We start from the raw sequence: 72089 nt of genomic DNA, 5'->3' as shown, positions 1-72089 counted from the left end.
GCTGGGTCAGTGGCATTCATGCTTCACTCCAGGCCTCACATAGTGTCCTTTCTTTCATGCTTTACAAACCCAGCCTTAGCTACAGGGCAAGTGAAGCAGCTACAGGAAGTGTTCCATGGAGCTTGGAAGAAAACCTTCATTTCTTCTCCCATATAAATTACCACAGAATTCCCTCAAAATGGACCAAACAATGAGGCCACTACATATGTGTGTGAGTTATATAAATCTGGGACACAGAAGACACTTTGTTAGTCAGGATTATGAGTTTTTAACCTTTAGAGGTTGTTAAGAGAACAAGGGTGAAACTGTCCAATTACAATTTATTGCCAGCTATGATGATTAAATTGATAACACTTAGTTATTATTGCTTCCATGATTATCTTCACCATCAATATTTTGTAAACAGGCTGAAATTGAATTGGAAAGGACTATTTCTCTCATGATTCCCCAAAGATGAATGAACACAGGATAAGAAGAAGAAATATGTTCAAATACCAAATTGAAAAATGTATAACCTTAATTTCTAGGGAAAAATGTTTTCTCCACCCATATTCTGATGTGCAAATTACAGTTTAACTCTAAGGATGCCATCTGAGGGAAATGTTGCTTTGATATCTTTTTTAAGTAGAAGGTCATCATTACAAGAGGTTCCTGGCAGAGGCATAAAATTATGACTCTTATTTTGTTTTCAAATATTTGTATAAAAATGTTGCAGTCAACTACCATGCCATTTTAAAAGCCTATTCAAAACATGGGGTGTTTTTCTCCCATTTTCCCAGTGCACAGCGATTTCCTCCTCAATGCTGTTCTATCAATTTTGCCCCAGCAGAAGCCTTTTGAACAATATCCTAAGAGTCAAAGGCAAGTAGGATTAATTATCCACTCTGACACCTCAAATTTGCATCCAAGAAGGAATCTGCCAATGAGATGTCAAAACTATTTATAGGAAAATCCTGACGTTTCCGACAGCTGGTGAAGGAAGTTAATTTGGGCTGATATAATCTTACTGGAGTTTGGTATGGTTTGGATACATTAATTTAATGAAGGGTTGCAGGGGCCAAAGTCATGTTCCCACAGCCAGCCCTTTTGTAGAAGACTTGCTCCATCTGTGCAAAATGAGCTCTTCACTCCAGTTCTAGACTTGATGGACAAATATCAAGACTTTAGGAACTGCCATTTGTAATTAAATTATAGCCTATAGGACATGTTAAAAGTTTGAGTCCTTGGTGTATGACCTCCATGACCAGGAAAAGGCTTTCTGGGATAGGAGCTATGGAAGTCCAACTAGTCTATATACTTAAGAAAAATGGCTTTACTGTTATTAAAGTAATGTGTGCAGAAAAGAGAATTAAACAAAGTATATCTGGTGCTTATTACAGTGTCTAATACAAACAGGCACTGCATAAATGCAGATAGATAGATAGATAGATAGATAAAATAGATCAATGACTGCCAAGGATTGAGGGCAAGGAAAAAAAAAAGAATTCTAGACATCAAAGAATCTAAACCTTTTCTTAAAGGGAAGATGGAATCCTATCCCTCTGAGAAGAATAAGAGAAAACTAGATACACTTACACAAATAAACAAGGCCTTAAACAAGGAGTCTGATGAAATTATATCTAATAAAGGAAAAGCAACACTTTTCTATGACTCAGTGACTGTAAATTGCTACCAGGTGAGTATTGCTTTGCTTTTCTAACTGCTCTCCTAAGGGGCCAACAATGTGAGCAATGACTTTCCAGTGGCCTTAAAAGCAAGAAATCATAGGAAGTAATGAATGACTTCAGTGGGAGAAACCAATTTTTCCCCCGGTCATTCATTGTGACTATAGCTGTCCTGGGAGATGACAGGATGACTTCCTTATTGCTCACATATGCAGTACTAAATAGAAGGCATTAAGGTCAGGCAGGCTCAAGTATCCATAATGGCTTAGGTATTTTATCTCTTAATAGGAAATTAAAGATCTTTCCAGCTAACAGATAAATCTTAGGAAAGGATTATTTAAATTACTGATTTTTTTTTCCTCCTGGTGTTTTTTAAGGAAGCTTTACTCAGTGAATTAGTTATATTTACCCCTACTAATTCTATTATCTCAATTATGAAAACTAGTTGCTTTCTCTGTACTGTTCCAAGTGTCCATCACTGCACTCTTCAAACTAAGAATTTTGGAATTCAGTGTAAAACTATGTAAATATGTGGAGCCAAAGTTTTCATGGTCTCAGTTAAACTTTTATATTGCTTTTGTACACTGACAGCTAAGATTACAACAGTTAACTGTAGGCAGATCAAGCTAAGTGCTCAACACAATAAAATGGCAAGTGATCATTTAATACCTTCATTTTTATAATAAAAAATAATCGCTTATGTAACAAGAAGGTGCACCATGGTAGTTGTCCTATAAATCATCTCGCTACCTGGAAACAGTATACATGAAACATAACATGGGTGTTGGGCTATAGTTAAATTGATGTCTTCATGTCACAGGGAGAATAATGTCATAATATCTAAGAATTACTGAAGCATGACTATGTTCCTAGCACTCTTCAATGCTCTTTAGAATAACTTGCTTCATATTACCAACTTAAGTTTAAGGAAAAAAGTACAGAGAAATAAAGTAACTTGTTCAAGGTCACACAGCCAGGAAGTTGTAGAAGTTGTAAAGATTTAAATCTAGACTTTCTGAGGCCGGAGACCATAATTTTCATTCATTCATTCATTCATTCATTCATTCAGCCATCCATACATTCACATATGTATTTATGCATGTATATAGGTCTTTATATTGCATTATAATTTATATGCAGTAAATGCACAAATATTAAGGATACAGTTGAGTATTAAAAACTGTGTACACCGGCAACCACCTGCTCAATCTAGATAAGGAATATTTCCATCACGCCAGAAAGTTCCTTTGTATCCATTTTTAATAATTTCCATACCACCTCCTCACCAGCAAAGGCAATTACTATTCTAACTTCAAACACCTCAGATTAGTCTTGCATGTCTTCATGTAAACAGAATATTATAGTATGTACTATTTGTTTCTGGCTTCTATCATTCAACATAAAGTCTGTCAGATCCATCCACATAATAGTTCCTTATTCTTTGTATTGCTGAGTAGTATTCCACTGTATGGTTATATTTCAATTCATTTATCCATTTACTTGTTTCTTCTTATTGTGAAGCCGCAGGCTATTGTATATAGTCATACCTCAGTTTGCTTGGTGATGGAGATTTGGGTTGTTTTCAGGTGCTGGATGTTATAAATGAAGTGGCTATTAACATTCTTGCACAATTCTTTTTTTGGACATATTTTCTTGTGTACTGAATAAATTCTTGTATGTGGAGTTGAATTGCTGGGTACTATATGTTTAATTTTGTAAGAAACTATCAAGCTGTTGTCCAAAGTGGCAGTACCATTTTACACTCCCTGTAGCAGTGTTCATGCGTTCCAGTTGCTTCATATCCTCATAACATTTGGCACACCAGAGACTGTGGTGTTGCAAAATGAGTCTTCTGAAAACGTGGGATGAGACTATACATGAACATAAAAAATTATGTTGAGGAATAATTAGCTAGTAAAGATAGCTGTGGCCACCTAAGCTTTCCTAGTAACTCATTCCCAATCTTTGTTTGACATCTATTGCTTAGTCATCCATAAATTAATATCTTATCCCAATCTATCAAACATTTCTAGACTGGGGCGCCTGGGTGGCTCAGTCCTTTAAGCATCCAAGTCTTGATTTGGGCCCATCTCATGATCTCAGGGTCATGAGACAGAGCCCCAAGTCAGGCTCCGTACTGCGTGTGGAGTCTGCCTAAGATTTGCTCTCTCCATCTCCCTCTGTCCCTCCCCCTGCTTATGTGAATGCGCTCTCTCTCTCTCTCTCTCTCTCTCAAGAAACAAAAAACAAAACAAAAAAAAATTTCTAGACACAAAGAATAGAAAAAGAAGAAAATTTTTGATTAAGTTATGGAGCACAGTTTAAGAGTTATTTCAAAACTACTGACTTGAAGCAGCATTTCAAAGGCAGCATTTCTACCTCAACACTTTCTGCATAATGATAAAATAAAGCTCAAATCAACTGAAGATTAGAAAATTCAATCTATTAGGTACGAGCAGAGATAATCAACCAATATAGCATAAAGATATAGGGGGTAAAATACACATTTGAAAACTTTTGCCTCAGAGGGAGACCTGGTATGAACACTGATTATAACAAGCAGTTTGGCTAATCATACATTTGACATAAGACAAAACGATGGGTGTTCAGATGTCTACAAGGCTATTGGCCATAGGTAATAAACGTAATCATCTCAAACTAGTGTTTGCTTTGAATATACCTAAATAAATGTGGCTAAAACATACACTTTTAGAATTCTTTCATAAAGGAAATGACTAATAAGTGAATTTTTTCCTAAGGTCAACCAATTTTACCCTGTAAGAATGACACATAGATTGATATAAATGGTTTTTTAATTATGTCAAAAAACCTTTAGAAAACCACTATGATTTTTCTTTCCAAGTCTCAAAAGAACATAATTCAATCTGGCAGCTAAAATTTTGAAAACAGTTTGCAAAAGGCATTTAACTAGCAGTTAATAATCAGTGACAGGCTCTTTGAATCTTCCTAATAACAGTAATAAAAGTTTTTTTCTCTTAATTGACCATATTATAACATCTTCCTTTTTATAGAAAATAGTTAACACTTTAGTGATCTTGTTAAAAATGTTTCTATGTTACACACACCAAAACCTCCATAAGAGATTGTTTTAATGTATTATATATACTTTTCCTGTCATTTACTGAAAATTCTCAAGAGTACCAAGGGAATAAATATCATAGACAGTTTTCTATAACTTCTGATTTTCTAGCATATGCAATTCATATGGTTTATGCAACTAACTTTAAGTATTTACTAATGGTGTTTTAAGAATCGACAGTTTAATTAGCAAAATGGTGTTTCTGACCAACCAAAGAAGTAAGCTTATTTTAAATACCTGACTTGCCTTTTAAATTAGAAAACCTTATTATATTTTCAGTATCCTGGGGCATTCACTGCACCAGCCTCGCCCTATGGACCTTGCTAATTAGCCCCCAAAGGTTACAACGATTGAATCTACAACTGCTTACTCAGATGGAACTCCCATTCATCATCTTTCTCATTTTCTCTCAACTGTTCATGTTCTCCTGTGGTCTCGTTGACATTTATGGTTTCTATGCAGCCCATAGTTAGCATATATCATGGCAGATGAATTCAGGAAACTTCTTTTCAGAATAATCACTATCTCTATCCCATATATGTTTGTGTGAACGAACTACTATGAAAAGATGATGGCACAGACACTAACCTACTTTCATATTACCTTTCAGTTAGGTTAGCCATCCTTATAGAGAGAAGCATTTAAGTGGTTGTAGTATATTTTTATTTAACTGATGAAAGGTCCTCCAGGATAACCCATGCTGAGCAATAATAGAGAATTTTAAAAAATACAAGGCCTCCACAATTTTCATCCATCTTTCCCATACTAAAAATTCTTTTTTTTTTTTTTTTAATACACTGAAATAGGTGGGAATTTCACTGTTTGGTTGCTTGCTTTCCTAGAAACAAAGAAATAAGACTTGCAGGGACTGAATGAGCCTAGTGCCCTGTTTATATAGGATGTAACTAGTTCATTGTTCAAATTAACCACATGGGCGTTTTCTCTAAAAATATGTTTTTTGCAGTCCATCCTTAATGATTCTGATTCTGAATAACTGAAGTAAGATCCAAGAATCTGCATTCTTAATAGTCCCCCAGGTGATCTTCACCGGGATGGATCACAACCATATTTGAAAAGCCTGGTTTTATCTGGGGTACTGTCCTCTTTAACAACATGGAATATCCACATGAGGTAACCGGATGTAGATAGACAGATGTGGTTGGCTTTGAGAGGTTACTATGATGCCCAGGACATCATTCTGGATTCTTCCAAACCTCTCTCTATTTCTGATTCACTTTCCTTCTACCATGCCAAAAATTCATCCTCATTTGTACCTTAAAGAGGGAGAGTTAAGTGGGAAATTTTTCAGGGCGTGTGCTAAGTGATGAGGGTAGGAAACAAAAAGAAACACCCATTTTGTGATAAAGGAGTGGTTCTGACAACTGGTGGATACAAAGATATACAGCAGGCTTGGGGTAGAGGCAATGAAGATGAAAGAAAGCAGCAAACACCCCCACCGGGACTGGTCTGAACAGAATAGGCAGGGGGTATGGCCAAGGGAAGCCCAGTCGTGGGGAGTCCTCAAACTGGGTTGCTGCTCTGCACAATGACCCTTTGGCTTCCTAGCTGAGTCTGTCACCACCATTCCCTCGATTTTCTTACTCCCAAGTTAATGCACCTGCCATCCAATTAACACCTCATTTAACTATACACCTGAGGCCTTTGCTTCAGCACTCTATTTTGAAACAATTAGCTGAATAGGGTAGTGTGATTATAATTAGGTGAGAGACACAAAGAACAGTGTGATTAAGCCTTTGTGAAAACCCTTAGTGGAAGAGGGGTCACAGTAAGAGAAACAAATGAAGTTAGGATAAAGACAACTTTCTTTTAAACTGCGGGATGTTTTGGTACATAGTATTTCTTACATTACTTATGTCACCTTTACCAACTCATAGCAGTGAATTTTCTTATATATTACATTCTCTCAAGTATAAGGACCTGTAATATTTTGTTTGAAATTATTATCATATATTTTGGTCAAGTGAAAACCCACAAATAGTTGTAACTCTGAATTTCAATTCTATCTAGAGACAATTGGGATTATTTCTAATGAAAATACTGTGATATTTTATAAATCTGAGTGATTTTTATATACAAATATGAATTTAATTTTCCCTATAAATTTGTAAAATCTCCTAATAAAAAACACGTATTTATATTTTCACACCTATGTGAATTTTTTTTTCTAGATTTTTATCATATTAAGACTTCCTAGAGCAGTGCTTATCAAACTTGAATGTGCATGAAAATTGCCTGGGGCATGTCTGTAAGAAGCAGAATCTGATTTACTAGACAAGGAGTGAAGACTTTAATTTTGAATTCTAGCAAGCTTCTGAGCAATGCTCATGTTGCTGTTTCAAGGGCCCACTCTGTAGCAAGGTTCTGTCTGGAATATATCTCCCAAGTAGCCAAAATGGGTTTTCATTGAAGAGGAATATTCTTTCTATTTCAAATGTTATGTTTATGAATTACCACTGGAACACAACGGAGACCACATTTCATGGCAGAAACCAATACATTTTAGTCCTCTCAAAGTTCCTCACTTTAAGAAAACATATGGTATCTTCAATGGACTTCAATTTTTTCTGGTACTCTATATAAAAAGGCTTAATACTTTTGCTATTTTAGATGAGAGGTTTAATTAGTATTCATTAAGGAAATACAAATAACTTGACCACTCATCCTCTTACTCCCAATCTGGGATCACCTCAACAGTAAAAACCCGTAAAATATTTATTTGATCGCTGAGGTGTAGAAATGAGTGAGGATAGGTCCTTTTTAAGCCCTTAAATCTGCTAGTAGTCAGCACACCAATATGTCTTTTCTAGAGAAGAAGCAGCTCAAATTAGCTAATTTGTAAAGGGCAAGACACTTGATTTTGTTAACTGGCTGATATAAAAAATGAATAGCAAGAGAGAGAAAAGAGAAAAACAACCCTCATGGAGTCATAAAAAAGCAGGGAGGGGAAAAGGGGAAGAGTCAACAATAGAAGCCAAAAGTGAAATACAGAGGGTTTCTGACCCCATGGGGGCCCATGTAGATGTGCATGTAGGAGGCAGAGGAATGAAAGAATTTATTCCACTTTCTGCATCCTGAGAAATGAAAAACTGTTTTCTTCAGTGATCAGGAGAGTTTAGGAACAGAGCTTAAATTTGGTTTGGAAGTGAAACAGACAGCATCGGGGAAGACAGTTCAAAGGAAACCCAAAAAACACAGGCTTCAGTTGGGAAGAGGCAGGACCTCAGTGAACGGCAGAGGCTTCCCACCTGGAGATACTAAGCAGGAAGGACCTTGTGCTAAGCTGGAACGACCTGGGCCATGTCCACTCTGGATCAGTGTGCCTTCACTTCACTCATTCCTAGAAATGCATATCACCAATAAGGTGCAGACTCTGGATGCAGAAAGACACATTCAGTATCACCCAGTCCTGCTCCTCCAGTTTGTAATGCAGTGGACTAATTCCACCCCCAAAGCCTAGGTGACTGGCCCAAGGTCAAATTTTAGGCCAAGCTGATTCTGAAACCCAGTTCTCCAGACTCTTAGTCCCTGCTTGTGTCATAACAACAAAACCCACTGAATGGTGCCCCACTAGGGCATAAGATGAACGTAGAGGAAGGATTAAGAAGAGAGAAGGAAATCCCTCAAACTCCACCCCGCCCGCACACATGAGTCTTAGTAAGGGACAAGACAGGATGGCCCGACATAGCATGTCATCTTAGTGTGGCCTTCAGAGCTTACAAAGAAATTGTGATTTAAAAAATGGAAATACAGGGGTGACTGGGTGGCTCAGTGGGTTAAAGCCTCTGCCTTCGGCTCAGGTCATGATCCCAGGGTCCTGGGATCGAGCCCCACGTCGTCGTCCGGCTCTCTGCTCAGCAGGGAGCCTGCTTCCCTCCCTCTCTCTCTGCCTGCCTCTCTGCCTATTTGTGATCTCTGTCAAATAAATAAATAAAATCTTTAAAAAAAATTGAAATAAAACAATTAAGATGAGCTTCTATCATCATCTATCAACCTTTTTTCCCCAGGTCTCAGTCAGACTTTAAACCATTTTACATACTAGCAAGAGTTAAGATGTGAATTTATATATATAAATGAGCTTTGCAATTATCAAGGGTCAAATTTTCCTTTACAGACAAAGAGTTCCTTAGAGTATGATCAACATTCTTGATAATAAAGATATGTGTTTTATTTCATGAAACATTGTTACTTTCAGAATGCTGTAAATGCAACTTAATACATGTGCAACTTAAGAGAGTTCTCATCAATAATTCAAAAAGCAAAGCCTTGTTTCAATATGCTGTAGGACATCATGTATTAATGAGGGGCATATTTGTTGGTTCCAATATTTGCTTCCCCAAAACAATAAAAAGCTGTATTTATTTGTAACATAATTATAATAGAAAGGCTAAATTAGATGAGGAAAATTTGAGGCAAAATTTTTCCCCAAAAGACAAAAGTTATTATTCTACCAATACCAATTTATTAAAGGCATATAAATTCAGATATTAAACTCCAGAGTACACCGTAGGCTGCATTTTTTATTCAATTTATGAGTTTACTGACGAAGCTTAAGGAAACTGCAAACTTTAGAGCTCCTGTTGTTTAACCTATCAGGGTTGAAGAGTCAAGTTATAGTTAGGCTATCTCTCCATATAGGAATTAAGCATGAGCACTCCTATTTTCATATATTATCATATACTTTTCCCTCTACTAAATCCTCTGAACAACTAGACTCTCTGAGGCAAAAATTTTTAATTGACATTGAGTCTCAGGGAGTTAAAGGGGCCTTAGGTGACAAAAATATCCTGGACATTTCCTCACTATACTCATTTGTGAATACTAATAAATATACTGGTATATTCGGTTTACGTGCTAGGACCAACTAATTCTCACAAATGCCAAATTTTCTTTCCTGTACTAACTGGCAGAAATTGACCATCTAGATTTTTCCATGAACTAGGCCAGTTTTTGGGAAAGGTCAAACAAAGACACTAATGTTGACAGCTAGAAGAACATTTATAAAAACAAAAAAAGAATAAACCACAAGTTTAAAATGAGCCAGGCATATTGAGCTTTACCTACAAGCACATAGAAGGGTTATTTATTAATTAGATTAACCATTTTCTGATGGAGAGTTCAACAGAGCAGTGCCATTAAAAAAGAAATACTTATACATTTGTAAAAATCTAGTAACTGGGAGATGCAGGGCAGTTTAGGGGTTAAAGATGTGATCTTTGGAATAAGATTTCTGGTTTAAATCCTAGTGCTGTCACTAATCTATGCGACCATGAACAAGTTACTAGGTAGAAAATCACAGTACATACCTTATACTATTAATAACCAGACTAATCTTCCCTCAGAAAATGCCCCATCCTAATCACTGACACTTGTGACTATATTACCTTACACAACAAAAGGACTTTACAGGTGGGATTAAATCAAGGATATTGAGATGGGAAGATTATCCTGGATTATGTAATCACAAAAGCCCTTTAAAAAGGGAGGCAGGAGGGCTGGGAGGAGGAGATGGGAAGACCAGGGCAGCAGTCAGAGTGATGCAGGTTCATAAGCCAAGGAATGTGGCAACTTCTAGAAGCAGAAATAGGCAAGGAAATGGACGCTCCCCAGAGCCTCTAGAAAGAACCCAGCCCTGCTGACACCTTGAATCTAGCCCAGTGAAACTGATTTCTGATCTCCAGAACCGTAAAATAATAAACTATGTTGTTTTAAGCCACTAAGTGTATGGTAATTTGTAGCAGCAGCAATATACTACCTTGTAGGGTCACAGATGTAGTAAATACATGTAAAGCATTTAGAATGGTAGCCCAGAACATGGTAAGTGCTATGCACATCAGGTATTATTACCATAAATCAGATTATTTCACTTCTGTGCTTAAAAACCTGTTGTCTTCCCTAAATGCTGTGAATGAAATTAATTTGCTGAATTCTATCTTCTAAAGTTTGTGTTCTTCATTTCCTGCTGACTTTTTGAAACCTTTCAAGCCATACCTGTCCAGCCACAGTGACTTCTTTCAGTCCTTTTAAAAATGCCTTTGAACCTCAGGACCTTTGTAATGGTTGTTCTCGTAAAATGGGGATCTTTTCCTTCATGTTTATCCCAGCTAAATTCTACCTACATTTCAAATCTATTAAAATAGTTTGCTTCAAAAAGGCCTTTCCTGAATATAGAAACCCCCTCAGAATATTGTATTCTTAACGGCCAATAAGCACACGAAAGATGCTCAGTATTACTCGCCATCAGGGAAATGCAAACTAAAAACTGCAATGAAACACCACTAGATAACAACTGGGAGGGTTAAAATAGAAAAGACAGATAACAGCAAATGTCAAGCAAGGATGGAGAAGAATTGGAACCTTCATATACTGTTGGTGGGATTATAAAATAGTGCAGCCACTTTGGAAAACAGTTTGGCAGTTTTTCAAAGTGCTAAACATAGAGTTACATTTCATAATGTATATAATTGTCAAATCACTATGTTGTATGCCTCCAAATAATATGCTATTGTATGTCAACTATCCTCCAATTTAAAAAAGTAGTATGACCAGTGGTCCAGCAATTCCACTCCTAGGTAAATACACAAGAGAAATAAAAACATATGGGCACGCAAAAACCTGTCCACGAGCGTTTCACAGCAGCATTATTTGTAACAGAGAAAAAGCATTAACAATGCAAATGTCCATCAACTGATAAACGGATAAACAAATATGGTCTATTCATACAATGGAATATTATTCAGCAATAAAAATAAAGTACTGATATATACTACAACATAAATGAACCTTGAAAACATGATACTGAGAGAAGCCAAAAATAGAGACAGCAGGTAGTATAGTTCATTTACATGAACTACCCAGAATAGACAAATCCATTGAAGTACAAATTTGCTTAGTAGATGCCAGGAGATGGGGGAGTAGGGACTAAGTAGTGATGGATTATGGGTACTGGAGTTTCTTTTTGGGGTGCCAAAATGTTCTCAAATCTGGTGACGGTTGTAAAACTCTGTGACTATACTAAAAAATACTGCATTGTAGATTTCAAAAGGACAAAACTCATCGTATGGGAATTATATCTCCAAAAAGCTGTTTTAGGTTTTGGGGGGTTTTTTAGATTTAAAGAATACTGCATTCAGTATCATGGTAGCAATTATCATAATTTGAAATCACTGTAAGTTCTAAAAAGCCAGACACATATCTGGTTTTTTTTCTTCATTGCTGTGTTGTACTCCCTCCACCGCCTATCATGACAAGTATGTGGTAAATGTTCAGTATTTGCTAAAGAAGTAAAAAGGATTCTGACTGGTATGTGTAAATGACAACAGCAGTGATGATGACATACGGAAAGCAGCCATCAGTTTGAGCCTAAACAAGGCAACTAAAGCTAACCTTGAAAACCAGCTCTGCCTCTACTTGAATATCCAGGTGTAAGTGTGCAAGTGACTGAAGTGTGTGAAGGACATTACTGATGGACAGGAACAAGAAGCCAGAATATTATAGCTAGCTAGCTCTAGAAATAGATATATAGATATGCTGAAATCATATTTTTTTTTAATTAAATTCACTTGCTGTTGTTACCTGACTCCTTTAGCAACCAAGCTTATCCACAATGTTCATTTCTAAACTAGCTTCAGAGAAGCACAGAATGTCATTTTTAGTCAGAGAACAATTTGGGGCATCAACATCCTCATGACACCATTGTTGAGCATATTAGACCCTCAATCTTCTGGCATGTTTCCTGTCTTCCAGAACACAGACATGGCTCTGTCTTTGCTGTTCATCCAGATATCCTTTGTCTTTTCTCATATTTACTCATTCAACATGTGTTTCATGCACCCTTTCTCCAGGTGATAAAAATATAAAAATTAGGGCTCCTGGGTGGCTCAGTAGTTTAAAGCCTCTGCCTTCAGATCAGGTCATGATCGCAGGGTCCTAGGATCGAGCCCCACATTGGGCTCTCTGCTCAGCAGGGAGCTTGCTTCCTTTCTCTCTCTCTCTGCCTGTGATCTCTGTCAAATAAATAAATAAAATCTTAAAAATATATATATATATAAATTAAAACCACCAGATACACCCTCAAGAAACCAAAAAAATGTCATAGGAGACAGAGGATTGAGATGAGTTTTGTAACAGAGTATGCTACTGGAATATGGAGGGAAACACTGTAAGGGAAACTGCCTTGGTAGTTTCACCACATCTGCCGTGTAATTCCAGTCAAGCGCAGCATCCAGTACCATCCATTTATGATTTAATACATTTTATTGGAGTCCTACTATTTGCCAGGCACTGTTCTGCTGGGGATATGGCAACAAAGAAAAATAACAAAAATTCCTGCCCCCATTGAGTTTACACCACAGTAGTGAAAGGTGAGTCAAAAAGTTAAGTAAAATAAATAGTATTTCAGATGATAATAAATGCTGCGGAAGAAACAACAGGAGCAGGAGGTAGAGAGGGTAAGCACACAAGTTTGAATGGATTGTCAGGAAAGACTTCAATGAGAAGGAGATATTCAGTGGGCAAAGACCTGAAGAAAGTGAGGTGGTAGGCATGGTGAACCACCTGGGGGAGCACTCCAGGCAGAAAACAAACAAAAAAAACAACAACAACCAGACCAAAGTCCTGAGGTGGAAGTGTTCTGAGGTCTTGAAGAAACACCAAAGAGGCCCAGGTGGCAAGTGCAAAGTGAGCAAGAGGGAGCTAAGTAGGAGAACAGGGTGCAAAAGTAAAGGAGGGGATTCAATCCCATAGGACATTCACTTTTCCTTTGAAGAAGATAGGAAGCCCTGGAACATTTCAAAGAGTGAGTAGATCTGTAACCTTTCTGTTACTTTGTAACAGATCATATTGTTGTGCTAAAAATAGGTATATGGAGGAGGGAACATAATGAGGGTTGAAGCAGGGAGACAATGTTGGGAGGCTGTTGCAATGACCTGGGTGGGTTATGATCCAGGTGACTTGGACCAGGGTGACAGCAACAGAAGTGATATAAAGTGATGAGGTTTGGGATGTAATGTGGAGCTGGATCCAAGGGGCTTTACTGATTGAATGGATGGGGAGGTTACTGGCCATTTTAACAAGACAAATTTCAGGGGCACAGAAGGAACAACTGCCTGTTTATGGCAGGTTTAAGAGAGATGGGGAGGAAAGGAGATGGACACAGATTATAGACAACACTTCTGAATCGTTCTGTTTTAAAATGACAGTAGATGGAGAGGAAGTGAGGTTAAGAGAAGGTTGTTTTTTAACAAGGAGAAATAATAGCATCTTTTTAAATTGATAGGAGTGATATAACAGAGAGGGAAAACTAATATGAGAAAAGGGGATAGCCAACACAATGAGTAGATCAGAGAGGATGGGAGATAGTATACAACAGAAATTCTTGTTCCATTAGGAGCATCAACAGTGAATCCATAGTCACGAAGACTGAGGATACAGGCTGTGATGATCCAGGTGAGCAGAAAGGGTCTTACAGTCTTGGAAAGCTGCCCTTTTTTTCCCTCTTAACTCATGAGATAAAAAGCAAGGTTTTCAGTAGAGAGTGAGGGTGGTGGAAACAGAGTTGGCCATGTGGGGAAAAAGGTGAGGGTAAAAAGTAGTCAGCCTCCTGGAGAGAAAGAGAACTTGAATATCCAGGTGTAAGTGTGCAAGTGACTGAAGTGTGTGAAGGACATTACTGATGGACAGGAACAAGAAGCCAGAATATTATAGCTAGCTAGCTCTAGAAATAGATATATAGATATGCTGAAATCAGTCAACAAGAATCATAATAAGGAAAGTATTACGGGAGAGTAAGCTGAGCTGAAATCTTCAAGTTTTACTAAGGCTCGGTGGGTTAAAGCCTCTGCCTTCGGCTCAGGTCATGATCCCAGGGTCCTGGGAACGAGCCCCATATCGGGCTCTCTGCTCAGCAGGGAGCCTGCTTCCCTCTCTCTCTGTCTCTGCCTGCCTCTCTGCCTACTTGTGACCTCTGTCTGTCAAATAAATAAATAAATAAATAAATCTTTACTAAACTGTTTGACTTAAGTTTAAGCCTGTTTTCATTTTTATTGAACACTCAGTCACAGTTTCAAAAATGTTTATCTTTTACCAATTATTTCCTTTCTTTCTTTTACCTTCCTTTAAACAATTAAGAATGGGAATTTACAGGTAGCCTGTGACTAGTATGTATACGTTAATTTTTAAAATTATAAAGCACACAGTGAATATAAGCATATACCTACAATGAATCCAAACTTGAAATAGTCACTCAATGATTTATACTTAGAAAAGAAAATTTTCCATTGGGTAGAAGAGAAAAAAATACCAATTTTATTTCTTTGATACATAGTTTTAAAGAAAAGAAAGCTTTAAAAAGATGTGGTTAGTAAATGTGTGCAAATTTAAAATGTTGCAATGATTGAGTTCAATGACTCTAGCTGGTGAATGTCTAGCCAGAGAAGAATGTTAAGCAAAACAGTCAAAAAACAATCATAAGTGAAATCCATCACAGACCCATCACTTCACATTCATCCATTAATCTTCAGCAAGATGCCAACTGTGAATCACATGGATTTCTGGATGTGAGAGGGCATCATCTATAATACCCAGTGTCAATAGAAACCGTCAGACCCGTGTTCACTTGCCTACTGGTGATGGTCATTGATCTGTTCTTATAGAAAAATAAAGACTTATGAATTTTGGACACCATTTTGAAGCAGGTTTCTACATGCTACCCCATCAATCACCTGTAGAATATTAATCAAACTCTAGCTACTTTAAGTTTCAGAGGGTTCAGTCCTTTCCAGACTGGATACTGGAGAAGTGATGTATAAGATTAATGAGGGACCTAAGTTGATATTGGAGGGTTAACAGCTCAACAGCTGAACAGGGATTTAATTAGTTTGGGCTATCTCTCAAGTTTTAAGCCTAATCCCTCACATGAGAAACACAAAACAAATACAGTAATATTTATTAACATTTGAGAGCCCCAGTAATCAAGACTCCAAATGTCTTCTTTGTAAGTGATATCAAATTAAAGCATGGAAAATTGTACACACCTTGAAATTTTCAGCACTCCTTTTTAGTTCATACATAGCAATCACTTTAAATTTGTTTAAAGGTAAGTGCTTTCATTTGTTATTTTTAGAAAAAGAAATTTAATGTGAAAGAATGTGAGGGCCATTTTAGGATATGGATATGAAAAGAATCAAGTAAAAATTCAACTTATGGAAAAACAAGAGATTTGAGGAAAAGGAAGATTGATGGACAGAATAAATATATGTGAATGGGTGAGGACAGTCATAAAGCGGTTTACAAAATTCAGGACACCATGACCTACCACCAATCATTTCCATCTGCACTACAGAAAAAAACTCCATAAAGAAAATCACCCGACGTTCTAACAAAATCTCAGTAAAATTGATGCAGTAAATAAAGTGACCATCATGAATAACCCATTTCTCCAGTTATGTGTGAGAAGGCTGAAGTTATGTCATGGGTGCTCTATGATGTTATACATTTGTGGTTAAGCAACCTGTCTTTGTCAGTTTGGGCGGCTATAACAAATTACCATAGACTGGGTTGCCTAAACCACATTTATTTCTCATGGTTCTGGAGGATGCAAGTCTGATCACGGTGCCAGTGTGATCACGTTCTGGTAAGGACTCTCAGTTGGGTTGCGGATGACTGACTTCCCATTGTATCCTAACATGGTGAAAAGATGAGTGAGCTAGCCCTCTGGCTTCCTCTTAACCAGGCACAATTCCATTCATGAGGTCTCTTCCTTTTTCACTTAATTATCTCTCAGAAGCCCTGCTTCCAAACACCATCACAGTGGGGATTAGATTTCAATATATGGACACAAATCTTCAGTCAATAGCGCAGCTGTTGATTCATGAGAAAAACAGGGACAAAGCTATATTGGAACCAACGAGAAAACCAGAGTAAAAGTGTGAATTAGAACAAAGCCACTGGAGCAAGAATGTTGATATTATGCATCCATATCCTGGATGAAGAGGAACTGAGTGAACCAAGAAGGAACTGCTAGAAGACCTGCTTTTGGAATTTGACCCTGGGTTGAAGGACAAGAAAAGAACTGATTATGTTCCTCTTCATGTAGAATCCAGGGTGAGGAGCAACTAGTTCAGTTTTGTTTTGTTTTGCTTTTTATTGAAGCTAAGCTGATAGGTGCAGAGGTAACAGTATTATTTTTAAATTAGCTGTTATACTGAAAACCCAGTTGGAAAAGGGTCTTAATTTTCCATCACACACTGGTAGTTAAGCGAAAAGGACAAGTTGAACAGAGAAAGAAACATATAATAATCAGTAATTCGGAAATCTAGTTGATCTTTGCAACAGTGCTATCAGTCTATATGCTTGCCTACCTGTATCCACTTTGAATACTAACATTTTTCCCACTGATTCTCTCCTACTCATGAAAGGCTAAATATATGACCCTCTCAAGACCCTCCTGGGTGGTTGGTGAGAGGAGCTGAGGTGGAGTATGAAAAACTACTGTTGAGCCAACCTATTGTCCAAATGCCCTGTGCTGACCCTCAAAATTTCCTAGTATCATCATTCTGGATACATGGCACAATTAGAGCTTCTTATCTCCTTAAGGTTAGGAATGTCTATATTACTTTTTTTTTTTTAATAGAATGCAAGTGGAGGTGATATGTGTCACTTCTGGGCAGGAGCATTTAATTGCCACTGAAGACTTTTCAGAATTCTCTTCCTTGGCTCCTGCAATCATGGAAGCATATGTTGCTACTGAGATGCAAAGTTGAGCTATCATGTGGAGGACAGGTGCCTAAAGTACAGTGCCCTCTGTCTGAACAAGACTTAAACCTTTGCTTTTAGGCCTCTGACATTTGGGGGTTGTTTATTACTGAAAAATATCCCAGCCTATCCAGACTAATACAAGCCCTAACTTCCTCCAAAAGACTCAGAAAAAGCCAAAGAAACACTACAACTCTTCAGTATCAAAGCTGGCAGATAATTATGTTGGCAGGTAGCTTTATGTTAGAAGACTCATTTGCATCTCTATCACTGAAGTTTACAGGACTGCCTCTTCATATTCTTTATTAAAACACAACCCTTAGTGCAGCTATATACTGAAATCCATGTGCCAAAGAAATTTAGTTATGAAAACTCCTCAGTTACTGACTGCATTCCATATATCCACTAAAGTCTACTTGCTAGGCTTCCTCTGAATTGCAAGCCCTTTAAAAGAATGCTGATTTAGCCCAAGACCCTCAGATTTCTTCCACGACCTTTAATTTAGCTGTAAAATGGGACTGTATTTTATTTCCAGCCTTTTATTAATTTCATAGGACTTCTTTCTAAGTACTTTTGCTATAAATCTAGGTCAGAAAGATAAATGAGCAAGGTAGTAAACATTTTCAATTTTGTGGGCTCTCTGATCTCTGTTGCAACTTCTCAATTTCGTCATTGCAGCAGGAAAGCTTCCACAGACAATACAACAAATGAATGCGCCTATTCACAAAAATTCACAACAGGCTGGTTTGGGCCCACAGATAAGAGTTTCCCATATCTTGTTTTAGGTGTTATTTCATTTAAGTCACATCCCTATAATTCTGTATTATCAGCTCCCATTATAGCTTATTTTGGGACCATATTAATTAAATCGCCATGCCATCTAACAACTTATCTGATAGTCTACACAATCATGAAATAAAATACATATCCTATTTATGCTCTAGGCTTAATATCCTTTTTTAAAAAATAATTTCTTTTAATACTAGTTCTGAAGGTCTAGATGCAAAAAACAAACTAAATGTTCTATCTTTGTAGAATATTCATAATCCCATTTTTGCCCAATAATATATTTTAAATGGACCTCTTTTACAGAAACATTTATTTTTTGCTTCAAACAAATACCAAGAGATAAAAATCTTGGTGAGATAAAGGGAAGAAAGAGATGACAGGAGCCACTGCAGAACAGAATGGATCTGTAAAATTGTTTTCAGAAAATGAAATCATGACTGACATGATCTAACATCTCTCCCTCAGGAAAACACTAGCCCATACCAATTTAGGTCTGTGTTTATTAGTTATAAAACATCTCTAAAACAGCTACATATACAGGAGACTATTGGAAAGAAGAGGAAAGGAAGAGAAAGAAAAAAAAAAAAATGCCTATATACAAGAATCTCCTAGAAGGAAAACAAAATAGTTTTACTCTTTTCAATTTCAATCTCATGTTAATTTTTTGAATGCAATATATATGTATTAAGTTTTATTTAAATTCCAGTTAACATACACTGTAATCTTAGTTTCAGGTGTACAATATAGTGATGCAACACTTCCACAATAGGGCCTGGGCTCATCACAGCAAGTGCTCTCCTTAATCCCCATCTGATGTTTCCCCCATCCCCCCACCCATCTCCCTTCTGGTAACTGTCAGTTTGTTTCCTATAGTTAAGTCTGTTTCTTGGTTTGGCTCCCTTTCTCTTTTTTTCCCCCCTTTTAATGCAATGTATCTTTAATTACTGGAGCAAAGAAGCAAACAAGGAAGCCAGCTAGAGCAAATGAATTCAGCACAGTTATTTAAAGAGATGAATTATGATAAGACCCAAGGCTATTTTTGTTTCCTGCTTCAAACAGCATGTGTATGGGGGGAAAAGATATATGTATAACACAGTAGTGCAGTGTCTCAATGAGCACACCAGAACACTAATTAAAATCAATTTTATTGGCTTCTAAAAGATATATGAATGAACTTTGTCTTTTAATGTACTTGGTTCGTTTGTTCCTATATAAACCCCTGAATATACCCATCAGTTGGTTTCTAAAGAAACTGGGATAAGTTCTCCACTTGACTGCTTCATTGCTCACTTAGGATATAACCAAGGACAAGCCCTTCTTCAAAGGGAAGAAAATAGATTGATGCAGACTGGAATGGTTCAAGCATGAAATGGCTTGTAATGTGCCCCTGTGTCTCAGGCAAAAGTGGAAGTGCTTCTCTGTTCAGGGTGCTTTCCTGCAGTGAAAGTGCCACAGAACTGGAGATGTCACCAGGCCTGAGCAGCACGGAATACTAAGAACAGACCAGCCAAGAGATTTGTACACACAGAGACTCTGGATGAAAGCTGGCTCACCTACTACAAACTAGAGGAGGTTGTGCAAAATACTTAATCATTAAATGTTTTGGTTCTCTCAACTATTAGGCTGAGCTATATTAGCTGCCAATTTTTGGCTATTTTTAATCTACAAAATTGGCAATTTCTTGATTCATCATCTGCATCTACATCATTCTATGGCTGTGATTGAATTTTTAGATGTAAGTTTATAAGTCTAGAAACTTATAGGTACAGTATGAATGCATTTATAATTTTTTTGTACTTCCTCTAAGAAAAACAACTGATTAGCAGGTTATTAACTATTATTTAATAACAGCTGCAATTCATTTTACTTAGTTGGTTTATATATGCAAATTAATAATTGATAAGTTCATATTTGTCACTAAAGAAATACAACTTGTATTCTAGAATAACTGATTTGTGTATATACTCCGTGGTCCTGGGACCCTAAAGTTTACTTCATCATTGGTAGAGCCTTTGTCAATAGTCATGTCATCAAGTTAGACATGTCCTGTGCAATAACATGCTCTCCTGATAGAGTCTTAAGATCTGGTTGCCACCTTTCTTATTCCAGGTTAGTATGCATTTGTAAAGTTAATTTATTGATACTGTCAAGCTCTGTCAAGATGTTGCAGCAGTGATTTCACTTGTGACCTCCATCTGCATGAATAAACCTCCAGGTATAGAGCAGAACTCCATTATTATTTGAAATGGGATCTGTTCCTTACACATACATTCATTCAGCTCTAGCCACGCCCAGGTATACAACACTGAAATGCTTAGATGTTTGCTTTCAAAAAAAAAAATACACATTCATTAACTATTTAACTCTTTAGCTGAGGGCATATTTGCACAGTACTGTAAAACCTGGGAATTTTGGTCCAATATTCATTTGATATATCTTAAGTTTGAATTAATCCAAGGTAAAGGGTTGAGTGTTCATATGGGGAGAAGACTGAAGCAGGACAGTAGAATGCGGTCACTAAGTCTCTAGGGTAATTAAGGAATCTCTAATGAATAATTTAGAACTGAAGAAATAAACAATAGATAATTAATAATGAGATATGACAAATTTGCTGATAATGTTTATAATTACAATTAAACCACGAAAGGCACTTGACTCCCATCGGAATGTAGCAAGTGTTTTGTGGTAGCAATGCATCTCCTACTCAAATTTCTCAAAATGGTTTGTAGATACTCTATTAGGTCAAAAACTCTCAAGAAAACCATTTAGAGTCAGAAGAATATGTCACCCATCTCCTCCTTTATATCTGGAGTTTACTGAAGGTGACATCAATGAGAGAGGCTATACACCTCCACAGTTTCAATCATACTCTGGAAACTAGAGAATGCTAAATATTTTATTACTCTTTCATTCTCAGTTATTTCACAGGTTGCAGACTATTCTGGAAATAACTGGGGATAAAACCTGAACATTGCTGAATTTTCTGAAGAGTCAAGATCCATTGGAAACTAGGCTGAGACCAAAAGTCTTGGCCAAATTTTAGAAGGCGGCAAATGTTTGGGTGCCTGGGTAGCTCAATGGGTTAAGTGTCTGCCTTCAGAGCCGGTCATGATCCCAAAATCCTGGGATCAAGTTCCGCACTGGGCTCTCTGCTTAGCAACGAGTCAATTTCTCCCTCTTGCTCTCCATCTGTGCTCTCTATTTCTTCCTCTCTCAAATAAATAAAATCTTTTAAAAAGTAGTTTATATAGAAGAAAACAATTGTTCACTGACAAAATTTTCCATCAGATAGCCTCTTCTTGTGTCCTTGTGAGCTTTGCCCACTTCCTACAGTCCCATGGCCCTTCTCATGCCTTAAGCAGCCATGGTCCAGAATACAGAATAGGTTACTTTCACATCCATTTTTAATTTTACAGATTAGTTTACAATTATTTTACAGCTCACAATAATGGTAGCTAATAGAATAACACTCACTATTGGTAATAACTGCATTTATATCTTCAGGAAAAAGTCCAAAAGAGTCGCTAATGATGTAAGTTTTAAGTATCCTAATACCAACAGAAGATATTTACTGGTAGATATCCTGAGAAATTTTCAAAGCATCCTGGTGACATGGTCCTGTATTTCTGCCTTACATAACATCACTCCTGTTACAACTCAATCAAGAAACACTTATTCTGTGCCCCGTACTAAGGTAGAGGTTGTGGAGTATTACAACATGAGATAAAGTTCTTCTAAAAAAAATCTGATTTTTTTTCTTTCTTTTTTTTTTAATTTTAGCCTTCTAGGTATCGCAGTGTCATTTGAGAATGCCCAGCTGCCAAGGAAAATTGCCCAGAGGTGAAAAATTGCAAACTTACAAAAATCTAACCAGAGTACTATGGGAGCCTTTGGTGCTAACCACTGAATAAAAACCCAGCAGAGATCTTATTCAGAAAGCAGAAGTTCCCCCAGAATAGCTTTGCATAGAGAAGCACAACACAAAAGGAAGGAAGCAAGAGTCACAAAAGAAAAACCTAAACTTTACAACAATGTGTCTTTTACCAAATATTTTGTGGAATAAGCGTTTGAGGAGATTCGGGTGGGGGGGGGATTGTTTTCCTCCTTCTTCCAAGAACCATGTGTGGACGGACACCCTGTTCAGCCCGCATCTCTGAAGGTGGTTTGGCTTGATAGTCTAAGGTCTATTCTTAGACTAAGGACAGCAATTCGAGTCCTTATACCTGAGAAAATCCCTCCCAATGCCCCCTTCTCCCTCACACCTCCCATCTATAACTAATTTTGTGCTCAAAGGGCCAGCAACGAATGGCCGCATGAGTGGGAAAATAATGTAGAAACTGAAGCAACCCGTGGAATATGCAACCATAAGTAAACTGAACTTTTTTACTGGCAATGAGGTCATGGGCTGATGGCCTTTGGAACAGGGATGACAACCAGACTGCCCATGGGACAAATTTAACTGACAAATGGGTTTTAAATGGGTTTATTTTCTCAGACATGTAATTAAAAGCAGACACAGTCTTCTAAGAGAAAATAAAAATTGTATCTTCCCAGACAGCAGATTTAAGGCTTAAATGTCTGCCTTTGCAATCATTACTTTCATAGTATTCATTTTTAGACCACCATATCCTTAACTTACTTCTAAGAGGGAAAAACATGAATGTTAAAATATTAAGTGTTAATGCCTAGTTTATCTCTAAGCATTATGTAACCTGAATCCTTGAAAACTTTAAATTATATGGAAAGAATCCTGTCAGTAAAACTTTGGAGAACTTTCTTTTCATCTTCCTCAGCTAGCTTGGAAAGAAAGAAAGGGAAACAATATTGTACTATACTGTAAGTAGTAAAAACAGTTTAAAGTTAAGCTTAAAATCATGGTCCACAGAAAGTCACTGGCGGGGGGTGGGTGTTGTTAGAGAAGAAACCATCTGAATGGAGAAAACAAAAACTACAGACACTAATGAGGTCTTTTTGTTTTGTTTTGCAACATTTTACTAGTATGTCTTCTGAAATACATTGGAGGTAATTATACACTTTTATTATGGAAGATTTTAAAAATACCTGCACTTCTTCTCTTTTCAAAATATGATTATAGTTTGATTTTCTAGCATGATTAAAACAGTTGAAAACCAGTAATCTCTGATGTTAATAATAATCCCTTTTACCCCTATGTTTTCTTCTCATTATTTTCTCACCCTGCCTTGTTAATTATCACTTTTTACAGTTTAAAAGTTCTTCCCTAGGGAAAATAAAACAAAAAGGAGGAAGAATTTAGCTTGAAAGTATAATTCTTTATTTTTCTTTTTCCAAACAATGTTGACCTAATTTTATGACACCCGCTTTGCAAATTTGCAAATAACAGAACTTCGTTCCTTAGTTACCTGAAATATCAGATGAAAGTATACTAATGCTATTCAGTCTCTGGTACTACAGTCTTCATATATTATATCCATATCCTCAACTTATTTGATTGATTTAATTAAATTGAATTTATTAAAAATAGCTATATGGAAAGAACTATAATTGCCATTCTTAGAAAACATCTATGTCAGTAGCTTTCATTGGAGTCCATTCCTTTCTCCTTTGAACTTTAGTGATGTGTCCCTGAGGTTCTTTGTATTTTCTCATGCTAGGAGTCTCCTTCCACCTCTGAGGTTGCATAATATGGCAAACACATCCTGTTCTACAGTAAGGCAGAATAGCCTCATTGGCCTAGAATTTTTCTGCATCCTGTTGTTAGCAAAACTTTTAAGAGTAGGATGGATAGCAAGCTTGTGCAATACTCTAAGCTCAAGTGACCTGACTTCCATTTACCAGCCTAAAGGGAAGATCTGATTGGGTCCAGGTTGCCTTACTCAATTCTGGGGAGTCCCTCCTGGGAAAGACCATGCTAGGTCCATTCAGTGGTAATATACTTCTCTTATATCAGTACTGTACTATTTTAGGTTTACCTTTGTGACAATCCTTAGTTTGTTGCTAAATAGCTGAACTAATTTATTCCTTACAGGTTTTAGAAATCATGGTATAACATACCAAAATGAACCATTTGGAATATACATATGTGTCTGTGTATAATATTATATATGTTAGGATTCTTTAGGTGAAAATAATAAAATATCCACCACCTTGGTCTTAACCCAGTGAGATAAGAATCAAATTTCAGGCCTACAGACCTGTAACAGAATAAATTCATTGTTAAACTTATGGTGATGCTACAAGAGACACAGAATACTAATGCACTGAATTAGGACACATGGACTGGCCAAATTTATACTGACTGCTCAAAATGGCACAGTAGCAAGGGAAATGCTATGAGCTGGTTGACTGAGGCAAAAATTAAGTAACCAAACAAATTATTCTGGAGAAAAAAGATGGGGTAAGAACCAATGAGCTTACCTTTGAAGCTGGGAAAAGCAATCCACATGATTTGTGGCTTTCTCACAATAAAGAATAATGTGGATGGGAAGTCTAAAATATGTTCTTTAGTACACTTACCTCAGAAGGCATGTGAATCTGGCAGGTACCTTTAAGATTTGATGGTCTGTTCAGCCAAAGGTCATTCACAAAAGTGGTTTCTTCTTTTCTTTCTAAGAGGGGTATGGATTAATTTTTCTTCCATGTCTCACAACTTCTCTTGATCAATGTATTTTTAATGTCTGAGGAGGCTGTAATTTGTCACAGAGTCTGTCTGAAATGAGGTGAATGATGTTTCATGCTTGGAGACTGCTTGCTCGATGCCTAATGGAGGAAAGAATGATTCAGTGGAAGAAAAATGAGGCTAAGATACAAGTATGACCAAGTGTTTATGGGGGTACAATGTTTTTATTACTTTGAACAATATAAGAAATGAAAAAATATCATGAAAAAATATCATGAAAAATATCATGAAATATGAAAAAATATCACAGCAACCTGTTTAAATTTATTATATAATTCTTGTTCACTGAGGTATTTTGAGAATTCTTTACATGTGTATTAACAAAGACCTATTCCCTAACTTTTTATGCTTATTTCCATTTCTGGCGTAAAGTAAATGCTCTATAAATATTTGCTGTCATCAATGCTATTTTATCTATATAATGAGTATCTACAGTGTATGAGATGACTCATTTCTTCCTGAGTCATCAGGAAGAACTCTGAGCTATGAAGAAGACTATTCCCCTCTGAAGGTAAAATTAATGTCAACCCCAAACAGGAAGCAATAGATCATTTCCTAGACATGTGGGAACAGTAAATTTGGCTAGAAACAGGATTCAGTTTAATCAGTGATGTTAACACTGAGGTATACAAGTAAAATATTGTGGCTTTCTACACTGTCCAAAGAAGATGGAATCAAAATTGTGAGGGACATGAGCACTCAATCACGAAAGGATATTTGCTCAGGCATCTTCATCAAGACCTAGCCTTCTGGACCTGTCATTTCCCTTCAATCACCAAGTGATCACATGGTTACTAATAAAAATCCTCAGTTTCATTGATCTTAGGACATAGCACCATAGAGAGAGGATATGAGAGTATGCTTATATGGCTCCAAATATAAAATTAATTGATCTGCTTATCACATTTGAGCCAGTGAGCTTTTCAATCTAGTCAAATTGTCCTAGATAATACTGAAAAAGTTCAAGGCCAAAAAAAAGAATTTAAACTTGGGCAAATTCAATTCTAAAGGGTCTCTTACCTCAAGGCAACTCCACACCTCAACAAGCCTTTGGACTTTCTATTCAAAAACCTCTACAATTCATTAAATAAATTTAAAAATGTAAACCGTTTTTGGAATATTGTAAAAGGCAGGAACTGTCTACATATATTCTATAGTTTTAGGGCTGAATGTTACTTTTTCATATTCTAATTTTTATAAAACTGGTAAACTATGGATAGTGGATATGCCTCTGTATTTTTCAAAATAGTTCACTGATCATACTACCTAACCATGGTTCTCAGTCAGGTACCACTCCACAGTTTCCCAGACACATTTGTAAATATGGGAGGTGAGGATGAAAAGAGAGGAAGTTTCTCTTGTCAAAACTATTAGGTGACTGTGGTATCTAGGTCCCAAAGGGTCAGGTATAGTCAACTTGGTGCAACACTGGGAAAATCACACATGAGAAAGAAAAACAAAAAACTGTCTTGTCTCAAATGCCAACTATATTTCTGTTGAGAAACATTGCTCTTAGTTTCTTAGGATATAAGGATTGATTGTGACTTTCTGAGGTTATGATTTAAAACAGAAAGACGCTGAGTGCATTTCCTGCTGCTAGATCACGAAATAGTACCACCAGTCTGACTTTTTATTGCCACATCATTGTATAAAGCAGTGGCAGAGGGGGCATGGGTGTCGGTGTGGGTACCGCTGGCTTTGCAGGAGTTTCTTTACTCTTCTAAAGGTTCTAACAATAAAAAAGATCAGTCAAAGCAGCCAAGTCAGAGAGCTCACCTTGGGGGTTGGGTGGAGAGACTGAAGAACTGAAAACAAAGTCCCAGTCCTCACTCAGCTTGGCATGGATCAGTCATTCACCTAATACTTATATAATTATTCTGTAACACTTGTTTCTACTAGACTTAGTCATCCAAAGGTGACAGTAGAGGGGGAACCTCTGATCACCCAAGCATTTTCTCAAGCAGATGACAAAGACCGGCATTATATTCACGCTTTGCTGATGTAGAAATAGGTTGAGATACAAACAGGAGCTGATCAAATATCAGCGCAGGGCTGACCATTTACACAAAGGCATTCATTCCAGAGACAGATGCAGCTGGGGCTCACAGGCCTGCCCTAGACAAAGACTCTTCAGCTAAAAATCCTTTATGAGGGAGGTTTAAACAATCATACAATCAATTGGCATTACAGCATCCAATCTCTTTAAACTTGATGACCAAAGATCAGTCCCAACCAGTGAACTTTCTAATTGTTGCAAATGTCATATAAATGCCTGGCTTGTCCTGCCCCAAGGTTTTCAGGAGATAAAAGTTAATTCAGAAACAAAGTTCTATCTATGGAAGTCAAGGAAGCCTTTTAAAGAAACATTATTGAGATTTTCTAATCTCTTGCCAAAATGTAGAAAAGAAAAAGTTAGATTTCTGTCCAACAATCTCAGAATCAGCAAGACAAAGACAAATAATCCAACCCCCAAAGGCAACAAAAGGCCCATTTACTATCTGACACCCTGGGTGGACTTTGAAGCCACACTTCTCCAACAATCACTGTATTATGTCCATAGAATAATGCCAACCTATTAATGTGTGGTTTGTTCAATCAATTTGGAATTCAAATCAGAGTAAATCAGGATAGAAGGCTGCCCTAACACCAAGTCACTAAGGCTAATCACATACAGAGACACAAAAAACAAACAAATAAAAAAGGTCTTCATTCCAGGAGCAGTGAAGGCAAGATTAAAACTTAATAGAACTCTGCCCACATTGACCTAACTATATGGTACAAAAGCATATTTTCAAAAAAGAAAAAAGAAAACCTGACCTTCATGACTTTTAGGAACTCAAATGTAATTTGTGGTGTCCCTCTTGTCCTCATACCAATTCACAAAAGAACATATTCATCTTTATAAACTATCCTTAAAATTTTTAGACTTTAAACTTGAAATGCCAATGTGATAGAAACAAGCTACAGAGAGATTTTAAATATCTATATGTTTAAAACTTGTTTTTAAACAGAAACATGGAACATGTTTTTAGAATGACTAAAGCACATCCCAACATAATATCTCCATTACCAAAATGCCTCAAGACTTAAGTCACTTTGCCATGCCTTGGAAACACTAGTAATCAGATCCCACTTAATTGGTAAACAGAATTAGAACAAAAAGATATTCAGGAATAAAAGTCATTAGCAGAAAAAGCAGATAGAAGAAAGATAAGATTATGTCATTTTTATAACCGTCTTTGAAATCACAAGCTCTTCTACACATTTCAAATGTTTTCTCTTTCTCAGAGACACTATTCCCTTAAACTTCCAAATTCCGTCTGAGACAAACTTTCAAATTTTTATCAAGAGCAAAATGGTTTATTTGATTAGGGAAAAGAAATCCTCGTTGATCTAGATGTCTTAATACCTTACCAAAACAAATACAAGTAAAATAAATAAAATTACAAGAGACCATTTTTCTTAAAATGCAGGAAAATAAATTATGATTAAATATAAAAAATTTAATGTGTATGATTATACTTACATTCGGTATATATAAAATTACATGTCTGACTGTATAGTAAGGCATTCAGTGCAGAAGGTTTCTATGGAACTGACAACTGGACTAGCAGGAAATGGAAATGTCATTTAATAGCTATATGACTAATTAAAGTATTATTAGTTCAAGAGGATGCTAACTTTGAAACTGATTAAGGTATACTATTTTTTTTAATCAGTCTTTAAGCTCTGAGCATTTCAGCCACAAGACTTCTAATCCTCTACAAATGTATAGAATGCAGTGAAAAACTGATTTAGTACTAAAGTTCTAGGAACCAAAGATCTCATAACTATGATAGCAAATAATAACTGTCTTCTACTTATACCAATACAATCTCTTCAATCAATGAATTATCATCCTATTTTAGATGGTAATATTTGGGGTGCAAATGTGGAAACACAATTCAGCAAAATGAAATGAAAAATCAAGACTGAGAACTGTGAGGCTGCTGTTACATTCAAATATGTAGGAGTCCGTTTTCTAATAACCATGATTGGTGGTCTACTATGAACCATACAAGGGCGGTCTAACATTGATGAAGGGAAGTGATTCTACCTACATATAACAGAAACCCATTGTAGATGAACAGCAATTTGTTTCATACAAATTCTAGCCTCATGCTCCTTTACGCTTGCCTTGGCTTTTGGCATGCCAGCCTTCCTTGGCCATTCTTAGCCCTTGAACTTGTCTGTTCGGTCTCCACAATGAACCTTAACAAAGTACAGCAGTCTCGCCTTATCCACAGGAGATACATTTCAAGACTCCCAGCAGTTGCTTGAAATCACAGCATATATATACATATACATACATACCACATACTGAACCCTATATATACTGCTTTTCCCTAGGCATACACACCTATAATAAAGTTTAACTTATAAATTAGGCACAGTAAGAGATTAACAACAATAATGAAATGAAACAGTTACAACAATTTACTATAATAAAACTTAGGTGAATGTGCTGTTGCATATACCCGCAAAATATCTCATCGCACTTTACTCACCCTTCTTCCCAGACGGTGTGAAAAGATAAAGCGCCTACATGAGGAGAGGAAGCGCGGCGAATGACGTGAGCACTCTGATGCAGCGTTAGGCTACTATTGACCTTCCGCTGATTCGTCAAAACGAAGAGCACCTGCTTCCAGGAGGACAGTTGACCCGGAACCGAAACTCGGAAACTCCAGAACGCCAAGCAGCTGATCAGCGAAACTGCTAAAGCGAAACTGCCCTCTGCCTGGGCTCATCCTCCTCCAATCCTTTTCTAGCGCTTCCCCCGAGGAAATCTTCGGGGTCATTCGCACTAGGTCAGTTTCTCCTATGATGTACTCTCAGAGCACTTTTCTTTCTGAGTATTATTCACGCTTTCAGTAAATTTTTGATTGAGGAAATCATGTTTAATGTCTGAAGGGGCTGCCATAGTGTAAACTCCACAAGGGTCTTAATTGTATCTCGTTCCTATACTGTTACGTCTCTAGGATTTAGCACAATGTTGGGCAGCAGGGAGGTGTTCAACCGAATGCGTGGAGTGAATGAGGGAAAGAATGAAATGGGAAGCATATGAAAGTGACTTTTTGGATACTTGGACTCAATAACTTCTGGATGGAGAATTTGGAAGATTGACTTGTAGCACCCAGAGGTTATAATTTGTCTAGAACTTATACCATGTACATGGCCGTAACTATGTATCTGATATCACTTGATTAACGCTGGACTGCTGATTCTACAGTTTGAACACTCTTACCAAAAACCTGTAATTTCTTCCTTTTTCTTTTGCTGCTGCTCCGTAACTCACAGTCCTCTGGTTTTCCATCCAATTTTCCTGAACTGTTTTCTGCATGTTCTTTCAGTTTAAAGATTTATTTTTTCTTGCATTGAGTAAGTATTGATTGAATGCCTACTTTGTGTTATCCAAATTAACACAAATGAAATAGTATTTCATTGATTGCTTTAAGTGTATCAGTTAAGTAGAAAATAATTATTTTTTATAATTCCTGGAAGAAGATCTCCTAATTCTTAGAATTCCAGTGCTAAGTCAATATTTAACTAGGATCAAATTACATACCTTGCTGTATCAGTTAACTTCTCAGAGAATCCATTCTGTATACATAAAGAAAGAGCTAGATAATACCGGAAGTTTGAGATCATTTTGACCTCTAAAATAATGTACTTCCAGTTTATTACATAAGCCCTATGTTGGGTAATTTCAAATTTAAAAACGGACAATATAAGTAGCAGAGCAAAACAAGGATTCAGAAAATACTCCTCAGTTGCATTCACTAAAAGAACCAGGCCAAAGAAAATATAGAATATATTTTTCTACTCTCAGAAAAAGGCCATTCAAATACTTTTTTATATCTTTTGATAATAATTGCATATTTTATCAAGCATATACAGAAAAATAATTTGCATTTAAGGACTGATAAAAAAGCAGATATAGAAATAAACCAAAATATCTAAATTGTGGGGGAGAAAAGGAGGAAGGGAATACTCATAAAACATGATAGTTAAATTGTAGAAACTTTACTGTGGTTTTTTTTCCCCTCTTTATGAAAAAGATTAGCCGTAATCAGATATGCTGGAAACATGCTTCCTAGAAAGAGAACATAGAAAACCGAACAGAACGTAATTAAAGAGTACTTTAAAATTCGAAATGAATTCAAATGATCAGGAAGACGCTTTAACGTGTTACTTTGGAGAATCCCTGAAAAGTAGAAAAGCCCATCTATTTTTAAAATGAGGGGCAAAGTTTGGAGAAGAAAATTTCATGAATAGGAGTATCTTATATGTTTCTTAGAGGAACCAAGCTCCCTGCCAAACATTTTCCAGCTCAGCACCAGGTGTGGTTATAGGGGAGAAATTGCTACACCTGCTGCTAATTAACACAGTATTTGAATGTGGGGTGGAGGGAGCGTAGGGCCTCTCCTGTGAACACAGGACATGTGGCATGCCAAAGATATAAGGGTTCAATACTGCTTGCTCACTGCTGTAAGCTTTAGGAATGTGGACTAGTCTGCAGGGGTGTAAGTTTGTGTTTTGAGTATCTGATGGTAATAACATCTTCTGTAGTGTCAGGCCAGCTCTTAATCTAGGTAGTCCTAAAACAGGACATTCTGGTTGAGACAGTGTGAGTATTGCTAAGTAGCTGTGGAGGTGAGGAAAAATGAAGTGTGTGTGCGTTATTTTTTGGTTTTTTGTTTTTTGTTGTTTTTTGTTTGTTTAAGTTCATAGTGCTGCTAGAAACTGTGGCACATAATAATACTGATATGTAACAATGCTGATATAGTAATAGTGAGTAATATTTGGTGAGTGTTAACTCTATGAAAGACGCTGTTCCAGATATGTATTAATTCATCTACTCAATATAATGGGTCCTTAGTTCTATCAAACATGAGAGAATATTCATATACTTATAAATTAGCCACAAGTTCTTAGAAGTTCTAAGGAATTGTAAAAGGCTAAAATAAACAAAAGAGGTGTCATCCCAGTTATTTAGAACATCTAAGCAATTTTTGTCCAAGTGAGGTCCCTAAGAGAAGCCTCATAGACTTAATCAGATTTTGATCCCATGGCTCAGAATTAACTTGGAAAAGGGAAGGTGTCCCATGTGATAAATAATGGACCCAAGACTTTCCACAGAATCAGGGAACTTTTTGAGTATGAAATACTCAGCATCTGAAACAGAAATCCCTGTATGAATAAAGTCTGTAAGACTCAGAGAGGTAAAGGATTTGAATATAATCATTGCCATATATATCATGAAAATGAATTAGTGATTTAAATTCTTCCCACGATTAAAAGCCTCAACCAAGATGGCCTTGCTCATGAATTGCATTGAATATTTAAGAAGAAATAATAGCAACTCCTCAAAAAATTCTTTCAGAAAATTAGAAAATGGAACATTTCCCAGCTCACTTTCTGAAGCCGGTATTACTCAGATAATAAAATCAGATGTCATAAGGGAAAACATACAAACTATAGACCAATATTCCTCAAAAACAGGAAAAAAGGACCAAGTAAGTCACTGGCACTTAAATCCTCCTCTGGTTTTGCTTTCAGGAACCCCATCTAAGATGATAACAATGCTCCAAATTCAAAAAGAACCAAGAAGCAGTGGGAGGGGTTAGGAAGGAAATTCTACAGGTAGGAGAAACTCTTATAAAGGACATTACTGGGGATAATTGGGAATTTGAAAATGTACTGAATATTAGGAAATATGACTGTTTCAGTGTTTAATTTCTCAGCTCTGATAATGACGCTGAGTCCAGCAGGAGAGTGTTCTTGTCCTTAGGAGATACACAGTGAAGTGTTTACAGGTGAGGCATCACTAATATCTGTAACTTATTTTCCAAACCATAAGAATAAAACAGAAAAAAAAGTGCAGAAACTGTTAATAATTTGTGATTCCAGGTGAATAGTGAACTTGTGTTCACTATTGTTGTCTTTTATAAAAATGAAATTCATTAGAGAAGTGCAAATCCCATGGATACCACTACTTACCTATTAGAATGGCTATAATTTTTAAAAATTAAAAACTAGCAAGTACTTCTGACAATATGGAGAAAGTGGAGCTCTCATGCATTGTTGATAAAAGAGCAAAATGGTATAGCAACTTTGGCAAACATTTGGTTGTTTCTCATAGTTAAAAAATGGACTTGCCAAGAGACCCAAAATTTCTTCTAGCTATTTACCAGAGACACAGAAACTTATGTTCACATAAAAACCTATATACATCAATGTTAATAGTGACTTTATTCATAATCACCAAAAACTGGAAACAATGCAACGTCCCTCAACTGGGAAAGAGAAGGAGACACTGTGATCCATCCATACCATGGAATATTACTTAGCAATAAAAAAGAAACAAACTATGGATACACACAACAACATGGGTGAATATCCAATATATTATGCTAAGTTAAAAAAGCTAGAGTCAGGGGCACCTGGGTGGCCCAGTGGGTTAAAGCCTCTGCCTTTGGCTCAGGTCGTGATCCCAGAGTCCTGGGATAGAGCCCCACCTCGGACTCTCTGCTCCGCGGGTCCTCCTCTCTCTCTCTCTGCCTGCCTCTCCTCTCTGCCTACTTATGATCTCTGTCTGTCAAATAAATAAATAAATAAAATCTTTAAAAAACAAAACAAACAAAAAAAAAGCTAGAGTCAAAGGCTATGTATGGTAGAATTCCATTTATAGAACAGTCTGCAAAAGGTAAAGTGTAAGGACAAAAAACAGATTAATAGGTAGACTGGGGATGAAATAAGGAGTTGGCAACAAAGACACATGGAAGAACTTTCTAGAAGGATAGAACTGTTCAGTACTTTTTGGTGGTGGTTACATAATGATATATGCTCAGGACTATAGGCTAAAGGTGAATTTACTGTGTATTTTAATAAAAATTTTATATTAATCTTAAAATATTTAAGTAAATAAACATTATTTGAAAGGTCATGTCTCTCCTCTCTCCAGAACCATCAAATGGAGCCTTACCCAGCATAAACAGCAAAGTCATTGCAATATTCCCAGGCCCTACATCATCTGGCATCCTTTTAGCTCTCTGATCTCATCTGGTACTTCTCTTCTCCTCCCTCCAATTGTTCTAGCCACACTGGCCACTTTACATTCCTGAAACCTATCAAGCATGCTCCTGCCTCAGAGTCTTTGTACCGTGTATTCCCTCTGCCCTTCCCCCAGAAAGCTAACTAACTTACTTGTTTGCTCCAATGTCACCCTTAGAGTAAAGTCTTCTTCATAACCCCACCTTATACTGTTTCTCCATGTTACTTTTCACTATCAAACATACTGTATATTATACTTTTAAATTTATTTTGTCCAGTTTCTACAGCACATGAACCCACAACAGTGTTGAACATATAGTAGTACTCACTATTGGTTGAATAAGTGAGATGAGATATAATGAAAGAGCCATTACTTAACCAATGCTCTGCACTCAGTATCACTTGCATAATTATTCAAGAAGTGGACCTTTGTTCTAATTCTATGTTTATGAGAAAAAAGCAAATAATGAGGAAAAAGAGTTATTAAGAATGTGTTTGTAAAAACAAGTATCAGGATTTCCTTAGAATAAACGCAGATTCATCATTCATTCAATAAACATAAATCACTTAGATCTAATATGAAACAATAAGCATTTGATCTTTCTCTCTGTGAAGCATTTGTTCTTACCTCCTTCCAACCACTGAGCCCTCAGATCAGTTCACCTTCAGCTTCCCACCAACCACTCCATGTTTCATGCACATTCCATTTTATTTGCTTAAAAATAAGCCCCTTTCAGCAAGTAAACTACTTGATGGCAGGAATCTGAAGGTTGAGGTAAGTTATGTGTTCTAACTGCCTTGCCTAGCACCAGGCACAAAGAAGTTTAATAAAGATTCATCGAGTTAAATATAAATGAGTTGATTTTGAAGTCACAGATTGGAAGGCTTTTGAATTGTGAATCATTAAAGAAATGCTATATTGATTATGCTATCCAGTTGTAGATCCAGGTATAGATATAGACATAGGCATAGATGTAGATACTTTGAAAAGAGTTTCTCTGACTATTCTGAAGCCGCAGAATTGATTTTGTTCAGTAACTCAAACACCATCTGATCTATCAAAATGTTAACAGACTTAATCTTAGGTGTGAGTTTCTCTTTTTAAGGAAACTGAGGAGGGGAAAACATGGGTCAGAATATCGATTAGAGAAAAGTAGAGCATGAACAGGTAACAGCAAATATATATATATTTTTTACTGTTTACATATGTGTGTGTGTGTGTGTGTGTGTGTATACATACATATATATGTATGTATATATATATATGCTGCAAGAATTCTTATGAGAAAGCAATGGCAAGACTATGGAGAAAACTTCCAAACCACTTTACACTTGGGACGACTTCACTAGAGTTATCAAAGTTTCTACTTCGACAGAGATAGAATTCAATAAGAAGGTACATGTTTCAACTATTGAAAAGTCAAAAGTCAAGGATAAAAGAAAAAAAGAAATTTGAATCCCAACTGCCTTCATTGTGGTTCAACCTTTACAATGGCTTCCAGAATAGTTTTTCACTTCCACGCTCTTCCCAATAGCCTGTTTAAACTGTTTTCAAATTGATCTTCCTTCTGCAGACTTGTGGTGATGTTTCTCTAATGCTCAAAAACCATAAAAAACCAAGCCACATTTCCTGAAGGACTCCATCTGAACATCTTTCGAAACATGACCCTTTTATAATATGGTCTCACTGTGTATTTTCTTCAGCATATTGCACGAGGCTTCTGTGTCCACATAGCACAGGAACCGAACTAGACTATTCATTTATTCTTCAATCACACCCTGTAAGTCCTTCCTCTATTCCTTTGTTCAATTGACTCCCTCCTCCTGGAGTGTCCACTCCTCACACTACCTTTTATCAACCTTTTTTTTTTTTTAAATTTTTATTTATTTTTTTAATTTCTTTTCAGTGTTCCAGGATCCATTGTTTATGCACCACACCCAGTGCTCCATGCAGTACATGCCCTCCTTAATAACCACCACCAGGCTCACCCAACCTCCCACCCCCAGCCTCTCCAAAACCCTCAGATTGTTGTGAGTCCACAGTCTCTCATGGTTCGTCTCCCCCTCCAATTTCCCTCAACTCCCTTCTCCTCTCCATCTCCCAATGTCCTCCGTGTTATTCCTTATGCCCCACAAGTAAGTGAAACCATATAATAATTGACTCTCTCTGCTTGACTTATTTCACTCAGCATAATCTCTTCCAGTCCCGTCCATGTTGATACAAAAGTTGGGTATTCATCCTTTCTGATGGAGGCATAATACTCCATAGTATATATGGACCACATCTTCCTTATCCATTTGTCCATTCAAGGGTATCTTGGTTTTATCAACCTTTTGATGGACTAACCATCCAGTTATCTTACACAGCCTTTCACAATCTCCTTTAATCTGGTGGGCTCTCTCCTTCTTCTCTGACCCATCAGGGCACATTACACCTCCTTAACAGGTCCCAGATTATACCATTGTTTTTTACATATTTTATCTTATTCCTGCCTTTTCCTCCTACTCCTGCCTGGTTTTGTAAAGTCTGACACTAAACTTTGGTTACTTTTATTTACTACAGGTAAAAGCACAGAGTGTTTTCTATATTATGTGCTCAGTCGATCTTTCATGACTAAATATCATGAGAGACACTGTGGAATCACAATTGTTGATATGCTCAAAAGCTCAAACCAATCCTCAAGAAGTTTTCCAGAGATCTATTACAGGGATCTGTAAGAAGACAATGGTGCCTTGTTTTCATTTCTAAATCCCTAGAGGCAGGCATCCTACACACCCACTGTAACTTGAACTGAGGGGAATCAAAGAATTCAAAAGGAGAGGGTTAGTTTTTTTGTTGGAAGCTTATGGAATATCAGTTTAAAGGTAGTATTTGAATATTCAAGTGTTCTAATCAAGATGTATAAATATTTTATTATTCTACTACTGTACTTTCATTCTCTTAAAGAAATTAAGTCACACAGACTTAACCAAGTTTGTTTTTTAAAAGGAGGAAAGCTAGAATTCAGAGTGCTTCAAAGGTCAATGTTCAGAGGAAATTAGATGACAAGTGCATGGTGTTTTTGTCCTTGATTCTGCTTGTAATTCGTAATTACTATGTAGCTCTACATGCTAGTTCAGAGATAAATAATAACTCTGCTGTCTATTTATTCATATTTTATAAATATTTGGAAGGAATTTTACATCTGTATCTGAATATTAAAAATACAATTTTGTCTGAACATACAATATAGTTTTATATGAATCATGCATATAAAATAGTACTATTAGGAAAGCTGTTTCTGTAACATGGTGATTACCTCCTTAAAGGAAAATAGAATTTTAAAACAATAAGGCTGTTTTTAAATTGTGCGTAGAACCAGTAATTGTGTATTTAAGGCAATTAAGATATTTATTGAATCTTGGTTAAAAGTAGATTCACAATGACATTAAAGAATAAAGCATAATTTATTTGGTGCTACTTTGTGAATGCTTCTTAACTACAAATCATCTCACGACACCATATACAATATACTTTCAATCACAACTCAAAATAACCTACAAAATCACATGGCTATAATCAATATACACTGATTATATTTTTAAAGAAAGTAAGTTAGCAATTAATTAAGTTAAGGTGCAGTAACTTTTTTCAAATAAAATATTAGCACCATACCAGATAAAATGACCTAAAACTATTGGCCTCCTCATATTTCTTAAATAACTAAATATAAACATTTTTTTTCAAAGCACAAATATTAATTTGCAGAATCAGTTCTACAGTAGTTAATATTTCTCTCTTTTGATGCATTTTTCCCCCAGGAGGGAAAAATACAAAGTAAAAACTTTCACAGGATATGAAAATCAAATAATTCTAACCGAACAAAACGTTGTCCTTCAGCAATGAGTTCCAACAGAAGCAAAAGTGGACATTTCCCTACGTATGGTACTAAAAGGTGAGAGTTCAAGTTCTGTGGTATATTCGTTGTCATTGTCATCGCTGGTTACTGTTGAAGACTTCTGAATGCACTCGTCACAGCAACAGCAACAGCATTCCATAAAGGCCCGACTGAAGGGTTTGCAAAGACAGAAAAGGAGGACAGGGGTGACACAGGACTTAAAGAACAAAAGGAACTGGCTGATGATATAAAGCAAGTCCATTGTCTGCTGAGAAACCCCTGTGGCCATGTAGGCAGTAACAATGTTGCAGATATTTTCAGGAATAATGCAAAATCCATATAAAATGGTCAGAGCCACTACTGTACAGTTCATCTGGCTTTCCAGCTGAATCTGTCGTTTATTCCCTCGGGTACAGGCTTTCTCTGCTTTGCGGATCTTCCTTGCAGTCACCAAAGAGCAGGTGATGGTGAAAAGTGTGGGCAAACAGAAGTAACAGCCAAAGTACCACCAGAGTCTTGCACTATCATAGGTAAGGGCTAGAACATAGATGGTGTCTGGTAAATCTGCAGAGACCTTGATGACGCAGCGTTCCGCAGGAGCTCGGCCACTAAACCCCAAATCCTCCTTGCTCAGCTGGCGGAGAACAACTTCTGGAAGTGCTAACAGTAGGGCACCAACCCATATAACAGCAAGCTTGGCTGTTGTCGAAGAACAGTTCTCGATCATTTCATAGTACATCTGCACGTTGGTGGCTGCCCGGAACCGGTCTATACACAGAGCACATAAGGTGAAGGTAGTGACTCCAAGGGAAGCAACCTGTGGGAGGAACACGGAACACATTTATTCTGGGTGATCTCTGAAAGATCATAATACAAGGCAGTAAATACAGATCAGCAAAACAGAAAAAAAAAAAAAAAAAAAAAAAAAAATGAACAATTTCCGGGAAAGGGGAATCGGTAATTGGGTTGGTGACTCTAGCTGAATTATTATGAAGATAAAAATAGGAGGGGGGAAAAAAAAAGAAAGGTAGTGGTCCAAGGGTCATGGAGTCAAAAAATTTTATAGTTGGGAGGACCCATAAGGATCAGTTAGTCCAATACCATTTTATTTTTTTTTTTTTAAGAATTTATTTATTTATTTTACAGAGATCACAAGTAGGCAGAGAGGCAGGCAGAGACAGAGGAAGGGAAGCGGGCTCCCCACTGAACAGAGAGCCCAATGTGGGACTCGATCCCAGGACCCTGGGATCATGACCTGAGCCGAAGGCATAGGCTTTAGCCCACTGAGCCACCCAGATGCCCCCCATTTTATTTTAGAAAAGAGCACAGACACTCCAATAATTTCAGTCACCATGAAAATGCCTACCACCAAAGGTCCAGATAAGGAGTAAGGACAGTTGAGTGTATCCCATTTTCATTACTGAAAAGGCTGGTCATGTTTTCCAGTGTGTGGGTCAGTAGCATGCCCCCCACACAGGAAACCTTCAAAACCTTATTATTTCCAACAAATCAGATGAGTAAAGATCTCCTCCAATTTCTCTTAAATGCAAAATAAAGTGTTTTGATATTATTTTCAAATGCATGCACTTATGGAAAGCAAAAAAAGGAAATTCTCCAGGAGTCAAAATCAATGAAAAAACAAATGCCAAACAGGTCCTGGACCCCTCCCGCTCCATGTTGCATGCTTGCCCTAGGGACATCTGCCAACCCTGATGAGAGTTTCAAGTTGGTTTTAGTTAGATGATGGGGCAGGTGCCCAAGTACACAAAGGTAGGAAAATAAATCTAGAGCCAGTGTACATGAGGATTAAGTCAAAGATCCCTTTATGAATTGGGAACTTCATGAATAGTGACATCTTCATGGGTATAAAGAGAAAAAATAGAGGGATATAGTAGAGAAACTTGTCTGCATTATATGATTTGGATCTAGGTGAACTGGAGATAAAAAAAGAAGAGCAAATTCTAACCAGGAGGCCAAATTTATACTGGCCTAAGGCCAGAATTCACACCATCTATGTGGCTCAAAAAATAAATAAATAAATAAATTATAATTTTAAATTGTCTCAGGCACCTGGTAGAAGAAAACACAAAACCTCTCTGGAAGAATGCACTTTAAAACCAGGTCTCAGAAATCCGCAGACAAAATTTGAGGGAACATGGATTCACAATTAAAAATCACAATATGCAAGAGATAATCCATCACTATAAATTTATGTTGCCAAAAGAAGCAAGTTACAGGATCAGGCAGGCATAAAATAAGTACATTTATCATGAAATAAATACACTTATCAAATTTAAGGTTATATGAGATACTGAAAGAATGTCAAAAGATAGGAGATATAAAAAATAACCATGAAAATATGCAGAAAGGAACCAGATACAAGGTCTAGATGTACCAGCCATAGGAAAATTTCAGATCAGGAAACTCTTTGATGCTGACCACATAGAGCACTGTATCCAAATTCTTATATGCATATGGCCCAGACAGCTAAATAAATCAACAACTAAAGGTTAAGAACCAAAAATATGTACCTATTTTTTCCACAGAGAATATAATTGCATATTCCTAATGTAAACATACTATCATTCAGTAGCCCGTAAAATATTTACAAACATTCTACACACTCTCTAATGGATACACAGACATGTATTCAACACAAGCATACATTTAATGTTATGGACTCTGGCCCAAGCACTCTGCTAGATACTGGGGATATAGAACAAGAAACAATTATTTCCCTCAAGGAGGTCATAGTCAACCAAAAGGGGGAAGGTAGTTCTCAAAGTCACAAGATAAACACAGTAATCATCTGGGAGCATCAAATTTACTCAGCTATTTACAGGAAATTTAAGTAATTTAATGTTTAATAAATGTAGTCATTATATATCTAAATAAAGACGATGAGGGTAGATGGTAAAATGTTCATGAGGTTTAAGATGAAATAGGAGACTAAAGCTCTAGATGGAAACGATGTTTTGGGGTGTACCCTAGGCTCTTGGGTATGTGCATTCACTCTCCTCTGTCTGCTAGTGGGAATGTTTAAGAAGCACAGCTACAGGTCATGCCTTGGCAAAGGGGCAAGGAAACATGTATATAATGCTCTTGTCTAATTTTTTAGGACTCAAAGGGATCATGCTGAAAAAAGGAAAACCATTTGTCATAACAATTTTGACACTCAACACATTAGTTGTTTATCTCCTACACTCAAGCTGTCACTCTTCCCAGAATGATGGCAACTTGCCTCGTGAATTCTATGAGAGTTCCAATGTCAAATGTTCTCCCCTTTATAACACTCCAAACATTAGTCAGTGTCTACTGGTTCCACCCCAGAAAATAAGAACACTGCACCCACGCCCTGACTATTCTCATGACTCTTAGTGGAGACAGTCCGAAAATGAGATATAATGAGGGCTTAAGTGAATGAAAAGCAAAACTGAGGAAGAAGCATGACTCACAATCTAGATCAGGGCAGATCAAGACGACATGGTTGAGCTTATAACCATGATTCTTGTACAAAATCTTGAGGAAAGTTTCCCATAAATACCAGTGTAAGAAATATCCATCCAGTGTGACTGCCATAAAAAGTCATCTCTCCATACATCTCTTTATTTGTTTAAGATTTTTATTTATTTATTTGACAGAGAGAGACAGCATGAGTGAGGAGGAGTGACAGAGGGAGAAGGAGAAGCAGACTCCGCACCGAGCAGGGAGCCCTATATAGGGCTCAATCCCAGGACCCTGGAATCACGACCTGAACTGAAGGCAGACCCTTACCCGACTGAACCTCCCAAGCAACCTCCATACAACTTTTTCGAATTAACTTTGAAATTGATGAATTGTTCACCTTGATGGAAATTTATTTTGCCTCTATGCCAGAGATTCAAAATCATTCTAAAATTGAGGTCCACACTATGCAGCTGTCTTAAGATCAGATCATTACTTTTGTAATGTCAGTAATTGCCACACTTTGCATGGAAATCTGAGGACTGGCTATTTTCTAAAGGTCTGCATCAAAAGTATTATTTAGAAGTTGCGGTATTTTATGGTTTTTGAAACTTCAAATTTATATACTTTTCAAATATTTTGATTTATTCCTCTGTAAGAATGTAAAACAAAACCAAAAAATCCTCAAACTATCAAATGTACACAAATCCTCAGCAAGGCTTTCTGTGCCATCTTCACTAGTGCAAATCTTCGTGCACATCTCTCTGTCACCCACGTATCCGGAGTCAGTCCACAAATAACAAAGCTATAGAGCTTTATGCTGTGCATTCGCTCTTAAAATTATGAATAACATTTCTACTGAAATGACAGTTTGGTAAGACAAAAATACCAGCGAGTCTGATGAGAGACAATCTCTTAGAGGCTTGGTACATCCATTTCTTGGTAGTTTTCGATCATTATTTACAAAGAACACACAACACTCAAGAGATAGCATCTTCTCCCTGATTGCTCTCCTTATTTTTAAACACAGAGTTTTAAAATCTGGACCAGGGGCACCTAGGTGGTCCAGTTGGTTAAGTGTCTACCTTTGGCTCAGGTCATGATCCTGGGGTCCTAGGATCTAGCCCATGTTGGGCTCTCTGCTAAGGGGGGATTCCGCTTCTCTCTCTGCCCCTCCTCCTGCTCTCTTTCTCTCAAATAAATAATAATAATAATAACAAATAAAATAAAATCTTAGAAAAAAATCTGGACCAATTATCATAAGAGCTAGCATTTATACACCCAAATCCCAGTCTGTTACAAAGCATTTCATGAGAGGGAATAGCCAATGAATGTGGGTGGACATGCATTAAGACGCGTGTGTTCCATTGCCTCTCCTTAGATATTTATAAACTGTGCTGCATATCCACTTTTAATTAGAAGATGTTTGCTGCTTCAAAAAGCAAAAAATGTTTTCTAGGTTCAATATATATTTCATTGCACATGATAACAAAAGCCAGGGCAAATTTTAAGCAAGATTTATATGTGCTCCAACTTTCACTCAGGAATTCTACACTGTACTTTATATGAAGATGTTTAGTTCTTCAGCCATATTCCCAAAAGCTTTTGGACTGAGCACCAAATGTGTTTGAAAGAACATGTTTGATCTGTCGTCCTCTTGACGCATCATAGATTGAGGGAAGCTTCCCAGGTTTCATACACACATTGCAGGACGCTCCCGGACCCAGCTTCCTGTTGTCAAATCATACTTCTCTCTGGTGGTGTTCTCCTCAGCTAGGAGCCAGCTGAAGCAGGAAGGTCACAAGAGCTAGGGCCTCTGAGGAAAAATGCTGCCCCAAATGCAGATAACGCTTACTACATTGTTGCCAACAGCAACCGCAGCCCAAAGGCCAGTCCTAGATATCTCCTCCCTCCTGCTGCCACCACCTGCAATGCTATTACTTCAGATAGTTTTCTGCAAATTCACTTCTGCACATGATTTTATGATGTGAAAGAGCAAGAAAGGTACAAAGCTCCTGCTCAGTACTTTCCCAAATTATTTATAGAAGGCCTTAAACCTTTATAAAGAATCAACCTCAGAAATTAATTGATAAAAATCATCTGGATCTTGGGTGTGGGCTAATTTCTGCTTTTTCTGACATAAAATCTACCCATGCAATTAAAATTGCTAAACGCTGGGGGTAACATGAGAAGATTTCAATCACAATTTTTAACTCTATTTGTTTACTTACAGCTCATTGGAAATTCTACCCAGATGAATGGGGCAATTATATGCAATTATAAAACTGTGTCATAAATGCTGGATCTTCTGCATTTAATGACCATATCTAATTGCTAAAATTCAATGTCACTAAGAAATTTGCTCTTGGGAGTAAATCTAGTAAGGGGTAGTTTTTTGGAAGCAACATCCGGAGACATGGAATGAGTAAGATGCAGTTTCCTATTAATTAAACTGCAGTGGGAGAAATAATTAACGTCCACAAAAGCAGAACTATAAACACTTCTCTAACAGACAAGACTATTAATTTTGAGAATCAAGATCAAAGGAAAGCTGGAAGCAGAACTTCTTAACTATTTGGGGAAGAGAGATATAGAGCATTTTGAGGGTGTTGGCATCAAAATACACAAGCAAAGAGAATCGAAATAAACAACTCTAAAATCCTTCTTTCATACCCCAATGTCCTGCTCATCTCTGTATCCCAGAGGAATAATGGTGCAGCACCTTCAGCCCCGACCAAGTCAACGTCCAGAGCAGTGAGGCTGCGGGCCGCTGCAGCCACCTGTAGCATGGTGTCCAGGCATGGGACAGACACAGAGTCCTGACCTGAGTACTCAGGTGGGAAAGAAGCAGCTGTGGTGCCAAAGTATTCTTCCCACTGTCCAAGTTCTACTTCAATACGAACATCAGGCCATGAGAAAACCTGGGCCACCATATTCACTTTGTACTACATTAAATTCCCGTTCACTCAAAATGATAGGAAGAAAGAACACACTGGACGCTTTATGGAAAACCATAAGTAAGGATCTTGGCAGGAAGACCCTGAGCTATGTTTTAGTTGTTGCTCCATTTCTCAGAAGTTTACTGAAAACAGATAAACAAGAAATTGTTGTTTTTTTTAAGTTTTATATTTTTTGTTTTTTAGAGAGAGACGGAAAGAGAGAGAAAGAGATGGTGGGAGAGGGGCAGAGGGAAAGGGAGAGAGACAATCTCAAGCAGGCTCCATGACCCCCGTGGAGCCCAGGGCAGGGCTGGATCTCATGACCCTGAGATCATGACCTGAGCCAAAATCAAGACTTGGATGTTTAGCTGACTGAGCCCCCCAGGTGCCCCATAAGAAACCATTTTCAATAAGAGTAAGCTATGAAGGTACAACTCTTACCAAACAAATAGTATCTTTTGCTAAATTTTTGATATAAATCAGTGATAACAATGATGGGGGGGAAAAGACCAATGTACTTCCAAGCAAAATTACTTTCATATGAAATTGAGTCAACATGCTTCAGTACAGCGATGGGACTAGAATACACTGATTTTTATAAAATAGGGAAATTTCTAGCCAAAGTCATGACAACTATACTACAGCCTAACTTATATTTTACCTCAAAAAGATGTTTAAGTACATCTATTTCTGTGCTGTCCTTTGTATACAAGTAACTCACAAAACAAGGGCATTATTGTTAAGAAAACCCATTCATTTGGACCATGAATGATAATCTATTGTAAGTCTGTGGTTACAGGCCTAACAATCAGTCAGGAAAAAAGCAGGAGGAGCACAGGGTAGAGTTTCCTTTGAAACTCTAAATGGCTTGAGTTTGTATGCCTTTGGCTTCCTCTTGCATTTTCCATAATCCTTATCCTTGCAGCACTGCAGGGCAACTTCTCCAGGAAAGACACTTCTTTGATCACCAGTGGGGAGAGCGTGTTTATCAGAGCCTCTGCTGTGAATAAAATGGTCTCTATCAAAAGGTCTTCATTTCAGAATGCATGTAAGTCATGATACTAGGGTAGGAACACGCTTCCATTAGTGTTTCCAAACCAAAACAGAGCGAGTGGAAGAGATCTGCCTCACCCCTTACAAACATGCATGGATTTCTAAAATGAAATAAAGCTATTTACAGCCACTCTTCCACAGTCAAAGAGAAGGCTTCTTCCCTTTTTCAAAATTAGATTTAATATGACACACCCACATATCATATATTTCCATTTATTTCAATGATACCCAACATATTTTATCTATACTTGATACTCAATGTCATGGAAAAACAAAATATTTGAAGGCATCAGCTGTCCTTATAGTTTCATTCTCCACCTTCCACCCTCTTGCTTAAGCTTGGTAACATGCTCTTCCTTATTTTAAAAACAAGTGAGACTATTTAAAAGCTAACATACCATCTCCAAACTAGTATTGATTTTATAAATCTTTCTTTACTTTTATAGTCCCACCTTGACATAAAGTTTCCTACCAATTGTGACATCTGAACTGCAGCACAATATATTTCTTTTGGAGAAAAAAAAAATTACAACTTGTCTAAAACATTATAATTTGGTTGTAAATATGTCCATGCTCATTAGTATAAAAAATACCAATAAAGCAAGATTAACATCATTTGACCTAAGAGGGAAGCAGTTGATTGAAATCAACAGATCTTAAGGAATCTATTTATTCTCAATAATAGTATTCATCCCACGCCCATTGTCCTTGGTATTACTGTAATGTTTCTAATCAATCTTAAAGTGACCTGGAATTTCTGCTATTCACCTAGAGGTTCTGATGAGTTTCCAAAGAACAGAGATAAATTTTCACCAGTTTTCCTTTGTCCTTAATGACTTTAGTCTGCATGACAGTAAACCTAAAGTAAAAACACATTCCTCATCCATCTGTGGTTGGGTAATTATGATTTGATTGACACCAAGAAATAATATTTTAAGACAAAATTTCTCTGCTCTTAATCAAAATTCCACCCCTGGTAGTCTATTAAGGAAGTAGTAATAAAATTAATTCTTATTCTTAATTATTCTTATTATGAAAAATAAAATTCTTCCTTCAACCCTCCTATAAAAGGCACCTATCTCTAAATCTCAAAGCTTGCTGTGAGTTAACAGATGCTTTTCTCATATAGGAGAGATTTGAACCCAGGAGAAGACAATGAAGGGAGGAGAAAAGGCCCTGGGGGTGGGGAGCGCTGAACAGAAAGTAAAAAATGGCCTGGAACACAGTCATGGACCTAATGAAAATGACTCATTCCAGTCCTGGATCAAATCACTGACCTTGGCCTTGTTAATGCTATAACGACTCAAGCGTGCTGACAAATAACATTAAAAACTATCATAAATTCACAAACCAAAAGTATTCTGTCTCAGGAACAAGCCTGGCAGTGTGATTATATCCTGTGTTTTATAGAAGTTTTATGGAAAGTATGTATACCTACTTTTCAAATAGACCCATATCTGAGATTGCAGCAACCCCATTCTCCATTCTACCTTGAAATTTTAGATGAAATCATCTCCTCTGGCACAAAGAATATCATTCTATTTAGGATACTTTAGAGTTAGTCTTGGCAACAAGGTTGAGTTAATTACTGGACTTAGCAGGTCAATTCTTGGGAAGTAAGAGGACCAGAGGGTCCCCAGAGGGAGGGAGCAGGAGTGCAACGCCAGAGACAAATCTCACCGGAGAGCTGCCTGCCCTCCCTTTCTGCACATAGTCCACACCCCAGACACAGATCCCTGGGTTTCCAATGTGACACTGTTAAATCTAGTAAAGAGCTAGTAAAGGTGGAAACATTCTGTCAAGATCCATGTAGCATAAGGGTAAAAGGCAAGGTAGATAGACCTTCACCTACTCAGCCTGGAAATCATAAACCCAGATCTATTTTGCTTTCCCAGACATACTTACATCCTTTTTGCTGTTGAAGGATGCTTTGTTGATATAACTAGATACTTTGGCAGTTCTTGGGAACTCAGGATAAGTCCTCACTCTGATTTTGTGCTTGAAATATTAATCCAATTTTGAGAAAGTCCATTGTTTATGCTTCCCTTTCTATGACAGGGTTAAGATATCCATAATAGGGTTTAACCTATCTCCCTTTTCAGCCTTTCTTCCTAGGTTCTCTAAAATCAAATTAATTTTTTAAAAGATTTTATTTATTTATTTGAGAGAGAAAGAGAGAGAGAGAGAGAGCGTGCAAAAGCAGGGGGAGGGGCAGACGGAGAGGGAGAAGCTGGCTTCCCACTGAGCAGAGAGCCCAATGGGGGACTCAATCCCAGGACTCAAGGCAAAGGCAGACACTTGACTGAATGAGTTACCCAGGCACCCCTCTAAGGTCAAATTAAATAATAGGTACATTTTTGAGATTTTCAGAAGAATAGGACTCAAATGTACTATTATAACACTGTTAGATGAACCATTCATTTAAGTAAAATTTTAAAATTTGACTTATGTAATTCCTTATGGCTAATAAGGACTAATAATTCCAAAGCAGAGATGGTCATCATAAGCATTGTATTCTAAATAATAATTCAGAATTTTGTGTTCCAAATGAAATTTCTAGGGCTGTCCCATCTGCCAGTTTATCTTGCTAATGATTTTTATGGGCTTCCTATCCCACAAAAGATTGAGAAAACAAGAAAGCAAGAATCAAAAGATTTTCATATTTTTATCTTTTCACCATAGATCTAGGCTGAATAGAATTTATAAAGACTAATAATATGAATATGATAGAAAAAGAATTAAGAGTGAGCACCGTTTTCACTTGAAGTAAGTACAGTTCCCTTGAAGTGAGCACAGTTTTCCCTAATAAGTACAACTGTAAGCTGACTCATTCCAGGACCCACTCCTGACTTTCCATAACGCCTTGTTTTAACCTCTAGTATAGTGCTTACTACCCTGTAGAACATTACTTTACTTCTCCATAACTTTAAAAGCAGTAATGCATCTATGTTATTCATCTCTGGAAACTTTCCCTCCTTCACGCCCACTCCTTCTACTCCCATCCCTACCTATTATCATATCCAACAGAGTAGAAAAGCTCAATAAATGTTTGATGAATAAATGGATAATAAATAAACAAATGAATGATGACATATATGGAAAAGGATTATAGAAAATAATGAATTATTCAAACTATTCTTTAATCAGTTATTGGGTGCTGGGGTTTTGCATATAATCCTTCCAAGCTGAATGCCAGCAAGTATCTCTAGAGGGGAAGTAAAAAAAATTCCATTTCTGTGTGTACTTCACTGACGAGATTTAGAAAAGAATGACATTCTCAGTATAGTCACTAGTTAAAGAAATTATTTAAATTTTACATTTGAATATCATCAAACTTCTCTTTCTTATACAGAACCCAAATTCAGTAAACTTCACCATACACTGTTCAATAAATGGCATTATAAATAAGAACTCCTTCTATAACTTTTTAAATCTTTTCTTCAAAAGCCATCAGCTTAATATTTTTACTTGCATGGGAATGTAGGAAATGATTATAAAGGGATTAATGGGAAGTCATAAAATATTTGTTGAGCACCATTTGCATACATTGAGTTTATTTTCTCTGAGAATATTATTAGTGACTTTCAAATTGCTCATAAAACTGTAAGTTTCCACTTAAAAGTCCATCAGAATATTTAATGGCTAATCCACAACTCAAGTGAATTTACCATCTGTCATGATAAATGTGCTATTACTTGAGTGTAGGGGTTCTAGGGAACTCTGTGTGGCATCGCATACCTGGATGGTAAAACATCTTCAGCTTCCAGAACGCTTCTTTTCTTACCTGTCAGTTCTAACTACAATCTAAGGCAATGAAAGAGCCATCTGTTTCACTCAGTTTAAAACCAGTATTTCTAATGCCATTGGAGAATCTGGCTCTTTTCTTCACAAAACATTGTAGATCTTTCCCAAATCATCCCTGGTCCAGAAGCCCTGGTGAGATGCATTTCCTTTATCCATCCTCTACCCTGATGCAGGAATCTTGTATCCCAGGAAAATAAAAGTACAGTTAGGGGCTCCCCGGGTGGCTCAGTTGATTAAGAATAGGACTCTTGTTTTTGGCTCAGGTCATGATCTCTGGGTTGTGAGATTGAGCTCTGCCTCAGGTTCTGTGCTGGGTGTGGAGCCTGCTTAAGATTCTCTCCCTCTCCTTTTCCCCCTCCCTCATTCAAAACTTCCAATTAATGTCCAAATAGAAATAAATATTTAGCGGTGGATCTGAATCAGATGATACACTGACTGGCTGGCTTTCATCAAGTAATGAGCAAAGATCTGTTCCAGTTGCCACATTTAGTGCCTGAATCATTTGGCTTTAATCATTTGTAAGATTCTTAAAGGAATGGTGTGATAGGGAACTCCTATGCCAGTCTCCTATTGCAGTCCACACCCAGACCTCCATATAGATCCATCTCTCTCCCTCCCTCTCCCTTACCCCTCTCTTTTCACATACAACTCTCACTTTGAGTATAGTTCTGTTTGTTTTTTATTTCTTGTTTTCTTTCTGGTGACTATTTGATAAGCTAGCTGAAAATGATGTGTCTATTAGGATGGCCACCATCCACTCAGATTCTCTTCTCTCCTATTCCCTTTTCCTACCATTCCATCTGCCCTTGATCCTTAAAGGACTTACCACTAGGCTACAAAGGCATCAGAATTCTAGAATAGAAAGAGAGAAGTTATCAACTACAACATTTCCCAGTATGTTTCCACTCATAGCAACATTAAATATGATAAAACTACTTTCTAGCAACAGACCCTGGAAGCTGGCTACTCTCCCCAAGCCTTATGCCAACAAACTGAAATAAAATAAGAGTTGAATGTAAATTGCAAAGACATGTAATTTCTGCTGAAGAAATGCCTATTTTTCTACACAAACCCAACTCTCCCCAAAATTCCACTATCTCCTTAAGATTATGCTAATACTCAAGCTCTGTGGAAAAAAAAAAAAAGGAACTATGGTAGAAGAAGAAAAGAAGGCAGAAGGGAAGACAGGAGAGAAAATTGAGAACATATTATCTGAAGATTAATAAAATTAACTGTGGTGTAGTTACTATGGAAAACAGAATGGAGATTACTCAAAAATTTAAAGGGGTGCCTACATGGCTCAGTTGGTTAAGCATCTGCTTTCTGCAACAGGTCATAATCCCAGGGTCCTGGGATTGAGCCCCACATTGGACTCCCTGCTCATCGGAGAGTCTGCTTCTCCCTTTCCCGCTGTTGCTCCCCTTGCTTGTGCTCTCTCTCTCTCTCTGTCAAATAAATAAATAAAATCTTAAAACAAATTAAAAATAAAATTATCATATGATCTAGCAATTTCACTTTTGGATATTTATTGAAGAACATGAAAACACTAACTTGAAAAGATATGCAACTCTATGTTCATTGCAGCATGATTTGCAATAACCAAGATATGGAAACAACCCAAGTGTCCACTGATGGATGGACGAATGGATGAAAAAAATGTAGTATATGTACATATGTATGTGTACATATACAGGCACACACACAAATATACATACACTGGACTATTATTCAGCCATAAAAAAGAATGAAATCTTGCCTTTGTAATAACATAGACAGACCTCAAGGCATTTTGCTAAATGAAATAAATCAGATGAAGAAAGACAAGTACCATATGATCTCACTTATATGTGGAATAAAAAAAAAATGACACACACGACAAAAACCTAAAACAAAAAAAAACTAAGCTTATAGATACAGAGAAGAGATTGGTATTGATAGAGGCTGGCAGTTCTTGAAGAGTATCAAGATACAAGCTTCCAGTTATAAAATAGGTCATGCGGATATAATGTACAACATGGAGACTATATTGATAATACTGTATTACATATTTGGAAGTTGTTACGAAAGAAAGTAGATTTTAAATGTTTTCATCATAAGAAAAAATAATGTTGTAACTACGTAAGTTGATGGATACTAACTAGAGTTAGTGTAGTGATCATTTCACAATTATACAAATACCAAATCATACTATGTCATACACCTAAAACTAATAGAATGTTATATGCCAATTATACCTTAATAAAAAATAAAAATTAATTGTGAATAAAAGTTTAAAATAACTAAGAAGTATTAAAAATAAAAACTGGAAAAGATGAAACAGATTACTATCAGAAAGGTAAATCATACATTATAAATCAGTAATAAGATGTGTGGTTATAAAAAAAAAAGCCAACAAATAAATATAAGTAAAAAGTGAAGAGAAGGTAAAATCTAGATCATAAGAGGAGATAAAATGTCAAATAATTTTCAGAAGTCTTTGGTCAAGAAGAAAAAGATTTGGGGGGGCGGGGAGATTTTTGAGAAAGTTTTTATTTGCAGTTTCTTTTACCAGTCTAAAACACTTTGTGATTTTAAGAATTTAAAAATATAACCTACATAGCTTAATTTCATCACTAAAATAATCACCTTTGAAACATTAAAAAGTGCAATTGGCTCAGATGATTGCAGTTTTTAAAATTTAGTGAGTTACCAACTCTGGAACTTACTGTTGATTTATGAGAAGCAAGATGAAACTCTAGAGTATAAAAAGTTATAAATTTCATCATATAGCAAATGATGTTAACTGGGCTTATTTCTTCCCTACCCATTGGATATAAAAATCTTTTTTAAAAGATGGCAAGGAGCAGACATAAAAGAGAACACTCATTGGACATTCTTGCCTCATAGATATTTATCTAATAAGCAAACTTGAGTTGAGGGTCTGGCTGCCACTGACCAGGTGTAAGTGCTTAAGATGATCATTTCTCCTCTCTGGGCCTCATGTTTCATCTTTAAAAATCAGGGGGTTGGATCAGAGTGCCATCTGGTTCTAATTTAACCTGAGAATTCAAAAGCCACTGGGGTGTAGCCCAGGGCTCCTGACCCAGATTGCCCCCCAACAAATTCCTTCAGGTATGAAGTGTTGATTCCCCCCGAGTGCTAAGACTCTTGGTGGCTGGTGGCTCTCAGGTGCATCCCTCTCTAGGAATTGCCCTTCAGAGACATCCACCCAGATCAAGGTTATGGCCTCTTCCTGGAAGCAACTTCCATCCAGTGACGGGTCCCTCAGGAGACATAAAGGCTGTCTTGCCTCAGTTCAGGACATGCGACAAGGTCCTCCAGCCAGGGAGCTCCTGTGGTGTCAGCGGAGGACTCTGGCATCTGGATCACAATTCAACTTCTCCCTCTGCCCAGTCCTGCCTCCTTCATTCCCTACTAGGTGTTGAAGATGAGCACATGTCCCAGTAAAGTTCCTGCAAACCAAATGTCCACATTTGGGTCTGTTCTTTTGGGAACAGGATATGGAACAGGCACTAAATCTCTCTTCTGTGAAAATAACGTGCCTCCTAGAGGCAGAAATGTTTGACTTTGAAATTTGGATTGTATTTCCTGTTCTCATCATCAGGAATTACAGAGCCGATACTACTATGCAGTAATTTTTTCCACAAAACATACTAATGCATTATAAAATTATTTCAGAAGAATAGGATAGAAATGTAGAAACACTACATCTTAAGATTTTCATTCCCTACTTTAACAATAAAAATGCATGCTACAGTCTAATTTTTAAAGAAAAAATTAGTAATTTTTTTTTTCTAACCTTTGCTTCTCTGAGGAAAATAAAGTGTAGTACTGATAACTAAAATAAAAAGCAGGGCTATAAAGAAGGGGGGAAATGTAGAGGGAAAAAATAACAATAGTTGTTTTAATAATAAGAAAGGTAAAAAAAATCTTAAGGAGCAGAGAATTAAATTTAAAAATGAAATAAAAATGAAACATACATTTTAAAAAATCCTCAGAGTTAGAGAGAAAGAAAATTAAAAGACATACATGATAAATACCATCACTCAAAACTCATAGGTCTCATAAACTAACCAAAGTTTTTATATTCTTTTCTGAATTTGGATGGATTCCTTTCTTTCAAAGTCTTTTTTTTTTTTTTAAGAAATGTGTAATCTTTTTTTTCCCTTTCCCCAGGTTTTTTTGTTTTTGTTTTTGTTTTGTCCCCTTTACATTGTTTTTTCCTCAACTGTATAAAGGCTTCATCATGCCCAGTACATTTTGGACAAGACGCTACACTTCTCTGTTACTGGGGGTAACTCTCCTGTTCACCCTGTAGTTTACTTTTGTCTCATTCTTGCATATGTCAATTTCTTCTGCATTATTCCAGCAAACAATAAAGAAATCTTAAATCTTGACCTTGAAAAGGCAACTGATAGACATTTCTCCTACATAAATTCAGCTACCTCCCCTGCAATTCAAAAACAAATTGTCTACCCAATAAATTAGATATTTCAGAGCTACTTGGAGCCTGGCAACAAGAGAAACCCTAGATCTTGGTAAAGTAGCAACAGCTGATTTAGTCAGCATGGAATGATTCTGCATCTGATCCCTGCCAGGATAACAGAGGGTCTTATTTACTGTCTCTTCCCTTGATTCTTCTAAGTAGGTACTGTTTTCTGTTTACTTATCCCCTAGCTTTAGGCCCTGGAACAATGTTGAACATAGTGTCACTGGCTCTGGTGCCAGACAGGATCAGGGGCTCTGGAATATTTACAGTTTCCCTTCTTCTGCTTCCATAAATGAAATGGGCAGTCTGAATGGAGGAAATCAAGGGCCAGCTGGCTACAAACACAACTGGCAACAAAGCACTTGGGATCCTTCCAAGAGCTGGTGTTTAAAGAGAGGCCATTTAAAGAGCAAATTCCAACCACCATAATAACGGTTCAGGACACTAGCTGTAAGACGAAACAATAAAATTTTACTCAGCAATATTTTTGTTTCCAAAGTTTGCAACCTATTATATGCTCCCTTCTTTGTAAGAAAAATTTCTAGTCTTAGTCAATCTTTAAAAGACCAATCCATTACATCTTAACAAATGACAAGTATATATTATATACTTTGAGAATGTATATATATATGAATTCTGGCCAAACTGTTATTTTTGCTTAAGCTCATTCCTATAAAATCAATAAAACTGTTAAGAAATTGAGAAGGAAAGGAGAGAAATGACACAAGAATTTAGATGGGATGGCATGGCAGAAAGCCAAAGGACACTTAAACTAATTTGGGAGGTTATTAATATATCATGAAGCCAATTGACAAAGGTAGATTTCCTTTGTTAAATAAAAAAATATTTCCATTCTGGTATTTAAGAAAAATTCAATAATCTTCATGGGGAAAAAGCATGTTGGAGTACTACTCAATAAACAATACATGGTTTTTTGTTGTTGTTGCTGAGTCCTGGTAATGACAACCATAGACTGGCTATTGATTAACCCTAGAATCTCTGATAGGTGCCAAATCAGAAATATATATGAATGCCATATTCAGTGAGAGAAATTTAAAATGTAAATAATTCTATACATGATGAGACCATAATCATTTCACAATCCAGGAGCAGATGAGTTTGAAGGTGAGCCTCTCTTTTTCAAAGATTGAGAAGAGAAATGGAGGAGGGACCCAGAAAAAAGGTAAAGGGGTTCATCAGCTAGGTATGTGAGAGGCATAGCTGTTCTGATGCTATAAATCCCAGAAACGGGTAAAGCCAGTAGTTTGAGACCCTCTGGAGGGCATTACCTCGATATAGGGCACAATCTTGCAAGAGAAGTCCTCCAGCAGCCACTTCTTGGTCAGCTCGTGAAAGATGACAAGCGGAAGACAGAAGAAGATGATGAGAAAGTCCCAGAAGGCCAGGTTGGCCAGTAGGGAATTGGAGATGCTCCGCATGTAGTAGTTGTGACACACGATGCACATCACAGCCAGGTTGCCAATGATGCCAGTCCCGAAGATCACCACAGACAAACACATGACTGCATAGGCTCCGTATGACTCCTGGGTCAGCGGGTAGAAGGGGTTCTTTAGTCGCAAGCGCCGGTTGGTGCTATTCCCCCCGCGGGAACCCCCGCGTTCGTGGACCCCTTCCCCTGAGGACCCATTCTGGGCCAGAGCCCTGCCAGGGGGTGCGATCGTCCGCCATTCGTGCCCCGACGGTCCATTGACCATCTTGGGTGGGGTGTCGTGGTGGGAACCCTGGAGTTTCCCGCCTCTCCTTGGCCAGTAATAAAGGTCGCTGGCTCCGGGTTCTGTCCTCACACTCTGCTCTTGACTGTGCCCAGAAATTCCAGCGCCTCTGGGACCCTTCTCTTTCCCCTCTGTGGTCTGAAGGAAGAGTTGGAGAGCCGGAGGGTTCCCTCTCCCCAAAGTTCCAGGAAGCTCCTGACCCCAGGCACCTCTCCACCTCCAGGCTCCAGACGACCTGGCTGGAGGTCCCGAGGGTTCCGCGGCCCACGCCTCAGCCCCTCTTCCCGCACCTGGGTCACCGCTCCGGGAGGCCCTTAGGTTCCACAAGGGCGCCGCCCGCACCGCTGCCTCCTGCTCCTCCTCCCTGGGCGCACGAGTTAGCAGAAGGTCTTCTGCAGAATTTCCCAGTCCCCACGCGTCCCTGCTGCGACGCTGGCTCAGTGCAGGTGAACAGTTTTCCCCCGGGCAAGTTTCGTTCCTGGGCGATGGAGCCGATGGAACGGCAGGCGAGGCAGAAACCTTGAGCAGTAGCAGAAGCAGCAGCCGCAAGGTGCGGACGAGAGGCGCGCCCGGGGCCCGCATGGCTCGGTGAGGGCGCACCCGGCAGCCGCGGTTCCTGGTTAGGACCGACACCTGCTGCCTAAGTTGCTGCTGAGAGTTAGACACATGTCACAACTCACCCCCGCCCCGGCAGCGAGGGACGGGAGCTTACGGGGAGGCTGGGGGATGGGTCTTGGGTCACAAACCCTCCCCCTCTACAAGCCTTCCTCTTTTGGCTTTCCGTGCATTTCTCGGCCAAATCCAACCCGAGCGCTGCGTATCCCCAAGGTTCAGAGAGGGAATCGCTGCTCCCGGTGGCTGACCTTGAAAAGTTGCAACAACACCTGACTGTTGATTAATGTTGCGACTGGGAGAAGCCCGGACCAAGCCCCACGTTCCTCCCAGCCTTTGGGTTGCCTTCTTGGTAACAGTTGCTCTGCCTATTTACATCCTTCCCATAGCGCTTTATCCAGTTGGTAACAGTTGCTCTGCCTTTTTACACCCTTTCAATACCGCTTTATCCAGTTGCAAGCCGAGGTCGCTAAAGGGAGAGAAAAACAAGTTGCCCTTCTTCAGATGACTGGCAGCCACAATCCCGCTCCCGGCTCGCTGGAAACAGGTAGCCAACAGCCGAGGCCGCGCAGATGCGCCGCGGAAACTCTTGCCCCACCTAACCACAGAGACTTGAGAGGGTACCGCTGCCGAGGAGAAGCGGGTTTCCAAACCCGCGGCCACTGTCAAAGTTGCTTCTCCTCCTGCTCAAAGTTGACCAGGGGGCGGCGCGGGCTGCAGGGCTGCGCGTCCTCGCGGACAAGGGAATCGGTGGTGGGGGTGGGGAGGGCGGGCGCCGCTCCTCGGTGGACCGTGCCGGCGGCCGAAGGAGCGGGTTCCTGCGACAACAGGCGCAACCCGGGCGGAGAGTGTGGTGCCTGGAACCGCCGCGGGCGAGGCGGTGCATGGCCGGAAACGGGGAGGTGGCCCGGCCTCTCCCCGCCGCTCCAGTCGCTGCGCGCGCGGGCGAGACCCAGCGCTCGGCTCCTTGCTTCCTCCCCCTCCTCTGCCTCCTCCGAGAGAGGCTGGTTTGTGGGGAGACTGGATTCCCTGGTGGTTTACGACTCACTAAACCCACACACGTTTCATTCAAGCCCTTTGTAGCGGCTTTCACTCGTAGGAGCTCGAAGCCGAGAGGGAACAAGGGCGGAGGCGCGGAGCTAGAGATGGGCGGGACCCGTTAATTCCCCAGATGTCGGAACCAGCTTGACGGGTCCCGGAGACCCGTGCTCTCGCGTCCAATCCGCCGCGGCGGGTGCGCATGCCCAGGCCTCGGCCCCGAGGGAGTAGGAAGGCGAACAGCTCACCTTCTTGTATTCCCAAGAGCTGAGACGCGAGAGAAAGGAAGCTCAGAGGTTTCAACCGTAGAGAAAGAGCAGTTCCGACAGTGGGACGCTGAGCGAAAATGTTCAGGATGCACCATTCCCTTTAACACTTGAGTTAGGAGGAATGCTAACAAGGGTTACTTAGAACGCTCGGAGTACAAAGAAAGTAGTTTTGTTTTGTTTGATGAACTAGTGGGAAATGACAGGTGGGCGGAAATTAACTTGAAATAACTGCCAGTATGGCTGACCATGCTTTCCAACCTTTACAATAAACCCTCCACCCCTGCCACAGTTGTTCAGGGTATAGTTAATAAGACAGACAAATATAATACAAAATAGACAAACCGGTTCAAAGAGAAAGTGATACAGGAAGAAATAAATGCATTTTGAAGTGAAAAAAGGCAACATCTAGAAAAACAGGAAAAAATACAATGAAAAATACGATGCCAATTGTGGTGAGTATAGAATAATGGCCCTCCAAAAGATGTCCACATCCTAATTCCTAATACCTGTGAAGATTTTAGCCTTATTTGGCAAAAGGGACTTTGCAGATGTGATTCAGTTAAAGATCTTGAGATGGGAAGAGTATCATGAATTATCATTCAGGTGGGTCCACTGAAATCACCAGGGTCCTTACAAGAAGGAGGTAGGAGGGTCAGAGAGACCTGGGGCAGTGAGCCAAGTACTGCTGGCAATCTCTGGGAACTGGAAAAGTCCCTGACTGCTCATTTTAAACTTCTGACCTCCAGAACTATAAAATAATGAATTTGTGTTAAGCCACTACGTTTGTAATAATTTGTTGCAGCATCAATAATAAACTAATATACCAATTAATCTGAAAATATAGACAGCAGCAACAATTTTATTGAAAAATATTAACTACCAAAAATAGCTCAAGAAGAATTTTTTAGGAACCTAAAGATAACTGTAACATTAAAGAAATCAAGTCATTCATTCATCATATTCTACCTATCGAAAAGCACTACACATTATCAAATCCTAAGGAGCAATTACTTTATATGAAATGTTTCATAACTGCCCAATTAATTTTATGAAGTCGTAATAACCTTAATATCAAAATTAGACGATGACAGAAAAAAGAAGAAAAGGGCTAATAGCACTCATTTAGACATTAACTAATTCGTTGACATACAATAATTAATTATCTCAAGTGCATTAGTCCATGAAACAAATATTCTACTCATGTTATTCAGAAGAGCAGTGAACAAATGCAAGGTCTGCTCCCTCTGAATTTATATTCTCTTGGGGGAGGCAGATAATAAACAAGTACATATACAATATGTCAGGTGATGATTACTATGGAGAGAAGAACGGAGAGTACGGAAATAGAGTAATGGATGGGGAAAATATGTTCTTTTATAAGGATGGCCAGTGAAAGCCTTTCTAATAAGGTGAATTTTGAATACTTGATATATATGAATAAACATATAATCCAATAATCCCAAATAAAAGCCTGACAAATTCAACACCACCTCTTTTTTTTTTAAATATGGCATAAAATAGGGCTTATCCTAGAAATGTCAGGATAGCTTAACATTTAGAATACTTTTTAATGATTTACAAAAGCAAGCAATTTATGAAGTTAAGGAAAAAACATATTAATCTCAACATGCAGGAGAAGCATTTGGTTAAATGCAATCATCATTCATTATGAAAACTATTAGCAAACTAGAAACAGAAAAGAAGACTTCTTTAATATAACAAATGTTAATTTAAAAATAAAGCAAACATTTATGTCAAAATAGCAGAAACATTCCCTTTAAAATGAAAACAAGACATGGATCACCTCTTCTATAATCAGCACTGTACTGAAAATACTTACCAATGAAATAAGACAAGAAAAATAAATAGTTGTAGTGAAGAAGTACAATTGATGTTTTTTTGTAGATTAGATAAGCCTATATACAAAATTTAAAGTGAATTAACATTTACATAGGTACTAGTTGTAACTTACCAGATATCAAGACTTACTTAACAATGGTCACAAAAAGAGCATGATATTGGTGCAGGGAGGACCAAAGACACAAATGAAGTAGAACAGAAGACAGGGAAGCATGCATAAACTTATGTGAGAATTTGATATAGCAAGAAAACTGCCATTACAAAAATGATAGTTGAACTAGTCAATAAATGGTACTGAAATAAATTGATAATCCATAGAGGAAAAAATAGTTATATTTCTTTCATCATACTATATACAAAATATATTTCAGAATAAAGATCTCAATATGAAAAGTAAGTAATTAAAACATTGAGAAGAAAATATAGGAAAATGTCATTATGAAATAAAAGTGGAAAGGTTTCACAGAAGAAAAAGTACAAAAGATAAAATGATAAATATGATTTACTTAAAGTTTACATTTCTAAACCAACAAGGAAACCATCAGCAAAGTTAAAATCAAGCCACAGAATGGGTGTTGGTTGTGGTATAGAAGAAGTAGTGAGATCTAGTGCTGAGAGAAAAGTCTAGCTCCAGTGGGTCTTTTAAAGACCCAAGACATGCTATGGTACAGGTTTATAACTGCCCACTAGAAATATTTTATAGTGTGACACTTGAGCACACTCGCTCAAAGCTGAATTATTATTACACAAGTGATCATAACAAAATGATATAATTTCTATGAATTTGCAAGCACATTGATAAAACTCCTGAGAGGACTTTCCAAGGTGCCCCCCCGCCTCCAGCAGTATCCCTGCTTTGGAACATACTTATAAAGACTTGCTCTGGGGCTAACAGGAACAAATATGGAAGCACTCACACGTGTTGTGGTCTTGAGGTTCTTCACTATCATTTTATCATTTTCTCTCAAGTAATCCACGTTCTACAGAGATCTTTGGAATTTACTTTTTTGGTCTGCAATGGGACAAAAGGACTGGCTTCCAATATCTACAAAACACCTGCAAATATAAGAAAAAAAGATTAATTTTAAAAAGATAGACAAATGAAATCAGGAATTTCACAGAGGAGGAAACCTAAAGGAGCATTAAAAATGTAGAAATATGTTCACTCTAATAATAAGAGAACTGCAAATTATTATAACAATGGCATGCCATTTTGCCTCTATTAGACTATAAAAGAGAATGTCAATATCCACCTGTTTGAGAGGACAGGGAAAAAATGAGAGCTGTCATAACCTGCTCTCAGAAGAGAGTAATTTGTCAATACCTTAGAAAGTTAATGATGTTTATACCTAGTGAATATGAAATACTACCCATAACAATAAGCCCTAGAGGAGCTCTTGATGTGGGCATAAGGATATATTTATATTTGTTTTTAAGAATAAAAAGAATGGCAACATTGCAAATGTCAATCAGTATAGGAATGGAAAAATTAATTGTAGTATATTTATAAAAAAGACAAACTAGATTTACACATATCAACAAGGCTGAATCTTAGAAATATAAATGTCGGGGGGTGGAAGCAAGATTCAATGTCAGCTATACTATGCTGCCATTTATGTAACTCTCAAAAAGAACACAAAACACTACGGTAAACCATATATGATATATCATAAAAGTATCAAATATATAGAAGGAAAAAATACACATCAACTTCAGAATATTAGTTACCTCTCGGGATAGAGGGATGGGAATGGAATGAGAGAGTTTCTACTCTAACGATAATATTTTGTATTTTGTTTCTTTAAAAAAATTCAGGAGGAGGTAATTTGAGTTAATTATGGAACAAGAAAAAAGTAGTTGCTAAAATAAAACCAGAGATATTGCCTCCCCTCTTACCTCACTAGTTTGAAGTTTGGGTTTACAGAAGTAAGCTGGTTTTCTATCCTTTTACTCAAGATCACAATAATGTGTCACTAATTTTCACCTTTATCCAGAAAGGAATTCAAACTCAATAGGGAAAAATCCCTTTGCACCCCTCCCAGAAACCCACTGTAAGAGACACATGCTTGCCCAGAGAAGGGCATTATTTTCCGAGTGGAAGCTGCAGAAGAACTAAGGTATCCAGCTTGGGGAGTTGCTTAGGAAAAACCTGGAGGAGGGGCTGCCTTTGCCTGTCTGAGATGATACCTCCTAATTCATAAGTAGCCCCCTCTTTAACCTGAACAATAGTGCCTTTCTATTAGGAGGGTGGCCAAACCCTGGCTCCTTTAGTAAAGGTTTGCTGTGGCCATGAATAAGACTACAGAGAGCTTCAGCCATCCTCCTGGAGGCTGGGATGACATAATCATTTATCTTCTTGGAAACCCTTTTCTGATCTGTAAAACAATGATAGTCATACCCTTTTCTGATCTGTAAAACAATAATAGTCATACCTGCTCTCAGCTCTGCCCACCCAAGTCAATATGATGATGAGGCAAACATAAAAAGACTTCATAAATTGTATAATATTATCTTTGTTTCTCTTACTATTCAACTATTTGTTGCTACCAGCAAAATTTAAATGACTACAAGAACATGTAAGCCATGAAGGAGATCATGACTGATAAGTGAAATCCTGAAGTAACAGAATTATTTTATAAGAAAATTGCAGAAGGGGGCGCCTGGGTGGTTCAGTTAGTTAAGAACTGCCTTCAGCTCAGGTCATGATCCCAGAATCCTAGGATCGAGTCCCACATCAGGCTCCCTGCTCAGCGGGGAGTCTGCTTCTCCCTCTGACCTTCTCCCCTCATGCTCTCTCTCACTGTCTCTCTGTCAAATAGATAAATAAAATCTTAAAAAAAAAAAAAAAGAAATATAAAGAAAATTGTGGAAGGGGCATGTAGGTAACATCCTCAGTTAAGCAGCCAACTCTCGGTTTCGGCTCAGGTTGTGATCTCAGGGTCCTGAAACTGAGCCCCCAGCCGGGCTCTGTGTTCAGCGTGGAGTCTGCTTAGGACTGTCTCTCCCTCTGCTCCTCCTCCCTCCCTCTCTCTCTCTCTCTGTAAATATAAAAAAATAAAAAGAAAGAAAGAAAGAAAGAAAATTGAGAAGGCATTCACTTCAAAAAGAAAAACAAATGTCATTGAAATCTTTTCCCAAAGCTTATCTCACCTGTAAATAGTTTTTGAAACAGAAATAGTTACAACTCATCTATTTCTGTAGATCATGAAATATGTTGGCAAATTATTGTCTGGTTTACATCAGAGATCATTTATCTGGACAAGAACTGATTTGAACATGGATTTTTCCGTGTCAGCATTCTACTGGGTTTATGCTATATAATATTAATTTTTTTAATATACAAAACAGAGCATCTAAATTATTACCTAGCTTGGCATTTCTGTACAATCTATTACACTATGTTTAGTGTTTGGTGTTCTAAAGTTAAGACACATCACAAAAATCAGAGAAATGACTACTTCATCTTTTAAGATACATCACTGAACATAGAAGTTTTACTCAGCATCCAATTCACTTCTCAAGTAATATTTTTTTCCTTTTGGCTTCAGAGAATTCAGAAGGACCATTTCTGTAAAAGAAATTATAACATGCAACCAATAGATTATTATTTTCTGAGATTCAAAATATGTCTTTTTTTTTACAGTTTGTTGCTGCAAACTCTGTCACTAAATTACTAAATGCTAGTTTGGTAGTTTTTCGTGACTACTTACTCCATCCCTTCCCTTTGCTACACACGAAAGCCAAATTAGAATTAATGGAAAAAAAGTACTGTTTGGGATAAAACACTAATATTATTATATCTATCTTAAAAATAAAATATCAATATTAAAAACACTTAAAACTTTAAATGAAATAACAATAATTAAAACGGTCCTTTATTTATGCCAGAAAAAAATATGTAGCTGTTGGGCTACATAAAATCTGTTTAAACCACTATATTACATTGCATAGCTAAATCTGTTGTTGGTTTTTTTTTTTTTTTTTTTGAACTGGAAAGAAACTTGAATGCAGAAAGGGATAAAATTAAGGATTAATTAATGCATATATAATCAAACATTCTAACCTTTCACAGTTCTTTACAAAGGTAAATGTTTTATCAAATACAAACCACCCTTTGATAAAAATCCATGAGAAACAATGATACTTAGCTGGCAATGAGCCAATGATTCCCAAGAGACCAGAGAGAACCTCAGGCTTTAGTCCCTCATAACTTCTCAAATAATATATTTTCCCTAACAATTATATTACTTTGGTTTTATTCCTCTAAATAATCATAGGAGACAGAACTTTTCAACAGTCACCCCCCAAAAAACCCATAATATTATCAAGATATATATTCTACTTCCTTCTTCTGTTGTTTGGATCCAAGCTGGATATTATATCAGTAAGATTCTTTCTAAGACTCCCCAGAACAAATCGCCCTATTCTCCTGTTGCTCCATTCTGACCAAGCGTCACTCTTCAAATCAGCTTTCTGTGTAATGTTGATACTGAATAATACTCAAGTATAAAAGCAAGTCAAGTCAAACTTTTAATGTTACAAAGCACTGTCTTTGTTTAAGACTAAAAAATACTAGTAAATTTGACCAGAATGCAATTTTTCCATACAGAGTCAGTAAGGAAGATCATGCACTTCTATACGGAAAGTAAAAAGCTGAGATAGAAGGATTTTAAAAGAGCATACATCATTGATTTGGCTGTCTCTCAGCAACCTTTTAAATTTCAGCTCCGGCAAAGAAATCAATTCAATGCATACGTCTAAGCCTTGAGTCTTGGCACTTGTAGCACTTATTTTCTTGATTAGTAGTTGAAATATAAATGGTTCTAAAACAAGGTTTGCTTTGTGAGAGTCATGAAACTCTACCCTAAAGATTGGTCAACAAAAGGGAAACAATAAACCTTTCCAGTATAATTTTTCTTCTCTTGTATTAGAGAGAGGACATATGTAAAATGACTGAGGCCCCCTGCAGTGCTCCACCTTCTAAGGAAAGTGCCCTCTGGTGATTACAAAGTGTCCACAAGGGTGGCCCTTTTTAGGCAGTGTAGAGAGGGGTAGTTTCCATGATTTCAAGATTTTTTTTTTTTTTAGCTTATGAGAGAAAAGATGATACATTCACCCTCTGACAAGACTTTCGTTAATGTATATATTGAACTTCATGAAAGAATTTTACTTATAAAATGAGAGATTTGGCCTGCTAAAAAAAATTAAACACCAATAATTTAGTACAATGCCTTTCATTTTAGAAATAAGGAAAGTGAAGGGTGCCTGGGTGGCTCAGTTGGTTAGGCAGCTCAGGTCCTTATCTCAGAGTCCTGGGATCAAGCCCTGGGTCTAGTTCCACACTCACTGGGGTGTCGGTTCCTTCTCTCTCTGCCTTTTCTTCTCTTCTCTCTCTTTTCTCTCTCTCTCTTTCTCTCTCAAATAAAGGAATCTTAAAAAAAAAAAAAGTATTAAGGAAACTGAGATCAAAATGGGTGAGGTAATTTCCCCTATGTCATGCAGTGCAGTAGAACAGAACTTGATCTAAAAATCAAGTTCTTTGACAGTGAAGAGAAAGGGCCACCAGTCAGTGGTTCAGAGAGGCTTCCTGAAGGAGGTGGATAGCAAAAGGGCAGGTGGGTAGGAGTTGGTTATTGAAGTGGGTGGAGGAAAACTCCGTGGTGCAAGTAGAGGGATCGATTCCAGAAAAGATGGGGACATGAGAAAAAGGATGAAGTGTATGGAATAACATATAGTTTGGTGTTGCTAGGAGTAATGTATGAGAATTTGTGCTCTTAAAGAAAAAAGCTCATTGTCAATTTTATTTTTTGAGGAGGGCTTAATTAGTACAATACTTAGATGATGTTTGAATTAGAGATCTACTTATTCTGAGCCTAGTAATATTAAAATACATATTAATCTTTTATTTATTCGAAAATACAATTGCTTACTTCCTCTATGCCAGAAACTATGCCATGTGTGCTAGATATCTAGTGGCTAAGTGAAATCACAGAAAAATTGCGGGGGCACTTCCCAACGGAGAAGGGGTTCCAAGTGGGAAAAGTCATGGGTCTTCACTTCATAGACTGGTAAAGTTATTGTAATAATGGAAAAGGTAATGCATATACAATCAGAGCGTACTGTGACACACACCCACAGTCAGTAAATAACTTTTATTTATCTGATTTATTTTAGTTGCTTGAATATCAATGAAGAGATTGAAGTTTTTACAAGAACCATTTGTTTTGTCTTATAACCAGCCACATGCACTCTTCTGGGAAGTAGGCCCATGCAGTTTATTGTCCTAGTACTGGCTCGGTCAAATGAACTGAAGTTTAGCCAATTAATCCCAAGCCTGCAACTTTGCCAATGAATAAAGAGAAAGAAGGTAGAGGGGGTAACTCCACTTTAGTTAGAACTTTAGACAGGAGCTGTTGGCAGCCATATTTCCAATGAGAATGAGGGCTCAGAGAAAAGCAATCCATAGTTAGGAAGACCAATGAAGGGGATTCAGAAATAAATTTACAGAAACAATAAATGTATGTTTTTGATTAAAATATTTAAGACATGCATGAATCACTTTATAATGACCCCTCACTTTCACTGGTTTTCAATGATATAACCAACTACAGGTTCTATTTGAGTCAGATAAGAAAATTCCTATTATAACTATTTCTTTAGATACAGTAGGATAAATAATCCTTCTGTGGTTCCTTTCCTACTAATCTCACAAATGAATCTCAAACCCTTCCTTCCTTTTGGAATCCTTCTTAGTTATCAACAAAGCATAGATCCCTCTTGAACTATAACAACCTGAAAAAAAAAAAACCAGCCTTAAGACAATTATCTTGGAAGTACCATTAATAATATGCTTTTAGGGCGCCTGGGTGGCTCAGTGGGTTAAGCCACTGCCTTCGGCTCAGGTCATGATCTCAGGGTCCTGGGATCGAGTCCCGCATCGGGCTCTCTGCTCATCAGGGAGCCTGCTTCCCTCTCTCTCTCTGCCTGCCTCTCTGTCTACTTGTGATCTCTGTCTGTCAAATAAATAAATAAAATCTTAAAAAAAAAAAAAATAATATGCTTTTAATCCTGGCTATTATTCTAATTACTGCTATTTTTTTAAAGAAAATTCATTCTTTGTCAAATCAATCCATTCACCCAACTTTGTTGTCCCATGCAGAACCAGGAATTAGTACTCCAAAGTTTTGAAAACTAAAAATAAACATTATATCTTGATTAAATAAAGAATTACTATCTCCCAGAATGGTTTGTGAGAGGAGAAATATTAATTTGACAAATACTCACTGGTTATCTCTTATGCACAAGACAATGCAGTGTGCTTGCATGTACATTAAAAAAAGAAAAAGAAAAAAAAGAGATCTTATATAAGGAAATTTGACATGTCTATGATTCTAGCTTTAGGGGAGGTTTCTTTTGATAATTTTAAGCCAGAAGTATGAAATAGACTATGTGAAAATTGAAGGGAAATCCAATAGTATAGCTAACATATTCTCTTATGGAAGCACATTTCCTTGAAAAATATAAGGGCAAATGTATTAATTTTCAAAAGATGGGCAACAAAAATCAGAAAATAAAAATGATAAGGGAAACTCTCAAGATTTAGGTTAGAAGTCATTGTTGCTCTAATCTGTATTCAATATCCTGAAATTCTTCATAGTTTTCTACTAAAACCTATACACCAAAACAATGCCTGACATATTTTCGCACTGCATGTCTTCAGCAATGCATGGTTGCTAATGACAGCATTTGCTCATGAGCCTTCCCTGCAGGAGAGCCTTTGGGTGGAGAATTTTCTATAACAGCAGACCTGCCATAGCTGATCTGTCAGGGTGAGTCAGACAGGCATTCTGCTCCCTCAGGATGACAAGAAAACAAATAAAAATTAAACCAAATGCAAACAGTTTCATCAAAGGCATTTGACAAATTAGCAGGTGCCCTAAGGAATCAAAACCCAGGGCAGAAACAAATAGCACTTCATTCATTGAAATCTTTTGATTTCAAAATTCCAAACAAATAAATTAAACCATTTATTTGTTCTGATATCTTCTGATATTCCATTGCACAAATAGATGAACTTGAAATTTGGACAACATGATATGCTTTCATGTACTACTCATACTCATTTTTCAATCTTTCTACAAAGTCTTCACCAAGCTTCTACTACTCCAAGGCACAGTGCTGGGCACCCGTGGAATGTAATGGTGTGCAGAAACTGACAAGAATTCTCCCTCACAGAGAACACAGCTTAATGGGGATGGAGAGGCAAACATAGCAATGAAATGTTCACAAAAGTAAGTGTGAAATTTCACTAGAAACAAAATATGACAAAGGAGCGCTATGTGATGCTTAGAATCTGTGATTGGAGTATTTTACCCAATTCAGAAGGTCTAAGATGGGTTCTATAAAGAAGTTCTGACGGATTCTTAGAGGTTGGCTACTCAACATGGGGAGGGAAGGATACTCCAGCCAGAGTAAACATCCATGTCCTAAGGCATGGTGGCAGAAAGAGAACTGTGATCAGTTGAGACTGAAAGGAGGTCCCTGTGGCTAAAGCAGAGAGTGCCAAGATGCTGTGTCTGGCAACAGGGCTGAAGAGAGACAGAGGAGCCAAATCATGAAGAACCTCCTTGGCATGATAAAGGGCTTGCTTCTATCCTGAGTGATCTACAAAGTCAATGGAGTGTCCAGGGTGTGTGTGTGTGTGTGTGTGTGTGTGTGTGTGTGTGTGTGTGCTTGGGGGGGTTCTCAGGTGTCAGGGTATTTGAGAGGCATATTCAGGTTTGTTTTCATACTCTTATTGAATCACTTCTGAATTTTACCAACAGACAACTGTCCTTGCTAATAGTTTCTTATATAGTAAGACTAATTGAAGTTGAACATAAAGTGGCTTATATCTACATTGTGGAAAACACAAATATAACATATATAAAGAAAATATTAAATCAGGAGACATCACAAGTTTTGCATGTTTTTCACTTGTAATATAACATAGCTAAATGCCTCTTTTAAATGTATAATTTGTATTCAAAAGTAGTATAATTTGCTATTCTTAACATGAAAGGAATCAAGAAAAAGCTCGTTCTGACAAAGACCAATTAAATGTTTGAATAATCACATTTAAACATAGATACTGCTGTTCCTGAGCAAAATAATGAATAAAGTATCTGGTTACACTCAAAGATGAATAGTGTCGCTCTTTTAGAGAATTTGCAGTATAGTAAATGTACAGAGGTTGGGAATAAGAAAAATCTGAATACAGTAGAAGCACGGTACACTGAATGATAATATACAGAATAATACATTAATAATAATACAATAACTTGTGGTTATGGTTGACTTTAGCAAGAATGCAGCTCTTAGGATATTATCTTTTCAATTTAATTTAATAATTCAGTAATATACCTACAGAATTATGGACAATGTTACACATGTCACAGAATTCCAGTTTTTAATTGATTGCCTGTTATACGCTCGGTGCTTTAAACATTTCCACATTGAGTCTTTGGGAGCTCGTTGAGTGCCGGAAGGATCCTGAGCTTGAAGCTCAGGCCTGCTGAAGCCTGATCGTGGGTAATAGAACCTCACTTCATCCCACCTCCATATAAACACTCGGGAAGGTGCTAATTTTGTTTAACTCTAGTTATTTGCACCTAGTGAAGAGGCAGGAGTATAGCCAGAGTCTCCACAACAGCCTGGTTGACACCAATAACAGGGTCTTTTAAAAAGCCCTTGAAAATGGCAAAGGAAGCTTCTCCCACCTGGTGGGATCCTTACTCTGTTCAGGCAGGGTCACCGGAAACTGCACAATTCCACTGGAATCCCGGGGGAATATGAGAAGCCATACCTGCACCTCCAAAACCTGTGTTAACCCCATCTTTATGTAACTGCTCTCTGTTCTTGCTGTCTTGGTAAGGTTCCTAACCATTTGCCACGAAAAACTTTTATCTTTATGTTGATCACATTACCATCCTATTGTGACGACATGGGAATTATGACGCTCACTTTAGAAATGAAGACACGAGGCTCTGGGCGTGAGAGAAACTCATCCAAATCAACAAGCAATAGTGTTGAGGTCTTGATCAACACAAGTGAGGCCTTTGTGGAGCGACTTTTAGAAAAGGAGTTACAGGGTGAGCATTACGAAGAGAACAAAAAGCTCCATAGATGTGTAATTGTGACTCTAAGGAGAGACAATTTGTTTTTTTTCATGTGCAACATGAAAATCATAATGTGATATTACTAATATGTTTATCTTACCATCAAACTCTAAGCTCTATGACTATGGTGGGGGAAGTCTATTTTATTCACCTGTTTAAGGCCAGACCAAGCAAAGGGCCATGCGTGTAATAAACACATAATAAATACATAAATTTTAAACTTTCAAAATGCCTTTTGAGCTGAATTATTTCATTACTTAAGGTGAAAAGAATTAGTTTGGTGATTTGCGGGATATATTCTAAGTACTGTTTCTGTGAGGGTTTTTTTGGACGAGATTTGCATTGAAATTGGTGGACTTTCTGTAAAGCATCTCCACACTGTGGGTGGGCCTCATCCAATCAGTGAAAGGACTGAATAGAACAAAAGACTGACCTTCCCTAAGCAGGACGGAATTCTGTGAGCCAGCTGCCTTCACACACTTCCACTGCAACACCGGCTCTTCTCTGGGTCTCCAGTTTGTCAGCCCACCCTGCAAATTTTGAACTTCCCAACCTCTAATTGTGTGAACTAATTCATCACTAAATCTCTCTGTCTCTCTGGAGAAACTTAGCTAATATAGTCAGTATTAACATAACTTTTTAAGGATATAAATGTTTCAATACATATAGCCTTAATGGTGTACAGACTGTTAAGGCGGAGTCATATCCAATATTTTTCTATTGATTTATTCATTCATCAAATACTTCTTGAGCATCTATGATAACCCCAGGCACTTGTTCCAGGAGCTGAGGGTACTGTGAAGAATGGGGCTGCTTAGTAAAGTATACATATTAGTTTCCAAAGAAACTTTTTGACTTAAATAATTAAGTCAAAGCAATTCACTCAATTTGAAAGCAAAACAAAACTTATTTCCATAGGATATAAATATTTTACATTTCTTTTCCTTTTAACTCAAGAAACCTGGAAACAACTTTGCTGTGAAAAAAACAGAAGATTATTATTACCCACAAACTATTTTTCTCCATCCTTTTGTACCTTTTACTTCTTATTTCACCATATTGCCTTATCTGGCCATGTTTGTGTGGACCTATAGCTATCTATCTATATCTACCATATAGTTATTATTTCTTTATGGCTGTGTGTATTTATATATTTTATAATTTATAATTTATAAATATTAAAATATATAATATATATAATACGTTAAAATATATAAATTATATAAAATAATTTATAAATTATTATATAATATAATAATTTGCACACATAGATATATGCTTTAATTTCCTCTAATACCATATAAGTATGAATAATTTTAACTCCTCAAATGCCTTTTCCACCTGCTATGCCTCATTCTGCACAGTTGACACCTCTGTAGCCTGAGACTCAGAGTAGAAAGTAGACATTGCACTGATACAGCTAGTTAGTGGTAAACCCAGGATCAGATGTCTTCACTCTCCTGCTTTTTCCTTGATGGCCCTGATTGCCTCCCTAGCCAAAGATTTCAGCTGAAGAACAGCTAGATGTCAATTAACATGCCATTTAGGCTCCATTTTTCTTACTTTTCCTTGAAAACATACATAAACCCTTTAACTAATTTCTGAATATTAGAAACCTATTGAGGAGCACCTGGGTGGCTCAGTCATTAAGTGTCTGTCTTCAGCTCAGGTCACGATCCCAGGGTCCTGGGATCAAGTCCCACATGGGGTGGAGGTGGGGGGGAGGGTCCCTGCTCAGCAGGAGGCCTGCTTCTCCCTCTTCCACTCTCTCTGCTTGTGTTTCCTCTCTAGCTGTGTCTCTCTCTGTCAAATAAATTAATAAAATCTTAAAAAAAAAAGAAACCTATTGAAAGATGTCATCATTTCAGCATAATAACGTATGCTTACAGATTACATTTTTTATTTATTTCTGAGAACAAATTTAATGGGAACTATTTACCCTATGACATTTCAGTATCAACCCTGATTTAAAAATGGGCCTAGATGTTATCAGTATAGCCACTCTGCGGATACTCAGTCTTAAGGATGGGGAGCATGCAATGTTCCCTCTCATTGTTAATAAAAATAAGTGTTTCCAAGCTATCATGTTTTAAGTAAAGAAATGAGGTTCGTGACAATCACAGTGCAAATTAAAGCAGAATAAAAAGAATGCAGGAGGATTTTGTTAAGCTCCCAAAATATATAGCTAAAACCATTTTTTAGAGAGTGCAATGGCAGTTCAAAACTTCAGCCTTCCAAAGATCATGAACGTCTTTGTATTTCAGAACTCTTAAAGGACACGTGAAGAGAGGGATCCAGAAGCCACAATCCACTGTCTATATTAGAAGGCACTCGCCCATATATATAGCTTGGCTCCAGCACACTTCACACTGTAGGCTGGGAGTGAACTTGAATGAACCTCCTAAATTGAAAGCCCTCCGTTTTTAGCTCTGAGTAGACACTGTAACTTCCATATTCCTCCAAAACCATTCAGAATCTCTGAAAACCTCAAGAGAATAAAAGAGAAATGGCCTCCCACCCCCAGCTGTGATGGGTCTAATTATGTTTCTCAAGGTCTCCAAACACAATACCATCACCATGCTGCCCAAACTCCTGGGGCGTTTCCTTTGACTGGGCTGGCTTCTCACACCTGAAAAATTTCCCCTGAGCATTAGGCCAGGATACTATGGGGAAGAGCTCCCTCGCCTGACTCTAGAAGGTAATGCCACGGGGGGAGATTGCCAGGGTGGGTTCATTAA

The 72089-nt window shown here is 37.6% G+C and overlaps 1 protein-coding gene across 1 annotated transcript; it reads right to left on the bottom strand.

The window, feature by feature from the left end:
* Positions 1–37503: 37503 nt before the first annotated feature.
* Positions 37504–56790, bottom strand: GPR37 (G protein-coupled receptor 37). The gene is made up of 2 exons (XM_032870103.1): positions 54972–56790; positions 37504–38770 (listed from the first exon to the last, which is right to left on the bottom strand). Exons 1-2 carry the CDS (start codon positions 55995–55997, stop codon positions 37952–37954), a joined length of 1845 nt encoding a protein of 614 aa, XP_032725994.1. The 5' UTR covers positions 55998–56790; the 3' UTR covers positions 37504–37951.
* Positions 56791–72089: the final 15299 nt, after the last annotated feature.

The sequence above is a fragment of the Lontra canadensis genome, unplaced genomic scaffold (genome assembly GCF_010015895.1).
Source record: "Lontra canadensis isolate GAN:19392208 unplaced genomic scaffold, GSC_riverotter_1.0 scaffold2, whole genome shotgun sequence".
Lineage (NCBI taxonomy): Eukaryota > Metazoa > Chordata > Mammalia > Carnivora > Mustelidae > Lontra > Lontra canadensis.
The sequence above is the reverse complement of the archived record's forward strand: the minus strand, read 5'-3'. Positions and strand labels throughout refer to the sequence as shown.

Bases quoted from the DNA above. Each gene is read 5' to 3' on its own strand.
- GPR37 (XM_032870103.1), bottom strand. From the start codon at position 55,997: ATGCGGGCCCCGGGCGCGCCTCTCGTCCGCACCTTGCGGCTGCTGCTT. The intron at 38,771-54,971 runs GTAATGCCCTCC...TTCCTCCCACAG, and splicing joins AGATTGTGCCCTATATCGAG to GTTGCTTCCCTTGGAGTCAC.